The 51,826-nt window shown below is 38.2% G+C and overlaps 1 long non-coding RNA gene across 1 annotated transcript; it reads right to left on the bottom strand.

Moving 5' to 3' along the window:
- Window positions 1–27,490: 27,490 nt before the first annotated feature.
- Window positions 27,491–44,707, bottom strand: LOC135326108 (uncharacterized). Its single transcript, XR_010386753.1, has 3 exons — window positions 44,654–44,707; window positions 43,556–44,139; window positions 27,491–27,568 (listed from the first exon to the last, which is right to left on the bottom strand). It is a non-coding gene; the product is annotated as an uncharacterized LOC135326108 (long non-coding RNA).
- Window positions 44,708–51,826: the final 7,119 nt, after the last annotated feature.

The raw sequence follows: 51,826 nt of genomic DNA, 5'->3' as shown, positions 1-51,826 counted from the left end.
GGTAGGAAAGAGTGTTTGTGTGCATGCATGTGTATTTTACAGCCAGGCCTGGAAGAGAGCCAGAAAGCAGTCTGTCAATTAGATCATGGGGCAAAGCACTTCTGATTCAGGTTTTGGGGGGGTTTTTGTTGTTTTTTTTTCTTTTCTTTTTTTTTTAATCAAATAGAGTTAAAATATTTGGAGAAGCCATTTGCTCTCTCTCTCCAATGAAAGTTTTGAGAAAGAAAAAAACCCACACTTATCATTCTTGCTTTTCTTCTTGAGGTATGCATGTTTGTGCCTTAACTTCAGAATATATCTTCAGGTGACTGAGCTGGAGGAGAAGGTATGATGGTTTTGTTTTATCTTACAAGTCACAGCTATGACAATACAATGAAAAGAATCTATAAATTGCAACAAACTTCTGTACAACACAATTCCTGCAGCCCTGAAATAGCAACAGTCTGCACAAACAATGGACTTCAAACTATCTGAATATATACAGGTCACGATTTCCCATCTTTCTGCCTAACAATTTCTCCCTCTAGACTTGGAAAATCTGAAGAGGTACACACAGTTTACTATTTATAATGCTGTCTACTTGCATCCCATTCTACTCCAAAAAGTGTCAACAAGAAATTTAGTGCTATCTCTTAATATAAATGCAGCCATACTAGTAAACTGGAACACTGCCTCTGTATTAGAGGGTGGACTGACTTAACTCTCCATTTTATACCTATAGTTTTAAATCAGTATACAGAGCATATTAGAGCTGTAGAGAAAAAATAATTTAATTTTGTTCCCTGACTAACCACTCTGCTGAGGTCAGTGTAGAGCACAGAGCAGGAATGTTTCAAAAGCTAGTAAGTTAAAAAAAAAAAAATCTGATGTTCACATTGGACTTTGTATCTCTACTCCCTCCCTCTCCAGTCTAAGCTAAATGTCAATAACCATCTTGTTCAGAGGTAGGTCAGAACAGTGGACGAAATATCTATTTTAGCCTAGATGTTACATGGCTTTTTGAAATAGTTTCAACCTGATGTTTTTCCAGTCACTCAAATAAAAACATCTCCAAAGCTTTAAGATACAATGGGACCTAGTCAGATATTCATCCGCAGCAGCTTAGAAATATAGTAGTCAGTTAAAACATAATTTTTGTTTACAATTTTTGTTGTTACAAATATTGTTGTAACAAGTTACTGTTGTTCTCCAATATTTTCAACCAGCTTAATGAAAATACAGTAGAACCTCATTGTTTCACACTTGTCACTGGGAGATTCAGCGTACATTTCTTCACTGTGACCATTTTACAACATTCAAGCACTGAGAGTTAGCCAGGATGATGCACTTCAAGATACGCTCTGTTCTTACCAGTGGTGAGTTATAATTCAGCTTTATTTCCTATCCTGGGATGTAAGTGTACTGATATTTAGTAGGAAAAAAAAAAAAAGTCATAAAATGAGGTAGCACTGACACTCTCTTTGCTGGAATGTGGACAGATCCTGGGCTTAATTTTAAAGGGTGGCTTCGCAAGATTCTACTGTAATCTACACAAAATGTATAAAACACGAACCATTTCCAGAATAAGGCCACTAATTTTGCCATTGGCAATTAACAGTGAGAAACAGCAGTTAAAAGCAAAAACACTCACTTGATTACAGAGGTGTTTTTGAGGCAATAAACTGTGGGAAGAAGTATAAACACACAGTCCTCTCATCCCTCCTCTTTCTTTTCCAGTATGAGTTTAGGTGTCTCTGCTTCCTGTATGTACTATTCCCCGAGGAGAAATTTCAGTCTGTTTTCTTAGTGGGGAATCCAAACAAGTCCATGCTACATTTGAAGATGGGGACAGCACTGTAGAACAGTAGGATTACAAGTTTCCCATGAGTCATAGTCATGACAGTCTGATGTCCAGATGCCCAGATTCGATACCAGGGCTTCTCTTCTCTGCAATGGCTGGGCACAACATGTTGTTCAGATTCACTTCTGTGACCTAGGAAAGGGACAACAAATTTATAAATTAGTAATATTTTGGGTTGCAATGCTTCAGAGACCTAAAATGGTAATTTTCAAATTACCATAGTAATCAAAAGTGTTTAGCTGGCAATCCTTTGTTCAGCATCAATTGGCCAGCTTTCAGAAGGAAAGCAGATCTGAATGCAGTTGTGCATTTAAGAGATGGATTTACATGGGTGCATAGCTGATTTATGGAAGGTTTTACCACTACTTGTGAAATATGAGGTACAAATGGCCATTAGGACATGCGATTAAAAATTTGTATTCAAGTAATTTTATCCATGTGAATCTGGACACTTTGAAAAACTAGTCAGTGTTTTTATTTTGAATGTACTTGCAAACTATCTGTTTATTAACACACATTTACTTACCAATCCCAGAATCTGCAAGATGCTAAAATGGTATACAAACATAAGCCCAGTAGACAGAAGAGCCCACCAGAAACTGGAGAGTGGTTCTGGAGTGTAGACACCTTGAAAAGAAAGGAATACATTAGTATTCAGCTGAATTACTGTGTCCAAACACTCATGGAAAATCCTCTTTTCTCCTCTAGATGTTGGGGTATCTGGTTTTAGCTGATAACCTAGAGACTCCTGTTATAGTAATTAATATTTGAGAGCCTTATTTCTTACCTGCAGCATCCGGATCAGTTTCTTCCCTCCTTCTGCTCCAACATTAAAATGTACAATATATTAGCTCAGTAAGCTTGCCTATTTTCCACCAACACCAGTGATTTTTACCTCATTTACCTAATTTTTCCTTCTAACACAGAAGTACTAAATGTATCTAAAATACTGTAACAGCATACAATGGAGTCTTCGAAATCAGGTTATTTTTGTACTCAAACACCTGCTTGTTATGGGAGCTATGACTTTAGCATGTACAGAACTAACCCAGGCAGTGGCAATTACTGCACAGTGCTGCATTAGAGTGTAGCTTGATGGCCATTTCCTCCTATTTCATCGTTGGTTGACATCTATTCAAGTAATTTGCACTGATAGTGCATAGAAACAGAAAACCTTTATAAAGTAGTCAATCCATTAGTGACAGACCGTGCTCTTAAGTGAAAATTGCTGTGGAGATACTCTCAAATATACAGTATAAGCAATTAATTTTATATTCAGTAGACACCACAGATGCCTCAGTATTTCAGGGCTCTCCTCCTGAAAACGAGTTTTGGCAATTTAGTGAAAAAACACAATGTCACATGATGTAGAGTTCACCAAAGAAGTAATAATACTCTAATAAAAGTACCCTTAGATGCAAGGCTATTTTTAGAATTAAGTATTCAAACATATGGCGAGAACAGAAACAGTTTACAGAGTTGTCAAAGTCTTACTAGCAGACATGTTAATAAGATATGGGGAAAAATATTGCTTTCCTTATGACTTTAATAACCTAGGGGGACACACACACACAAAAAGGCACACTGTCATGGTGCTCAGGCTCTGTAAAAAGTTGTATACTTTCAGACAATTGTAAAAAAAAAAATACTGTCATTTTTATCTGCCTTTGCCTGCTCTCTGCCCTGTTAGATATTATCAAATGTTGATAGTTATATTCATTACTCAAAGGATGCCTTATAGCAGAGACAGGCTATACTGATATTACCCTTCACTAGCTAGCACATTCAGCAATAACCATAAAGATTCAATAGACTTCAGCATAGGCTGTACAAGCCTATTGGGACTGAGAATAACTATGTACATGTGTAGGTAGCTATGACAGTACTCACTAGACTAAAGCTGGTATGAGTATGCCCATGTACAGTATCTTATGAAGATAAAGGCAAAATAACTCCTTTTACCTGCTTCACCACACCACCATTTAGTCATGCATGCTCTCTGTTTTTAAATCACCAGAGGACTGCTTTCTCAATCCTTATTGCCCTTTTACAATTCTTTTCTGCATTTATTTTTCTATAATTTTGGCTGTCATGCCAGGTAGCTACAGTAAAATCAATGTAATTTAAATGGAAATTTCTGAAAGTTACAATATTCTTCCCAAAACTACCTACACTTTGCATTCTAAAGCAGTAGAGCTATCCCTTATCCACTGAAAATAACATAGCGGCTCTGTTCCTAGTCAACAGAGAGCAAGAAGTTGGTTGTATACTTGAATGACAGCAGCGCATATGCACCCCGTATGTCACTCTCACTGTGACTTTAATAAGCAACAACATTGTTGTAATTTTACCCAAAATACAATTGCACACCATGCTTTAGTAAGCAAACTGTGGCTTGATGCAACCATGACAAATATGAGCTTCTGTGAAAGCGTAAGACAGCTTATAGGATTTCTTTTCCAGTGGCTGGATGAAGATCAGAGGAAGCGTCTGAACTACAAGCAAAATCCAAACTTAAAAGTGAAGTTGATACGAATAATGGAGTCCTCTATAGTTAAAGGGAGAAAATTCAGACTAGTCTAATACTTTCTAACATACTTAGCAAGTATGCTCTAAGAACTGAGGGGTATCCTATTTACAAACCAGTACAGAAAGCTTCACTTAAATAGCAATGGTATTAGTTAAACTCCACTACCTGAAAACATCAGTAAGATGGCAGATACATGACACCACCTTGCATATGGTTTTTCATTATAGATAGGAAGAGAGGAAGCAAGTAGCCTTGGTGTCAGAGTTTAAGTGACCACAGCTCTATTACCAAAGTACCAACTTTAAGTGACCTGGTCAAGCTATACATAAACTTTTTGTGCTGCCTCCCTAGCTGTAAAGAAAATGTCATTTGACTTGCAAAGTTTTTCACTGTTGTCTTTGCAATTTTAAGTGCATTTTTAACCTAGATGCAATACACAAAATAATATTTAAATAAGTTAAGCTCTCTAAAACAGCTCCCAGGAACTGGTAGAGTAGTGCTATACCATATTTGTATTCACCTGAACTCACCCGGTTGACATTTACTTATGTTATTTCAGAAGTATTGTATAAAGCCTGAGAACAGATGGTACTAGACTAAAGAGATGAACATTCAGAAAAGCTAGAATTCAGAGACCTTGATATCTGGGGGACAACTTAGAGGCCTACATTGTTTCACTAGGCAACATGTAAAACACTAAAATAGACAAGTGATCCTAGCTATGAAACAGGACTGGAGGAAGAACGCAGTCTTTAAGAGATTAAGTAAACTGCCCAAGATTACAAAGCAGAGCAATGGCATAGTTTGGCTTTGAACCCATGTTTCTCGTATTCAGCTCAAACAATCTAGCCAGAGAATTGTGTTTCAGCAGACACTTAGGAGAGCTGTTCAGGTTCTTCCAGCTAAGAATCTTGCACTACAACATCCTCTTTTTTTTCCTTGCAAAATTTACATATATATATAAAAATATAATATATATATAATGACTCTCACACTCCACACTGACCTCACCAAATAATAGAAAATTCCCCTCACTTGCTAGACTTCACAATCCTGAAAACAACAGTATGATATTCAGTAGTGTCATTATCCAGACATCAAGGGACAAAAAGGAAACAATGACCTCCGCACAGAAACATTTCAGAGGGAGCTGGATTCCCACATGTGGTTTGGGATACTAATTTTAAATTCATACCTGGGATATTTTGTGAGCATTTCTCATTAGACAAATAATCACTATAGATTTTATAACTCTGCAGTACTGCTATTCAACAGATGACTGTTTAACAGACCAGTGTGAACTACTTTCTTTAGCGCAGTCTGTTAACAATGGCATACAAAAAGGAAAATTGAGATCCAGCTGAGTGGTTGTTTGAATGGCCTGTGGTGGGTTTGTCACAAGCTATTTGCTGCTCACATGGGAAATCAATTTCAATATGTAGCGGTGAGCTTCACTATCTCTCTATCACTAAGGAGCACAGGCAGTTCTTATATGTTAAGCACATTCAAAAAATTTAATCCAACTGCCAGTCTGGCACTAATCTCATTCGCAGAAATGCTCATGCCCCAGACAGTTGAGACCATTCCAGATCAGGGTCATCCAAGTAGGCTATATATTTGCTCTTGGGTTGAAATAGCATGGTAATGGATATTTCAGTTTAAACTTTATTATTTCAGTAGCACTGTTAGGAAGGACTTAATACGGATTCAGGAGATTTGGGTTCATCATCTGCTTCTGCAACAAGAATTCACGTGACCTTGAACAAGTCAAATAGTTAATTTTGTTATCTAGGAAATGGAAGTGTGGCTTTAAAATCTAAAGATCAACATCGAAGAGAGACTAAATTTATTTTAAACTGACTTTTTCCCCCATGAAGTCTTGTGCTAGTTCTAGTGTCCTTACTAATTATTTATTTAAACTTCTCAAAAAATAGGCTGGTGAAAATCTTTATGGAATTTAACAGAAACTAATACTTCTTTTGTATTTCCATAGAAGCATAATGTAGTTGAAGAGTACTCTTCTTTTGGTTGCAAGTGGAGATTTATTTTTTTCCCCTGTCCAAAATACAACCAAATCAGTTTACTCTCTCCACAGTGTGGACAGCCTGCATTTGAATTGTGAATTTTGCACACCCATTTTAACAACATTCAAGCACTGAGAGTTAGCCAGGATGATGCACTTCAAGATACGCTCTGTTCTTACCAGTGGTGAGTTATAATTCAGCTTTATTTCCTATCCTGGGATGTAAGTGTACTGATATTTAGTAGGAAAAAAAAAAAAAAGTCATAAAATGAGGTAGCACTGACACTCTCTTTGCTGGAATGTGGACAGATCCTGGGCTTAATTTTAAAGGGTGGCTTCGCAAGATTCTACTGTAATCTACACAAAATGTATAAAACACGAACCATTTCCAGAATAAGGCCACTAATTTTGCCATTGGCAATTAACAGTGAGAAACAGCAGTTAAAAGCAAAAACACTCACTTGATTACAGAGGTGTTTTTGAGGCAATAAACTGTGGGAAGAAGTATAAACACACAGTCCTCTCATCCCTCCTCTTTCTTTTCCAGTATGAGTTTAGGTGTCTCTGCTTCCTGTATGTACTATTCCCCGAGGAGAAATTTCAGTCTGTTTTCTTAGTGGGGAATCCAAACAAGTCCATGCTACATTTGAAGATGGGGACAGCACTGTAGAACAGTAGGATTACAAGTTTCCCATGAGTCATAGTCATGACAGTCTGATGTCCAGATGCCCAGATTCGATACCAGGGCTTCTCTTCTCTGCAATGGCTGGGCACAACATGTTGTTCAGATTCACTTCTGTGACCTAGGAAAGGGACAACAAATTTATAAATTAGTAATATTTTGGGTTGCAATGCTTCAGAGACCTAAAATGGTAATTTTCAAATTACCATAGTAATCAAAAGTGTTTAGCTGGCAATCCTTTGTTCAGCATCAATTGGCCAGCTTTCAGAAGGAAAGCAGATCTGAATGCAGTTGTGCATTTAAGAGATGGATTTACATGGGTGCATAGCTGATTTATGGAAGGTTTTACCACTACTTGTGAAATATGAGGTACAAATGGCCATTAGGACATGCGATTAAAAATTTGTATTCAAGTAATTTTATCCATGTGAATCTGGACACTTTGAAAAACTAGTCAGTGTTTTTATTTTGAATGTACTTGCAAACTATCTGTTTATTAACACACATTTACTTACCAATCCCAGAATCTGCAAGATGCTAAAATGGTATACAAACATAAGCCCAGTAGACAGAAGAGCCCACCAGAAACTGGAGAGTGGTTCTGGAGTGTAGACACCTTGAAAAGAAAGGAATACATTAGTATTCAGCTGAATTACTGTGTCCAAACACTCATGGAAAATCCTCTTTTCTCCTCTAGATGTTGGGGTATCTGGTTTTAGCTGATAACCTAGAGACTCCTGTTATAGTAATTAATATTTGAGAGCCTTATTTCTTACCTGCAGCATCCGGATCAGTTTCTTCCCTCCTTCTGCTCCAACATTAAAATGTACAATATATTAGCTCAGTAAGCTTGCCTATTTTCCACCAACACCAGTGATTTTTACCTCATTTACCTAATTTTTCCTTCTAACACAGAAGTACTAAATGTATCTAAAATACTGTAACAGCATACAATGGAGTCTTCGAAATCAGGTTATTTTTGTACTCAAACACCTGCTTGTTATGGGAGCTATGACTTTAGCATGTACAGAACTAACCCAGGCAGTGGCAATTACTGCACAGTGCTGCATTAGAGTGTAGCTTGATGGCCATTTCCTCCTATTTCATCGTTGGTTGACATCTATTCAAGTAATTTGCACTGATAGTGCATAGAAACAGAAAACCTTTATAAAGTAGTCAATCCATTAGTGACAGACCGTGCTCTTAAGTGAAAATTGCTGTGGAGATACTCTCAAATATACAGTATAAGCAATTAATTTTATATTCAGTAGACACCACAGATGCCTCAGTATTTCAGGGCTCTCCTCCTGAAAACGAGTTTTGGCAATTTAGTGAAAAAACACAATGTCACATGATGTAGAGTTCACCAAAGAAGTAATAATACTCTAATAAAAGTACCCTTAGATGCAAGGCTATTTTTAGAATTAAGTATTCAAACATATGGCGAGAACAGAAACAGTTTACAGAGTTGTCAAAGTCTTACTAGCAGACATGTTAATAAGATATGGGGAAAAATATTGCTTTCCTTATGACTTTAATAACCTAGGGGGACACACACACACAAAAAGGCACACTGTCATGGTGCTCAGGCTCTGTAAAAAGTTGTATACTTTCAGACAATTGTAAAAAAAAAAATACTGTCATTTTTATCTGCCTTTGCCTGCTCTCTGCCCTGTTAGATATTATCAAATGTTGATAGTTATATTCATTACTCAAAGGATGCCTTATAGCAGAGACAGGCTATACTGATATTACCCTTCACTAGCTAGCACATTCAGCAATAACCATAAAGATTCAATAGACTTCAGCATAGGCTGTACAAGCCTATTGGGACTGAGAATAACTATGTACATGTGTAGGTAGCTATGACAGTACTCACTAGACTAAAGCTGGTATGAGTATGCCCATGTACAGTATCTTATGAAGATAAAGGCAAAATAACTCCTTTTACCTGCTTCACCACACCACCATTTAGTCATGCATGCTCTCTGTTTTTAAATCACCAGAGGACTGCTTTCTCAATCCTTATTGCCCTTTTACAATTCTTTTCTGCATTTATTTTTCTATAATTTTGGCTGTCATGCCAGGTAGCTACAGTAAAATCAATGTAATTTAAATGGAAATTTCTGAAAGTTACAATATTCTTCCCAAAACTACCTACACTTTGCATTCTAAAGCAGTAGAGCTATCCCTTATCCACTGAAAATAACATAGCGGCTCTGTTCCTAGTCAACAGAGAGCAAGAAGTTGGTTGTATACTTGAATGACAGCAGCGCATATGCACCCCGTATGTCACTCTCACTGTGACTTTAATAAGCAACAACATTGTTGTAATTTTACCCAAAATACAATTGCACACCATGCTTTAGTAAGCAAACTGTGGCTTGATGCAACCATGACAAATATGAGCTTCTGTGAAAGCGTAAGACAGCTTATAGGATTTCTTTTCCAGTGGCTGGATGAAGATCAGAGGAAGCGTCTGAACTACAAGCAAAATCCAAACTTAAAAGTGAAGTTGATACGAATAATGGAGTCCTCTATAGTTAAAGGGAGAAAATTCAGACTAGTCTAATACTTTCTAACATACTTAGCAAGTATGCTCTAAGAACTGAGGGGTATCCTATTTACAAACCAGTACAGAAAGCTTCACTTAAATAGCAATGGTATTAGTTAAACTCCACTACCTGAAAACATCAGTAAGATGGCAGATACATGACACCACCTTGCATATGGTTTTTCATTATAGATAGGAAGAGAGGAAGCAAGTAGCCTTGGTGTCAGAGTTTAAGTGACCACAGCTCTATTACCAAAGTACCAACTTTAAGTGACCTGGTCAAGCTATACATAAACTTTTTGTGCTGCCTCCCTAGCTGTAAAGAAAATGTCATTTGACTTGCAAAGTTTTTCACTGTTGTCTTTGCAATTTTAAGTGCATTTTTAACCTAGATGCAATACACAAAATAATATTTAAATAAGTTAAGCTCTCTAAAACAGCTCCCAGGAACTGGTAGAGTAGTGCTATACCATATTTGTATTCACCTGAACTCACCCGGTTGACATTTACTTATGTTATTTCAGAAGTATTGTATAAAGCCTGAGAACAGATGGTACTAGACTAAAGAGATGAACATTCAGAAAAGCTAGAATTCAGAGACCTTGATATCTGGGGGACAACTTAGAGGCCTACATTGTTTCACTAGGCAACATGTAAAACACTAAAATAGACAAGTGATCCTAGCTATGAAACAGGACTGGAGGAAGAACGCAGTCTTTAAGAGATTAAGTAAACTGCCCAAGATTACAAAGCAGAGCAATGGCATAGTTTGGCTTTGAACCCATGTTTCTCGTATTCAGCTCAAACAATCTAGCCAGAGAATTGTGTTTCAGCAGACACTTAGGAGAGCTGTTCAGGTTCTTCCAGCTAAGAATCTTGCACTACAACATCCTCTTTTTTTTCCTTGCAAAATTTACATATATATATAAAAATATAATATATATATAATGACTCTCACACTCCACACTGACCTCACCAAATAATAGAAAATTCCCCTCACTTGCTAGACTTCACAATCCTGAAAACAACAGTATGATATTCAGTAGTGTCATTATCCAGACATCAAGGGACAAAAAGGAAACAATGACCTCCGCACAGAAACATTTCAGAGGGAGCTGGATTCCCACATGTGGTTTGGGATACTAATTTTAAATTCATACCTGGGATATTTTGTGAGCATTTCTCATTAGACAAATAATCACTATAGATTTTATAACTCTGCAGTACTGCTATTCAACAGATGACTGTTTAACAGACCAGTGTGAACTACTTTCTTTAGCGCAGTCTGTTAACAATGGCATACAAAAAGGAAAATTGAGATCCAGCTGAGTGGTTGTTTGAATGGCCTGTGGTGGGTTTGTCACAAGCTATTTGCTGCTCACATGGGAAATCAATTTCAATATGTAGCGGTGAGCTTCACTATCTCTCTATCACTAAGGAGCACAGGCAGTTCTTATATGTTAAGCACATTCAAAAAATTTAATCCAACTGCCAGTCTGGCACTAATCTCATTCGCAGAAATGCTCATGCCCCAGACAGTTGAGACCATTCCAGATCAGGGTCATCCAAGTAGGCTATATATTTGCTCTTGGGTTGAAATAGCATGGTAATGGATATTTCAGTTTAAACTTTATTATTTCAGTAGCACTGTTAGGAAGGACTTAATACGGATTCAGGAGATTTGGGTTCATCATCTGCTTCTGCAACAAGAATTCACGTGACCTTGAACAAGTCAAATAGTTAATTTTGTTATCTAGGAAATGGAAGTGTGGCTTTAAAATCTAAAGATCAACATCGAAGAGAGACTAAATTTATTTTAAACTGACTTTTTCCCCCATGAAGTCTTGTGCTAGTTCTAGTGTCCTTACTAATTATTTATTTAAACTTCTCAAAAAATAGGCTGGTGAAAATCTTTATGGAATTTAACAGAAACTAATACTTCTTTTGTATTTCCATAGAAGCATAATGTAGTTGAAGAGTACTCTTCTTTTGGTTGCAAGTGGAGATTTATTTTTTTCCCCTGTCCAAAATACAACCAAATCAGTTTACTCTCTCCACAGTGTGGACAGCCTGCATTTGAATTGTGAATTTTGCACACCCATTTTAACAACATTCAAGCACTGAGAGTTAGCCAGGATGATGCACTTCAAGATACGCTCTGTTCTTACCAGTGGTGAGTTATAATTCAGCTTTATTTCCTATCCTGGGATGTAAGTGTACTGATATTTAGTAGGAAAAAAAAAAAAAAGTCATAAAATGAGGTAGCACTGACACTCTCTTTGCTGGAATGTGGACAGATCCTGGGCTTAATTTTAAAGGGTGGCTTCGCAAGATTCTACTGTAATCTACACAAAATGTATAAAACACGAACCATTTCCAGAATAAGGCCACTAATTTTGCCATTGGCAATTAACAGTGAGAAACAGCAGTTAAAAGCAAAAACACTCACTTGATTACAGAGGTGTTTTTGAGGCAATAAGCTGTGGGAAGAAGTATAAACACACAGTCCTCTCATCCCTCCTCTTTCTTTTCCAGTATGAGTTTAGGTGTCTCTGCTTCCTGTATGTACTATTCCCCGAGGAGAAATTTCAGTCTGTTTTCTTAGTGGGGAATCCAAACAAGTCCATGCTACATTTGAAGATGGGGACAGCACTGTAGAACAGTAGGATTACAAGTTTCCCATGAGTCATAGTCATGACAGTCTGATGTCCAGATGCCCAGATTCGATACCAGGGCTTCTCTTCTCTGCAATGGCTGGGCACAACATGTTGTTCAGATTCACTTCTGTGACCTAGGAAAGGGACAACAAATTTATAAATTAGTAATATTTTGGGTTGCAATGCTTCAGAGACCTAAAATGGTAATTTTCAAATTACCATAGTAATCAAAAGTGTTTAGCTGGCAATCCTTTGTTCAGCATCAATTGGCATCAGCATCATTTTAACAAAGAAGATGCTGGAGACCTAGCTCCCCCTGCAGTCTAAGATGTCTGAACCATACGACGACACTGTGTGACACTGCAGTGACACTGATACAAAGGCCTCTGATTAAGCATAAAGGATATTCCTGGACCTTCAGGTACATCTGTTCATACATCAGATTGCTCCTTAAAGTGCCCCCCCCAAAAAAGGGGGAAAAAAGGGGGAAAAAAAAACCCAAAACCAACACCAGTATGCTTTTCTGTTCCATTAAATTATGCTGGAGATCTCAAACCGTAAGAAAGATTATCACCTGAACTCTACCGCTGAGGAGTAGCCACATATTAACTCTTAGGCCATACCCCTGTGGAGTGATACCATTTGCTCACAGCACTTAGGAAATAACAATGCCATTTTGATTAAATTTCAATATAATTTGAAGCTGTGAAATCAAGTGCACATGTGATCTTGTCAAATCCATCCAAAAATCTGACCACTGATAGATTTACTAGCTTAAGGACCAAGACAGTCAAGAACTGGTTAGACCTCTGAGGTTGATGCAATGTAAGCCAGATTTTTTTTTCCATTATGTTGAAAGTGTATGGCAGGCAAAATAAAGTTTTCCTGAACACCACTGGAGGTCTCTAGTACCTTGATCTCTGGAGGCCAGGTTAACGCACTCCTGAAACAGTGGTGGCAGTTTGAGACATTACAATTCCCCAGCTGCCTAAGCCTTCTTCCAGCAATCTCTATCCCAGTAGCAAAATACAGTGTACTTATCTGAGCATACTTGTATGCTTCGTAAGACCAACTTAGTTGTGACTGCAGATGAAAGTGGTTTGAGGAGTTTTCAGTGAAGGGGTGGTTCCATGGTCTAAATCAGTGCTGCACTGGCTCCTGTCTTTTTCTCCCCACCCTGGCAATTCACTCATTGTGCCTCCCTTTTGCCAATCCTAGCGCTCATCTGATCACACAGTAATACAGTCCAGGAGCTACAAAAGCATCCATACTTTTTTGAAAGGGAAGAGAGGGTCTCATTCCCTGAGGGGGATTAAAAAAAACAAAACACAGTGACCATATCCAAAATTCTATATCTATCCTATAGCTGGGCAGTCTGATTAGAGCTTTTTCAGGAATGCTGCTTCCTGCCCAGCTCTAGAGTATAATTTTTGACAAGCTTCACAGGTGATACAAGGTGAGATTCATCCAACAGGAAAGCAGCCAACTACAGGCCTACTTCACGTAGGAACTGCATTGAGTTAAAATCTTCTGTGCTGACCTGTTACATCTGCACGCCATCTATTTCACCTGAGAGCCTTGTAGTGCAGTTGAGAAAGATCTGAACCACAGTACATGTGCATTTGTTTTGTCTCAGTGGTATGTGCATGCATACATGCATATGCACGTTTGGAAAGGAAACATGTTAGAAGGGGAAGAAAGGAAATTTGTATTCGGCCAGTACAAAGGGGAGGGAGACAGAGGAAGAGGGGAAGAAATCTTTATTCCCATGGGGGAATATATCCTTGAGCACTGAGCTCTCAGTCAGTTTACTGTGCAACACTGAAGCCTGAGCACTGATCATGTCTCTAGTACAGCAGTTTGATCCTAAGCATGGTGGAACCCCCAAACTGATGAGAGGGAACACCAAAGGTGATTCTGCCAGTGCAACATGTCCTGTCTTCACCACTATAATGAATAATGGGGAATTCAAAAAGAAAGAGAAAAAAAGGATTTATCGTCCTCACTGTCACCCAGTTTCCTGTCCAAAAGGAAACACTTCAACACATAATTGAGTCTGTGTGCATGATTAGGATGATACTTGATTAGCATGTCAACAAACTCAGTCATGCAGTTCTATCTAGAGTAAGCCTCAAGCCATCTCTGCTTCAGGTGTTTTGCTCAACTCACTTGAGAGAAATATTAATATTGTGATAGAGATCCTATTAAGGGAATCAGTAATATCGATAGGCTTCCAGTAAAACTGAAGTAGCATACTTCTTCACATCCTATCCATTCCTTTTCATTTTTCCATTTTTACTACACTTCAGTAACTTCTCCAGATTATTATCTCTAGATTCACTGATGGAACTTTCTATCATAAATATAGGAATAGAGCTGCTATCAATAAATATAGAGCTGATCAATGTCCATAGAGCAGGCTGCACAAGATATGATAAAGGGTATCATCTACTCAAAGTGCTTTTAAACAGAGGTGCTATTGAAATGACAAAATATTAACAAATATTTTTAAGCTGAGTAGTTTTTCCATCAGCAATCATAGATCTAGTCACCTGTGGCATCAGCCATAACTTACTGCAAGAGTTCACGTGTGTTTTGCTAATGAGGTATTACAGTCAGTCAGGTGACTAGGAGCCAACTGCGTAAGAAATTGAAAAGTTAGTTACATAGCCTAGGGCAATCCCAATTGATACATTTAGCCAATAAAGTTTGGGTCTGAAATTTCAGTACTATCATGTCAACATTAGGTGGCAGCAAATACCTGGGAATTAATAAAGGGCAAAAATTTAGACCACCACATTAGGCTGCAAAGGATGGAGACAATGCACAACACAAAGCCCTTCAAACTACAGATACAGTCCCATCAGCTCCAGATAAAAGGCACAGAAAAAACAGGAGAGCATTTACTTTGAAATTCAAAGGAAGATCACAGGTAACATCCAATGACGAATGTAAAAGCAAAGCAAATATATATCTCAAAAGGATACATTATTTGGGAACTTCAAGGACATCAAAAGAAGTGATATGGTAATATTACAAGAGTTTGATTTGTCATTGCCTACAATGCACTGCATGGCTGTAAACACTATTGTTTCCTCTCTCCTCTCTGCCTTCTGTAATGATTAGGAGTTTATACAACTTCTGTTTTACTATATCTTTTAAATTCTGGCAAGCGGTGCTATCAAAGTTGCATCAAAATGAAATGTGGCTGGCATATTTCACTAATAAGAGACAAACAGAACGATCTCTGAATTACTGTACTTCACTTTTTCTTTGGCTCATTTACACTTAGCTTCACTCAATAGTCAAGAACAAAAAGAGGGTTACAAACATAGCGTAGTAAGCGCAAAGGATTGTAAGTGGCTGCTGCTGTAAAATACAAGAGATTCACGAGAATGAAACAGGCTAAGTTTGTTCTGAGCGTTTGCTAAATTACATCCCACTGCTTGGCATCACACCCCTAGGTTGTCAGTTGAAGCTTCTGAACATCTGGACTATATATTACGAGCTTCTATTTCCTACATGAAACAATGCAGCTCTGCTAGATAATGCGGCTGAGGGCACATCGACGCTAGAGGGGGACAGAGCATCACACCAGATGAATACATACTACACTACCTTCTAAGGGGTGACGATTAGAAAAACCCCAGTCAGTGCAATGATTTAGGATTCCCAGACTTACTGCAATATTACAGTAAAATGGATGCAAGATAGTAATACTGTTTGAGAAGGTAGCAAGCAAGCTAGCCTGTTTTACTAATGAGTGCCACTACAATTCATTACAGCTTCAGAATTCCAAGAAATTATCTAACTAACTGATTAATATTTACCTGGGATCTAATGATAAAAAGAGATCTTTTCAGCTCAGTTTAAGGTGCAGTACTTCCCGAGAAACATCCAAGCAGGCAAAAGTCTTGAAAACAACATAACCCTTTGGGCGAAAGACCATCTTTTCATGCCCCTAATTCAGTGCCTGACACTGTTACCCAGGATGGAACTCCAACATACCACCAGGAACTGTTAAGTAACAACAAGTAAGAGTAATACATATTCTAAGAAAAAGAGCAAAAATCTGTGGTAACCGTTAGGCACATCTTGTTCCACTGGAAGGGACCAATTCAATATACAAAGGGCAAAGTGCCAACCTACCTCCTTTCCGCAGCAGACAGATGGGCACAACGTAGAGCATCACACGCTGGATGTAATAGATTTCCATTTCAAATGGAAGCTGAGGAATAAGGAAAATTCATTATTAACAACTGAGTCACAAGGAACCATTTTTAAGAAGGAAAACTTCTCCTTATGCCCCGCAAGAATCCCTTCATTTAAGTTCTTTTGTCACCTGCGTGTATTAACAAAGGGATGAGAGACATTAATGGTCAGTGCTTTGAAAATGCAGCTATCTGTACCCATCCCATCCTCCTTGCCGCAAACACGATACAGTGCTTCGAGCAGAGAATTTAGGAAATTAGCCAGAAGCACAATAAAGGAGGAATAACATAAGATAACATAAGCTCGCTCTCTTCCTTTTCCTTGTTAGTATAAATTACCAACAACGATGCAAAAAAGCAAAGTAATCAAAGTGTCTTTGTCTATACCCATTTGTTCGGAAAAAAAGTCTCAAACTAGACCATAACACTTTTAAAATTGAACAATGGCAGGAAAAATTAAAATCCAAAATTCATAATCCAAGTTATTGTTGCAGTTCACTTAAAAGGCTGAAGAGACATACTTTTCTGATATATTTCAGATGTGAAAATTGGACAATACCCTTACTTGAGTCTGAAATCTCACAGGAGTAATGCAAAGCCAAATCATTAGCCTTGGTTCAAATGCAGACTCATTTTAAAGCCTAAAGTGACTCTGGATGCAAGTCTTACTATCATGGCCTGTCTGTTCAAAAAACCTTCCTTTTCTGTTATTGTCCAAAGATATTAAAGTCATAATGTTGAAACAGAAACATCACAAAAAATTCTGCATCAGCAGAAGTCAGAGATTGAAACAGTTCAGCTTTCTTCCTAAATAACAGTCAATAAACAGCAGATAAATTCTACAATTTTTTTAATCCAATTTTGAATTTAAAAGCCATTAAACCCAACAGCTGGATTCTATTAGTCCTGGCATCCTCCAGCTGAATACTTTAAACACTATCAGTGTCCTGACTGCAAACTCCAACATGTGCAGCCAACTCTTGGGAGACAGTAGGCTAAAGAATCTTCCATACAAGCTGTTGGGTTAATTTACTCTAAGTATTCTGTATCAAAACATAAAACCAACCAAGATAACAGTATGCAGAAGCAAGAACTTCACAGAAATTCTGAAGTTTCCTGACTATTAATCTTTTCTTTTGTCTCCTGTATTACCTGTTGAAAGATACCTAGGGCAAAATAAGGGAATCAAACAAGAATATCTGAAGAGAGGCTAACGCAGCTTTAGTAGCGAGAAAGGAAAACCTGTACCTCTCCCAACTGGAATACGCACACTTCAGAAACAATAGCTCCTAATATAAACAATACAACATGAGGCACTCAATCCCTGCCAAGGAGCATGCTCTAATATCCTGTGGTTTCATGTGGGCTTCTGCACTCGCCGAGTTGTGAGGGTCAGTTACACAAACGTTACACTCAGGACACTTCTGAGAACAGAGTAACAGTTGTTTTGCTGCAGTAGTGTTGACAATGTTTTTTTTTTGTGTGTGTGTGTAAAACAAAACATTTTTTTTGCTGTGAAAGATTGATTGTTCTGAAGCCCAGCTAATTATGCAAATGCATTTCCTGGTATGGAACTGACAACGCAGACTTCTCTGTACAGCCAGGCACTCAAGCTGTACAGCCAGGCCACAATAAAGAGAAAAAAACAAACACAACAGATTAACTATAAAGTTGTACAGAACGACTGACTCACCCAGCTCTAAAGGTCTGGTCTGTAAGTTGTTTTATCAATAAACACTCATTCACAGATAGCAGATAGGTGCAGATAGTGGAGACAACATAGAAAGGATCACCCATCAATCCAGGATTTTAAAAACCTCTTCACGAAAACAAATTAGCAGTTTAGAATGTGATCACGTTTGAGATATCCAAAAATCAAAGCAACACTTATTCACAGAACATAAAGGAGGTCAGAATACTGCCTCCTGAGTTGATTCATCTCATAATATTTGATGGTATGCAGTTGCAAAGGCCATGAGTATCTAAATCCAGACTGCAACAAACCCTAAAGTAGACCCTCGCCACAGGCCTCAACAGACGTGTCTTCTCCCATCAGATGCCTTTGGTGGAACGCAGCAGCCACTCTCAAGAGCAACAAGTATTTCCCTAGTAACAGACCAATGTATTGATGACATATTTCTTTATCCACACCTGTCCCCAGATTCGGGAACATTGAACATTCGTTATCAAGATGGACTACTCTGAACTCTGTATATTAATTTCCAATCGGTTTGCTGGCTGTTTGCCCTAAACTCCTCTCTCCCTTGCAGGCTGCTAGCATCACTCTTCCTGCATTTCACCTTGTTTCCCTTCTCAGGGCATTAAAACAAGTAAAGGTACAAGACAAAATGACAAATTATCCACTTCTTCTACTAACTCATATTCTAGGCTCTCTTAACAGTCTAAATGAATACAGAGTACAGGCTACCCTGCTACTCAAGATAATAGGTTCTTTTCCTTTAAAGGTTGCTACTTGAAGAAAAATCTGTTCATTGTCCATTCACTGGTTTTAACATTGGTATAAAATCATGCTGTGTTTCAAAACACAGCCTAATACTGACATACACTATTCCTCAAACACGCACACAAAATCCAGAGTACTATGTTAGCATATTTTGCAATAAACATTCAGACTATTCAGTTTTTACATTTTCTGATGAAACTTCTGCTAGAAGATGTACGATGTTTTGTTTTTTCCAGGAAGAGTTCAGCTCAAGGTAGCCACATCTGCTGCTTGCCCCCGCATCAGCCCAGTACGGTGCAGATTCAAAAGGGCCACAATTCCCGGGACACTTGCTAAGGGCTCGCTGGAGACGTACCAAGAATAAATAGCGAGCAGACAGTAAGCTCTCATCCCAGGAACAGGTAAGTTATGTATAACGGCCTAACTAAACCCTTAGCAGCCACTTTTATTGCTTGTGAGACTGCAGAAAAGAGAAACTATGTGATGAAGGATTAGAGCTCACCTCTTTCTTTTATCTCTGAGCAAGAAAAGTCACGGCCATCAACGGCAGTCCTCTGAGCACGTGATGGATGCCTCAACTTAAACCAGCTATTGCCCTGAGGAAACAATTAGGTCTTTCCATTGACTGCACTAAGATTTAGAAAAAGCTCTTCAAAACCATAGAGCTTCGAATAGAGTTGAGCCCAGAAGTCTAATATTTAGATGCAAGTTCCTCCCTGCCCCGCAAAGCATGGCAAAACACTAGTCTAAACTCGCTTCAGCTCAGCTGGTTTCAGTGGGAAGGGAGGTTGCTACTTTGCTCTGTTTTCTGAAAGTAGTATTCCTCCCTCTGCTAATTATTTATGCCTTGGTTTTATATTTGCAACAATAGCTCAAGCACTGTGTTGGGCAAGAACTCTCCCTCCACCATCCTCTACAAAGACTGCAGGGTATGACAGAAAAAGGAACAAAAGTAATTCAGCTCTGCCCTTTTCTATAGCACACCCAGCAGGCAGGCTAGGTGTCTGCAGTAAACATGGAATGGCATTCTGTACCAGTAGCTTTCCTAGACATAGTCAGTAAACCCAGATTCATAACTTAAAATTAATGACTAGTATCCTAGACAGGGTCAGTAATCCACAAATAAGCCGCAAGCAGATTTTTTTAATTTAACCTGTAAAGCAAACCACAGTATATATGAAATGGGAGAGGGGGAATCTATATAAAGCTGTACAATGCAGAAATCATGGGGCAAACAGCTACTAGGCCCATGTAACAGATGTTGGTTACTTCTCAACATACTCAGGATAGCAAGTGACTTATTTGGCAGAGGAGAGACAGTTGCTGGAGGAGTTTAAGAGAATCATCTCAAGACAGACATGAAGTATTTAAAAAGAAAAAAAAAATCCAAAACAAAAACACAAGTGGCCTTTGGAAAACAGATTATTTCCAGTCCTGCTAAGACTCATTTCTCCAGCAGACGTCCAAACGGCAAGTAGCCAAGAAGCTGACCCACGTTACACTATTGTACTGTTCAGTACCGTATTATTCAGCCAATTCTACAGCTCAGGCACCAGTTTGTCCACCTGGCATAGATCAGATAAGGGATTCCCACATACCTGAATGGGGCGAAAATAAAGATATGTTAATGTTGGCATTGATGCCAACAGCAAAGCCACTTAAAATAAATGAGTACCAGGGCTGTAGCTAAGTATCAGGCACCCATCTGTGTGGTGTCTGTGCTAAGGTCTAAACCAGTTTCCCCAGATTTTATTTGCAACAGTTCCTTTTCTGATATTTTCTGATATTCTGATATAGGCAAAAAAACCTAATCTCAACTTCAAGTAGGCATCTGCCATCTTCTACACAATCCAGTCAGTAGAGAGAATTATAATATAACCCCTTAAGGTAGCATTAATTGATTAGTTTTATCCAATATTATCTAGTTCTCATTTTCAATTAATCCTGTTAGGGTGGGCATATATACAGAGGGAGAGAATCAGAATCTGCATCTGCTACCAGAGGGAGGTGTTAGCATGCACAAGCACAGTCATGAGATTTATAAAGAGAGTCCGTCTGTGCTGAAGATTAGTAGAGTCGAGACATGGTGGAACACAGGACTAGGAATAATACCTTGCTACAGGGATGGAGGGGATCAGAAACATAATGAAACAAGAACAACAACTATATTTTTACTAGTATACAAATGCCAGAAGATCCAGCTAGAGCAAACCCCCAGGATTCCAACTCATGACATACCCAAATTCTGCTAATTTGAGAGGGAATTTTTTTCTTGGCCTGTCACTACAGAGATGAAGCTGACCAAGAAAGTTAGGACAATGCAGTTGTTCAATGCACTGCTGAGCTAAACTGTAGGCATTTATTTTAACTTTTATTACTGTTTTCCTTATTTGATCAGTGCTAGATTTGATGTTTATTGTATCTCATAAAAAGGCATTACAGTCTCCTGGTCACTCAATTTGATTATGCAAACCAGCACACATGTAATGACTCTAGGGACACAGTCAGGCATCTGTAGAATTGAGTCCAAGATAGAAGAGTTATATGTGCACAAAATACTAATTTCAGAAAGAGTATTTTTTACTTCCTCTACAGATAATACTGGCACTACTTACCACCAGTATAAGGTAAATTTGCATTCCCAAATAAAAGTGTGATTGTAAATTGCACTTACGCACCCATACCATTTTAACGTACGTAGCCTCGATACGTGTGAAAGATGCAGAATCAGTGGCTTTAGTACGAATAGCAGCCAAAGCACCACCTTTCCAGAGCCCTGGATGTCTAACCATACTGTTATTTTCACTTATGCCAGTTAGACTTAGACAATTTAGAAATGACATCATGGGCTACCATTACTTATTCCATTTTGCTGTGTTGCTAACAGGCATTTGGGGCAAACTTTTTACTACAGTGCATCGTTACCTTAACAGTCAACAGAGATGCAGTAGGACATTATCATAGTCCCTAAAGACAGAGTGCACTGCAAGTATTGCTCAAAGTATGATTCTATTCCTAAAACAGATTTAGGCTGTGTACCTCTCAAGGCAAATAGTTCTAATAATACTGTCTAGCAACTTCTGGAAACATTAAAACTGCACCATCTCTGTGTTAGCCGAGACAGTAAGCCCAACGCCTCTAGGACATGTCTTATTTTTTACTTTATCTATATCAACATATTCAGGACATCAGCTTGCAAACAAAGCTTTAAAACCAGTAGAAATATTTTCCTTTAAAATTTGATTAATGCAATATGTTCGCACACATGCTCATACAAAAACGATTACTCTCCAAACACTTCACTGGCAGCTAAATTAATTTACTTGCACAGACCTGGTGCCACACATTGTTTTGCGACTTATTTGAGAAACTTTTAACAGGCTTCCTTTCCAACCTTTGTGAGGCTTAGGCTAGCAGGACCTACACTGTATTCCATGTAATATAGATACGGAGTTAAAAGAGATCTTGCACTTGTGTATTTCTTCTTACACCTTTCTAGGCTCCTACCCGGGAACCTAACAATCTGATTCCCTTAACATTTTCTTCTCTATTTACCTGGAAGTCTTCAAAGATTACCCTATTTTCCATGTGATTGTTAATGCTAATCAAGAATGTTTTGTCTCTTGAGAATGAGAGAACTCTCTCCCACCTACCTGCCCAAAAGCATGATCTCCCTCCCCCACTTCTAAATGAGTAGCTGGGTCAGGTGTCCAACTTCTCATGCTCTTACTTTCTGCCAGGCACTATATATTACAACCCTTTACAGATGTAACTAGGTATACAAATTTTTGTATGAACCATGCATACAGTAAAATATATGTCTTAAAATATCACAAAACTGAAATAAAAAGTTGAGGCATAAAATGATGACCATTCCTGACTGAGTCAAAAGCTTTTCAGGAAGGTATTACAAATCAGAGCAGAGGAACAGAGAGCACAGACAAATTTATTGCACTTTTTTTTGGAACTTCCTACTAAGTGTTAAGAGTTATTCAGTGCTTTCAGGAAAATGTCATTGTGGATATTTACAACGACAGTTATAGAGCAGAATGCACGTCTACCAAGAAATAATTTGGGCCAAAGCTGCAGTGCTATAAAACATCACCCATATTATCTTGTGCCAGAAGACACACAGAAAAGAGACTAGCCTAGCAAGCAGCTGTTAAGCCAAAAATATCCTAGAGCTGTATTTATTCCAAAAATATTTGCTCTTGGACGTAGTCCTTGGGCTCCTCTATCTCTAGAGAAGGGCAGAATTTTATACGAGTAGTCTGTATTTTTCCTGTTTAATCACCACTGCCCAAATATAAGTGAGATCTATAATAATATTAGAGAAAATACAAGTTAATGATTTATTAAAATATTTCAACATGTATTATTTTAACCTTAACAGGTTACTCCTAAAAATCCAATAGAAATCAGAAAGCTACCTAATTTGAAACAGGAAAAGTATTCTATTATCAAGAAATTCTATTTGCATTTTTGATTTAATGCCATTTCTATTCAGCAGTAACTAGTTTTAATAAAAACAACTGCAAACTGCAAATAAACATTTCTAGTATGAAAAAGAATATGTGTAGTTACCAGATTAGGAAGGACAAAAAGACTAAATCTTGAAGGAACTCTAGGCTTATACTACTGAAACCACTGAAATCTGAGAAAATGAGCAAGCATGTGCGCTTATATGTATATATACGTACACACACACACACACACACACACACACACACACACACACCCATATGTGCATGCATAACAACTCTTAAAAATAATTCTTAGAAATATTTTATCCAGCTCAGATTCAGGACAACTTTTCTTAGCATTAATTCTCGACAGGTTTGAGTATTACTAGGGACACCAACAGGCTAATTTTTCTTCCAGAAGACAGGAAATTTGTAGCAGTTTTGAAAACCTGGATGAAGAAACCCTGCTGTGCCTAATTTGGGGGGGAGAGCAGGTGACAGACGCCAACAACACTGGGCAAATTCCAGGCCTGAGGAATCTCCCATATTCATGTGTACCCACTTCTAGTTTTTTAGTCTCCCACTACGTCATTTTAACCATGGGCCACATGCTATCCTGTGAAGCCGCTTTCAAAGCTATCACGTTCACTGTCAGTTTAAAGATCAGGGTGGAATGGACAATGAACTTTGTTCTACGCTTCCACTCTCCACATTATTAACTCTCCACATGGAAGTTTTTGTGATTGTGCTTGTAAATCAAAGACTAGTATTTTGGATCCATTCTAGTGACCTGTACCAGGAATTTACAGCCTGGTAAAACAGACTGAATTTTCCTAAAGCCAAATATATTTACTCAGCATTCACTTGGATCATAGGAGGGCTCTTATGTGACTTCACTCAGGAAAAAAGCTTGTTGTTGGAGGTAAATAACTTGAAGCAAAAATCTAACTCAAACTATAATTTGTAGGACTAATAGCTGCCACCAGGCTGAAATAAAGACTGTATCTATAGCATATTCAAAGGCTTAAATGATGCTGACCGGCATACATCTACCAACAATCTAGCTTGCTTCAGTACCGATAACATTGAAACTGGCAGCAGAGATTTCAGCACCAACTATACAACTTGAACCCTGAATATGTCCTTGTATTAGCAGCCTACACAAATTGCATTGCTGCAACTTCACTGGTCTTGTTTGCCAAAGTTTCCTAGATTAAGCCCACCCCAGCTACGATATGATGCTACAACTACATTCCTGAATGCACTTGCTGCCACCCTACAAAAGGGTTTAGACTTTAGAATTAACCTAATCATGTGAAAGATATAAACTATTTTTTTGCATTAACTTTTTTCCCCACAATCAATTTACCCTGTAAAACACAAGGACAAAAGGTACGGCAGCGTAGCAACTGACGTCCAAAAGAAAACACACTTGACAGCTCCATCTCACAACGTAGCCATTCTGAAGTCTAAACTTTTTATACTTAAATTTTATTTATAGTTTTATATGCATCTGCTTGAAAAGAAACTAGTTCTTCAGTTTCAGGCATTCAATAGTGTTGTCTCAGACATCATTAAAATAATACTTACAAATAAAAAGAAAATGCATTTCAGAAAGTAGTTTGCTTGCTCCAGCAATGTAGAAGAAACACCTTTTAGATAGCTTTACAAAAGGGTCTGGGATGAAGAAAGGCGGCTACTTGCAAGTGTTAGTAATCTGACTGCCATATTCAAAACAGCAAGTTCTTCACAGTAAAAGAAGCAACTCAGTGATAATCTAGTACTTCAGAAAGATCTTAGCAAAAGAGCTAACTTACCTGCTTTGAGTGAAACACTCTCATCCCATCATTTTCTCAGTGTCTTAGATATCTCTTCAATACACAAATCCAGCAGGTATTTATAGATCACTCCGATTCATTATGCAAATAGTATGTAGCCTGCTGAATTTAATTGAGAGGGAGGAAATACCTGCAGAAACAAAGATATGGGAATAAAGAAGTTTTCCATGAGCAGTGAATTTACACGCAGCAAGAAATTTTAACCATCAAAACTTGCTTAGTATTTTAGAAGTATAGCTCCTAAACCAAATCTGTGTAATTTAGCCACCTCTAAAGACAGCTCAAGCACCTTTCTAGAGAAAGTATTGTAGGAAGAAATACACGAGGAGAAGGAAAGGTATAGTATACTCACCAGGCGCGTGTTAACGACAGGAAACAGCAATGCTAAGAGGGCCCCATTTAACATATGCATCTGCAACCTTAGAAGAGAGATGAGATATTATTTTCACAGATTAGAAATGAAATGCAAAGTTTTTATGTAGTATGTTATATGTACATGTTATGTATAGTTATGTAGTATTTTATGTAGTGTATCTTTCATAAAAGGTAGCAGGAAATTTGAGAAAATTCTGCTGGCTTTAATTTGAATAAAGCCACTGTTCACTGCAATAACCAGGATAAGAACTCTCTTTAAATAAACATTTTAATAATTTCCTGAAGTAGGACTGCTTTCTATAATGAGCTTTGGATTCCTAGAAGGTTTTGACTGCCTGTTCATATTAATCCTGTTCATATTAATCCTGTTCATGGTCCAGGCTGCTAAATGGTTGAAATTTTGCTGTTCATTTTGCTTTCAGAGCTTAAAATAGACATTTGAGAAAGTTTTTACTTTCATCCAACTCCATAAATGTACATGACATCAAACTAAAGCTTTGGGAATTTGGAAGAAGTCTGATTTTTGAGTCACTTAAATAAAAGAATTATATTTGTAAAGATGCAACAGAGAATCCCAAGCAAAGAACAGGGAAAGAAAGTAGTATTTAAATTACAGTGCTGTATTTTATTTTATACAGCTTTCAGTCATCTCTCCCTGAACCACTGTTGCATCAGGACCTACAGAAGTAAGGTCAGTACTGTTTAAGTCTACTTTATATAAGAGACAAAGTAAAGCATAAATTTCATTCTACAACCACTGCCTGTCATAAACTCTATTAAAAATTACAAAGTTTATAAGTAACTTGGGGCGGGGGAGGAAGGTATTACAATTCCAAAACAGTTCTTCAAATGTCATTTATATGTCAGGACGTCAGAAAACAGAAAGGCTCATTCTGAAAAAGAACAAATACTGCAGCCTCTGCCCTGCAACCAGTCCTTTGCAAATGCATAGTAAATCCAGGATTTCCTAGACACCAGACTTACTTTGCACGCTCTCTGAGATGAAGAGGCACTAGTACTGTATCTCTGTATTCAGCCTACTCCCTGCCCAAATAAGGAGCAGCAGGAAAAAGTTGTAGCGAGACAGTAGCACCTCCAAAACAATTCATGAGGCATGCCCCCAGCATCATATTTTCCAGTCACTGCCTAGACTAAGAGAAGAAAGAGCCGAGTGAACTGTCACGGTGGCAACTACAGCCATTCCTGATTATCATTCTGTCTGGGAAGTCCCATGACCCTCCTCACAATATACTAGCTGTACCCCTATCATGCAACGCACATGAGAGAGGGCCTTTGAGAGCAAGAACTCTATAGGTAAGAACCTATAAAAAGTATGGGCTGTTTACTGGACTCTACTGCACTAGTCCATTAGACCACTTCCTAAAGTTAGTAACAATAAGCAATATTATAGAAAAGATTGCACACATTTGAGAAATACCCAAATCAGTAGGAATCTGCTTTAACTATTTAACTTATCTCCACATTTTAAAAAATAGACCCATACTGTACATATGGCCTTCCATGAAGATCAGCTACTAATTTTTAGTGAAGATAATCAGAAAGTACGAGGCACATGACATACATTTAACAAGCCCATAGGTTATTCTGTAGAAGGACACCTGTGCTCTCATCAACTACTGCGCGAATAGGTGTTGCCTGTGAGACCAAAACCACCACCAGTACAAAAGAAACAAGGGTCAGTGGACTCAGCACCCACAGCTGAAGCCATGACCCTTTTCAAGGTCTCATCATTCAGTCCAGCCAGTATGTCTTTCTAACTAAGGGCTGGATGCGTATCTTACTATTTTATGACTTAAGCCACAATCAACTTCTAAGCACACCATGCAAGTAGACAGAAATGCAGCAAGGATGGGGCATTACCTGAAAAGAATCATTGCAACCCGACATGGAGGACAGTCAAGAAGAAAAATCTGAAACATTAGGCAAAAAAAAAAGAAAGAAATTAATGATACGATCTTATTTAAACTCTATTTTGTGTATCTTTCTTCCTCAGTTCTGTATGTGACAGATCACTTCTACTAGAAGAACTGTTTTACAGCAGAGCTGGAAAAGACTCAAAATCATGAACAAATTAAAAGATCTCACATTACCTACATATACAAGGATTTAAGCAGTATGAGCAGCATCTAGGATTCAGCTTCTGCCAGTTCCTAAGAAGCAAATCAAGTTCTAGTCCATTTGAAATTCTCTCATTATTAAATATATATATACTTATATATAGATCTCTCTCTCTCTCTCTCTCCCTCTCTCAGGGCTTTTGTAAAGCAGATTACTGTATTACCAATCATTTCACTATTGTAGCCTCTATAGCCTTACTTTGGGAAGTGCTAAGAGGCTTTTATAGACAACCATCTTACATTAGATCTTCAAGACTGGGTCCGGCACTGCTGAAGCAAAGGAGAGTATTGTCATCATAAATGCTTAGTATTCAGCACAGCAGGGACCTTACCATGACCAGAGGATATCTCAGTATCCGTTCTATAGATAACCTTAGCAGTCATCTTTAAATACATTTGTTGCCTTATTTCCATAGAGTATTTTTGAAGTACTGTTTAAATTTCACCAGTAATTAGCTATCTATTTCCTAAAACAAAAAGTAGCCTAATGCAATTTGAGCAGTATATATTTGTTTCTCTTCGCAGGCCAAACTCCTACCATAAATACGACCTGGTTTAAATCCTTATGTAATAAAATATTGTTGATTAGCAACAATCTCCCATCTAACTTTCACAGCAACTTAAAACACTTCATATCAGCAAGTTTTACTCTGGATAAAAAGAAAAAACTGTGCAAGTGTTCAGTGTTAACCCCCTACCCCCCCTTTTTTTTTAAAAAAATATTGTCCACTATGGGGGGTTGGGGGGGGGCAGAAGAATTCCTTCCTAGTTTGGTCTGCTCTCTGAGAGAAAGTATTTCAGTAAAAAATGGATCATGCTTTTTTCTGTTGTTTCTAAAATAAGTGCACAATAGATTATTTCACTGCCAAGCTACTAGTCAACTCATTAAATCACTCCAAGTGAGAATATTTGAAGAACATGTCCACTTTGGGGACAAGTTGGATAAACTGAACAAACCTATTTCTTTGAAGTGCTACAGGGCCTACCTGGCCAGGTAACTGATGGATGTTCAAATTAATTACTAGCAGGCAATGTACTTGCTATAGCAACAATCGAAAGGTTGAAGGCTGCATCATTCTATTCAGCCCTTGTGCCTGAAAGGGCCTGTTATTACCATATGAATAGATGCGCACATTTCAAATATTTTATTTCCAGTGCAGGTTCCTAATATACAGCCATTTATTTCTCTAATCAAATTACTTGTATGTTTTAATTCAAGTCCGTCAGTCTCAATAACAGTTTAGAATGTACACATACACTCACAGGAAAAAAAATCTTTTTCCTTAGTCATACAGAACTCTAATAGAGGCACAGCAAGAAAAAGGCATCAATTAATTTAAAGAACCTCAAGACATTTGCTTAGTGAATGCTCCTAAAAGCCAATCAGAGTTTCTTTCAAGTCTTGTATTTAAAAAGCAAGCCATTTCTACTCATCAAGGAAGGTTAAAGAGTAAGTGAACACAATGGATGCATGATGACAATCTGCTAGTGGATGCTTTCTTTGCTAAGGAAAAAACAAAAAACCCACAAAATCTTATGTGAGGTCTATGTATCACCTTACACATTAAGGCCCATATGGCTTCTGGGAAAAGTGTCCAACACTTACTAATTACATTTCATCATTCTGTCATTTGATATTTTTGCAACAGACTCTGTCTACTAACTCAATTAAAGTTTCATCAACTGTGGACTATATCCCTTCTGTCGTGGACCATAAAATTTTCCCTTCTGTGGTCTCTTATAATACCTGTTTTTTCCCATGCTATTTGTATATATTCAAAGTATATATTCAAAAAGTCCAACTTTTTAAACATTCCATGATATATGTTAACAGAAGGAGAGACAGCATTTAGAGTCCCACTAGTTCATTTGAACCTTTAAATTCAGGTATCTTATGATTTCCTTACATTCATTTGAAGTACTGTTCATACTTAAATGAAGAAAATTCTATTCCTCCAGTACAGATTTCATTTTTTTCTTTTTATTTCCTACATCTTAAAAAAAAACAAAAACAAACTGAAATGCTTTTCTCTGTGTACACAGAGAAATGTGTCTTAATCACACCAGTCATTCACTTTTCTGACACACTGCAGAGCGTTCCAACTACTGAACGGCAGAGGAAAAACTAGGGTACAACTCTATGTAGCAGCTGAATCTTAATGTACCTGCTGAATCTCACCATTGAGGTGAAACAGTAACAAGTATTAAAAAAGTATGGTCATAATAGTTACAAAGATTGAGATGAACTCATCAACCTAATCCAAAATACTTTACTGCCTCAGAGACAGGCAAAGAAGAGAACAGGATTCACAGCTGCTCATTTTCAGGTCAGCTCTACAGCAACAAACACAGTTTCCGGATTTGTGATGGCAAAAGAAATATTAAATATTTTTGAGCATGCAAGTCCCTCTGTTATGAGGGATCTTTCAGAAAAATGTGTTTGTCTTTCATTTTTGGGAAGGATAGCAGGGAATTTAACTGGCATGTTTATGTTAAAACTTTAAGATAGTGAAACAGATCTTCAAATGTTTCAGCTTTAGCAATTTAATATCAAGCACTTTCTCTCTAAATACCTACTTTCCATGATAAATAAACCTCACAACCTCTTAAAAGGAATGTTTTACAGACCCTTTGTAGCAGATTTACAGAGGATTATTTCACAGAGTAGATTTAAATGTTAGAGAGCACCATCATTCAGCTCACATAGTAATTAGCAGCCTGAAAATACCTAGTTCACAGCAGACACGCTCATAAGCTCTAACGTACTGAGTGTTCACATACTCATTCCATAATAATATTACATTTCACTGTCATACTGGAAACACAATTCTTAGCCTTGAGTTCGGAAACAGCTAAGTCTTATAAACTGAACAATATCATATAAAGTTAGTGACATGGCTGTGAAGAGTACCCAGCTTCTGTGTTCCTGGTAAAACTCTGAAGGTTTTACTTGCTCAGACTAGCAGAGATAATAGCCCCCATCCTAGCTGGCACGTTGCAGACACGAGACAACATATATTTTAAAGTACACTGAAGGAGGCTCTTCCACACACGTTTTTATCTGATCATCATTGCGTACATTCAAGGCAGAATAGCTAAACTTTCAATTTAGAAAAAAGCTAAGAAACAACCGCAATATCCCTCCTCATTTTACCCATTATATTTTCACGTGTTACAAAGGAAAAGAAGGACAAAAGAATTAACTGGAAGCCCAAAATGTACAAAGTAACATTTGAGAGAGGAAAAATAAGCTATAAAATATTCATTGTCTGACCTGCTGAATTCTGGGCACAGTTTTGGTCATTCCCTTCCCTCTCACTTTTACACACACACCACCCACCCAAAAGACAGCAGATTTGGGAAAGGGTTACAGAAGTCAACAAGAATGATCAAAATGTATTGAATAGCTTCCATACATGGATCAATTTAACACATCAAGCATCTTCGACCTGAAAAAGATTTTGGGCTGAGGGGAGCGAGAGAAAGAGAGGATACAAAATCATGGGTGGTCTTAGGACTTGTTATCTGTGCGTTTCCTTACGTGGGCACAGCACTGTGAGTCAGGATGCTTGAGAGACAGAAAGCAGCATTTCAATCTTTCACCAGCACAGGACCAGGAGATTCTGAGATTCTTTTCAAGTAATAAACTACAAAGAAATTCAAAACACTGGTAAATCTGCAAACAGAACTTCACTTCAAGCCTGAGGACCCAGAAGAAAACAGAAGTCAGAAAGTCAGTCAAATTCCTAGTTGCTCTGCAAGACCATAAGTACCGTCCATCCCCATGGGAAATATTTCTGGCACGAAGAACTGCATGAGCAGCACTCCCTCTGCACAAGCCCAAATACAAAGGTCACACCAGAACACATGATGGGTCACCAGGGCTGTTAGAAGTTGGAGACTGTAAGGGAGAGGATTGCACTGCTTAGCTATTCGTCTACTGAGAGGAGACCTGAAAGAGACTAAACTCATGGTTGCATTGAACCAACCCAGGACTGGGTTGAGAATCAGCCTGTTCCATAATGCATTTCTTGAACCATGCACTGAGAAAGAAGAGAAAGCTCCAAGTGATATCTGCAGCTCTGGGACAGACTGCAAAGAAGGAAAAGGATATTTCCCCCCCTGCATTAATATGCTTAAAAATTGTATAGAGTGAACATGTATGTGATCCAATCATTCAGTATTTGATGGAGTTTCCAAGAAATATCATGTCTGAGCTCCTTAAACAGCAGCGATCATTATTTTCTTAAATCTAATTTATTAGTCATCTGCATTACTGTGGTAGGTAGTAGAGCCTGTATGTAAAAGGACTATTCTGAAGACCTTATCAAGGTAATATTGCATGAATTTATCGAGGAGAACTTCTGTAGTGACAGACAGGATCATGTGAGAGACTACAGAGCTGCACAGGGATCAAAAGATAGAAACATTATGACCTAGAGCAAAATGTTTCTTCCTTTGGACTTAGACGCACTGTTCTCTCTAAGAAGTGAGCACAGCAAAGTCTATTAGGATTCACACCACTGTTAAGTGAGGTCAATGGAACATTTCTCTCCCTTGTGTATCAGTCCTCTCCTCCCATGCAAAAAACACAGAGAGAGAAAAGGCAGTCTTCACTATTCCTATGGTAATGTACGCCAACTCTTCATTTGTCAGCTAGTCCAAAAGGAATATTCTGCAAAGTATGCCTTCCCTACCTTTAATTTCCTGGCAGGATCGAGAAGATAGCAATACGTAGATATCACAAAGTATTACATTTGCCCTCCACAAATTCCTGTTAAGCTCCTTCCCTTTTAATCACCGGAAGCAAGCATAACCACTCAGAGGGAATAAGGAACTGGGGAAAACAGGTAATTCTTTTTTTTTTTTTTTATAAATGCATTTTTAGAAGTCAGAATTTACAAAAAAATTACTCCTTGACATTGCAGTAATGTCTCTAGGTAAAAGTCAAAAATAACATGCATGGAAAAAAGGCTAGATATCCACTGAAATAAAGTGGTATTTTGCAGCAAGTTTGGGGGCTTTTATTGATTATATCAGTTTTCCTAATGGCAAAAATATTAAAATGCACCCACATCTCCAAAGTGTGAACAAATTTAATGTTGGAACAAACACCTAAAATTCACAAAAGACTGCAACTTTATGAAACCACAATGAACTATGTTAACATTAACCTGACAGCTCACTTAAGACAAATTAATTTTCTAATCTGCATGCACTATGGTAACCCCTAATAGTATTTTCACTTCTTGCACTTTAAAGCATTACTTACGCTGCAATTACCAGATCAGTTTTGAGATATTCGAGGTTTCCATTATTTGATTTTTCCAGTTCATATGGAAATAATTTTATTTAAACAGTCTTTCACAATTTGCAAATCTAGACTTCAGCAATGTGCATGTGCACCCGTATGAGTTGGAAAGAGGTAAAGAACACAGTCAGACACATGGAGTTTTCCATTTTCCATTTAACTGTATTGCTAGATTGGACATGGTAAGAAAGGAAAGGGATTGGGTGAGGGGGAGGGCTGTTTGTTTTTTTAATCCAGCAGTGCCTCTTAAGTACATTTGCTATCAATCACTTTTGGTGAAGGGGGGGGAAAAAAAAGTCCCTGATGCAAGCAGATTTTCCTAAATGGCATTATTACAAATCCAACATGCTCAGATGTTGAGAGAAACTCAAACTTCAAGATGTAAATGTCCTGATATGTTACCAGGCTACTACCTATAGTAGCTAAAATTTACTACGTTAGGAAGATTGCTAGCATTTTCCCCATCTTGCCATTATAAGGCATGACTAGCCTACAATTGAGATCCTAAAAACAGCTGATTAAATCTCTAAAATGAAAGGCTATGATACATGCTGGAGTCAAGTCTAGAAGAATTCTCAGATACTGATGAGAAGGTATATATTTGTTTTACAAGCTCCAAAAGGTTTATGAGAACACTGCCATTTCAAAAATCATTTCTCATGTCAGCCACAAATTTTCCCATTTGTCTGTTTGTCTAATGGTTCCTCGCTTCTTTGACATTTGATAAAGCCACATTCCACCACTAGTTTGACTAATCAGCATTTCAGAAAGCAAGACTACTAAAAATCCCAAGAGCTGTTCTCAAAAGGGAAGCACAATCTTTCATTTGAAAAGGATGCAACTAAAGAGTATAATAGCAATAATGTATCTGAACTGAAGTAAAATATCTTTTCAAATATCTAGGCCTGGATACCTTCCAATTTATTTAATGTTACTGTGCCACTCCATGTGCACTATGAGTAAGGAGAGCTGGGGTTTTTTCTATTACTTGGCTGCCTCTCCAGTTTTGGATTCCAAAATATTCCAACACTCTTCAAAATATTACACCTAAAGCTCCCTTTAGAAGTATTTTAATGACATTATTTTTGAGTTGGTGAATTGAGGGAGAGAGTATAGTCAAAACTTGTCATGAAACACTTGTCTTCTACTAATCTTTGTCCTACTGAGAGACAGATATGCAGAAAGATGATTTTGCTTGATCAGAAATAAACTAACGGCAAAAGAAGATGATCAAAAAGGCAGAAGGGGAAGGAAAGAACAAGTCACGCAACTAACTATTCCAGATTAAGCTTCAGACAAAGTAGCACCCATCACATAGATAGGAATGTTTACAGAAGTCCAAGGAAAGTTGTTTCTGGCAAAAGTTGCCTGAGCATGCTACAGGTAAAACTCTCATGTCTCATAAATGCAGCACAGAAGATTTCATTTACCTTTAATAACAGCAGCTTGCCTGTCTCTGTGAGCCATCTGTTTGATTTAGTGCCTGGTTGCAGCCGCAGCAGACTGGAAATGTATCTTTCTTTTCAAACACTCCAGTCATGCTCAATTAACCAGGTCATAAATTGATTGTTTTAATACACTATTTTGAAATGAAGAGGTTAGCTTTTAATTGCTACTTGCAACATTCAGAGCAATATGAAAAATCCATGACCAAATTCTGGAATGAATTAAAGAAAAAGAGAAAAAAGGGGGGAGGGGAGGAGGAGGGTAACCCTCTGCTCAATCTCTACCTAAATAAAAGCCTTTACTCTTTCTTAGGTGTATCAAAGTACCCTCTAGAGCAAAAGAGATTAAAAGGTATGTTTAAAAGGTTACAGTACATTGGCTTTCACTGTAAATGTGAAAAATATCCATTTACCCCCTACAATGATAAAACATAAGGCAAGGAACATTCAAGCAGCTGGATAATTTAAAAGGTGAAGAAGATTTTGTTAAGTCTAGAATTCATTTTTAAAATAAGTTCAAAACAATCAACCTATTATTTCTTATCAGAAAGTAATATGCTTTAATAACTCCACCATAAACCTCGATACCGAATCAAGGCTGTAAATTAGATGTTGATCATTTTTATTAATTATCAATTCAGCACAAAGCAGCCATATCATTTAGAAGCCATCTGTGTGCCTACTAAAAAGCAACTCTTTAAAACTCATAAATACAGTTTGACAAATCAGGAGATAAGGTTAAGATCTTTTAGAATGCCAAATCTGAAAAGAGAACGGACACTAAGAGATTGTTACATTCTCCTTGCTATACAGCAACAATTAAAACGTACTTAACCTCTCAGCATAAGAAGCACAGTTGCCTTTCTGCAGCTGTCAGATGGATTCAGGGATTAATTAATTTGTCCTGTGGAACTGTTAATCTATTGTTAAGAGTACTCACAATTCAAAGCAACATTGCTGGCAAAGCATTACATAACACTACAGTAAAAAGTGGTTCCTGTGTTACACAAAACAGACTCTGGGAACATCTGAAGCTGCCTGCCCCTCCTTCCAACCTCCCAGTTTCAACCTGGGGATGAGAGAGGTGTAGCAAGCTGAACAATTTCCATCTTCTACTCTAAAGACTAAGTAATGTCTTGTAAATATATATATATTCATTGGGACATTCTAGGTTAGTCTCCCCTTACATAGGCTTAGCTTGTTTATCAGAAGAACCTGTACTCCGTTTCTTCCATTATATAGTCCTAGGTGAAAGATTTTCTAGACTTCTCGTATTTTAGGATTAATTATTAACATAGGACTCAGGTCTTCCTATGTGTATCACAGCAGCATTAGTAATGACATCTTAGGTATAGTTCAGAGGGAAAAAAAGTGCACTGAGGCTATTTTTCTTCCTTTTCCTCTAATCACCATCTGCACTAGGCCTTCACTAGTAGTGGGTTACTTCCTTCCCCACTCCTAGCTTAATGCTGTTAGCAAAAGGTGACAATAAGAAACTAATCTGGGGGAGAAGAAAAAAAATGCTGACTAGAAAAATAATATTCAAGTCTCCAACTTCCTAATAAAATACTACAGGTTTAACTTGCATTTACATCTGTCAATGATTCCGTGAAAGCTCACATGTTCCCAATAAGATTTTCATATGCATATTCATATCTATTCACTTTTGTTACATATGCAAAGCATGAAGTTTCATATCACAGCTTCCTACAGAAGCAAAACCATTTTAGCATATTCTTGCTCTACTCTGCCTCAAGTCACTAATACCTTTTTATTGTCACAGTTCACCAATCCCTCAGTTGTGCTGATGAAACAGTTTAAGGACCATATACATTTATTCCTTCAGTAGACAAAAAAAGCACATTCTGAAAAAAACCTTGTTTATATACCATTTCCTAAGATATGCAGCTCTTTCATATTTGACATGTTACAAGGATAAATTTACTAATATTCCCTCCAAAAAACTAAACTGCTTTTCAGGGAATCTGCCACAGCAACAAAGCATGAAGACATTAAGGAAACAATGTTAAAAGATCAGGGAAGCTGAAAAAAATAAAATGCTAAAATGAAGACAATTGTAGAATTAAAAGACCTTAATTCATCGAGGCGTTAAAACTCAAGTCTTCAGTAACTTGATCATATAATCTGCCTCTCTCCTCCTTTATTTCCCCCTGCCCCCAATAATGGACACTTCAGTTTCAACCTTTCTGTTCCTCTGTTCTAAAAGCAAAATAATGTCGCCTAATATCACAAAAAAGTAAATTATTGATATTTTAGGGGGGAAAAAAAATCATACATTGTTACAAACATTAAAATTAACTTTCTTGTGGGCTATTCTGTAGATTAAAACCTGAATGGTATACTGAATGTTTCTAGCTTTTCTTTCCTGGCCAATACAGGGGGATGATTGCATCTTCAGCCTCAATAGAAGTTTTGGCAAAGATATGCAGATAGTGGACAATGATTTGGGAAGATGAAGGTTATTTGGGAGTTTATTCGTAGTTTTATTGAAGACTCTGCATAATCTTATATTTTCCTTGTTTTATTGGGCTACCTCTTCTAGACTTTGTTTTACAAAAAGTTCTTTGACTTTATTCAATTTCATTTAGACTCTTTTTTTCCCTCCTAAAAATAGGATTTTATGTTCATCGCCTGTACAGATACAAGCATTCTGCCTTTACTACCTTTTGATCCTGTTGGCCAATGGCAACCAAATTTGATAGACTGCAAGATCAACTTTCAGATAATTAACTTCCCATAGCTTTTGTCCAAACTGATGTCCAGGCAGGGCAGAGACACCTTGTAAGTGCCTCCCAAAGCCTAAAATAATAATAATAAAAAAAGGTCAAAATGGCATTGCACATGAAAAAGGTTTCCATTAAAGAGTGCCATCAAACACAAAATATAGATATGAAAGAAACCAGTCTACACTGTTTTTTGGAGTTTACAGAGCTAATTTAAAAGATGAAATAAAAACAGCTGATGTTATTCTAGTAGGATTTGAAAAGTAAGTTTCAAAATAGTACCTTTTGAGTATGTCAGGATAATTATGATAATAAAACGAGTCTTAAGCACACTGATTTTTTTTCTTGAGCACAACTTAGAAGATGACTGTATAAAATTATTTTTAATTTTTTACCCAGAGAGCAACTATCTTAGATCATAGGATTTCAATTAATTCTCAGGAAAAGTACAGTCACCGACATTCACAATTACCATACGTATAAGGGATCAGTCCAAACTGAATTAAGTTCTGTTATGAAGGAAGAATTATGCAAACAACTATAAACTTAGCTTGATACATGACTTATCTTCTACCTCATAGCTGCTACAATACCGTATGGAAAAGGCTTTTTTTTCCTAGATTTGTTCTCTAAAAATTTTTAGTCTTTTAATGGTCATGTACATCATACCTTAAAACACATACCATCCATACTTGCCTTTGCAGTTTGTCCACAAAGCTGAGTTTCAACTACTCTCAGTCCTTTCACAATACTGCATCTATCTATACCTTCTGTAATTTCTTCAGGTGGACAAAGTACTGAAGAACAGAAATGTTTTTCTCCCAGTTTTCTGAGCACTCGCTGCAGAGCCCTATATCCGAGTAAAATACGAGTCACCTGCAGTCCCACCAACGTTTTCTAGTCAAAAATCCATAATTTGTTTTCCATATTGGCAAAGAGAATTATATTTTGGAGATAATCACTAACCACTACATCTTCAGTGATTGGCTTATTACATTTATTTCCCTGGACTTCAGAGTTATAGGTTAGTCCTTCTTTTGCATAAAAACGCTTTATTAATGAGCTCAATCAAGAATACTCCTGCTTTATATATAACATCAGAAGCTGATAGAATTAAGAGGGTTTAGCTGAGAGAATTAAGAGAATTTAAGTTTTTGGCTTGATAGAGAAGCTAGAATGCAATAAGTTTCTATTTTTCCAAGCTGCAGGATTACCCAGAGATTACCCTGTGATTACCCAGAGATTCGTACTGTTCTTCTCAGTCTCACTAATAAGGTATTTGGAGATGATTTTTGATTATGTTAAAAAATTAACACCATGTACCATACTAAGTACTTCTGGAGCAAGAGGCAATCTTTAAAAACATCAGGATGATACATATGTAATAGTTGTTTTTATTATAGAACATCATGTTAGCCAAAGAAACCGGAACAGTGACATAATCCAAAAAAACCCCAAGGCATATAGCACCATATTCCTGGTAATTTAAGTTGGCATTTCACTAACTACCAAAGTATTAAAGTATAAACAACTAAATTCACTTGGCACTAATTACTTGTCAATCTGAATAAATACAAACCCTTACCACATGACATGACATGACACAACATACCTGTGCCCCTTGAACTACTGCCATCCTTCTAGCAGTGAAATACACCCTTTGGCAAGAAATAAGCCTTGCCGCCAAGAAATACTGGTGCTCTCGGTGCTTCAGTTGTTCTCTATCTGCCCTTTTTCACCACACACTATGATGATTTTCCTTTCCAGGAATCAGCTTTAAGAGGAAGTATTGCAAGTTAATTTGCAGTTAGAGAAAGAAAGACTTGTTTTATGCTGAAGACAAGCAGCATGCTTCATCATCTGATGTTTATGAGCTGCGATTATGCACATCTTCCACTTAAGTTTAAATGAAGGATTTCATGTCTACCAGATAATATTTCAGACCACTGAAAGGATTGTTGACCTTGCTACAACAGGCTCACACAGCTGCTAAATGTACTGATTTGGGAATAAGCTGTAAGGTATACTATGCTCCATATATATGCTCATATATATCTCCTTACATTTTGGAGAGCTTACATTGTCATAGGAAATTTTGCCTTCACTCCTCTATATCTTCCCCAAGAATCATAATACATGCAGCAGTGAATGAAACTCTGTAAAAAATAGCTTTGCTTTAGAATACTGCTGCCCTTTAAAAATTGCATAACTCATTAAACTTTTACATGCAGGCTATTGCTCACATTACCCAATACAGTTGTTGCCATTATTTAGTGTCATTTCTATAAATATTTACTGAATTTATGTAATCAAACGTTCTTCATACCCACTATCAAACAACAGGCTACAAATGACCCTAGATTTTTAATTCAAGGTTTTGAAGAGAGAGAATATAAAAAACACACACACTGGACTCTTCCAAATATTAAAAGATATTTAGGAGCAGTGTATGAAAATTAAATTTACAATCACACCTAAAAATCACATTTGACCACCTAATCAGATTTTTTCCAATGTTTAAAAAATTGGGGGGGGGGGGGGAGGGGAGGAAGGGGGAGGGGGAGGGAGAGAGAGAGAATTAATGAATTATACGCTGGGACAGATTCCCAAATGATGCAGACTCAGTCAAGCTATATTTATTACGTACGTTCTAAAAACAGCCCATTGTTTCTAAAAAACACAGTAGCCTCTTACAGAGGACAGGAAGGCTCCAGGTCTCTAAAGAAGCTAAAACTGGAAATAGTGAACATAGGATTTATTATTTATCAAATTACAGATGTACTTAGCAGTGATTTTAATTATACAAAGTTCAGCTCTAAGATCAAGATCACTGCGTGAAACTCAACTCCCCTATATTTTAGACATTTCTTCCCCTTGTCTTCCCCCCCCCCCACTTTCCCTTTAATTTAGTTCCCTTTGCCTAAAAAGATCATTGTTTGATAGAACCATCCAGCAATGTGTGACTATTTCCTAAAAAGCATTTTCTTAAGGACATAAATTTTGCATTTAGGACAGTCTATTCCAGCCAAAGGTATGTTCTATACATATGGTAAATCTTTTCCTGCTATACAAGGAAAAACAGGATTGCAATACACTACTGGTCTTAAAATGTGTCCCCTTTAGCATACCCTTTCATGCCAGGTTTACAGCAGTATCATTGGTCCAATCACATACTCAGTCTTAATAACTGTTTTTCTCTTTTTTTTTTCTTTAAGAGGTATTCAAATCATCTTCAGTAAGAGCACTCCACGTAGAGAAAGAACTTAAAAAAAAAAAAAAAAAAGTCAAGCTATAACAGAATTCTTACTTTCTATAGAGGCCATTTCTCCTGCTACACCACACCAACTAAATAACTGCACTGCACAAATACACCTCCATCCCCGTGGGATAGCTGTCAAAGATACTACAAAAATTCCCATTCTACCTTTATCCAAAAAAAAAAAAAAAAAAAAAAAAAAAGCAGCTTATCAAGAAACAAATAGTTTCGGTTCCCCCCACCCTTTTTTAAATGATGCTGCACTTACATCACAGGTGAAAAAACAACATTGTCATTCTTCCTCCAAAAGTTAAGCAAGAAACCTAAACTAAGTCCAGGTGTGGAAATAAACTGTATTATTTCTAGATGATTCAACTAGCTGACAGGATGGCAACAAGCTCTCTGAATCTGATTAACCAAGAGAACTGTTTTGGTAGTTTAAACGAGTATGTTCGTTTGACCAACACTTTAGCCTTCTGATGACACATCTAAACTAGTTCTTCCTGCTTATGAAGGAGATTTGATTTGAACACTGGTTGGCGTAAGTGATATGCAGAAATTAGACACCTGAACAAAACACATTTATTTGCACAACTCAGTAACCATTATATTATGCAGTTTTGTCTACTCAAATACACCGCAAGGTTTAAGTCTCATTTTATTTTGTTAGTTCATTTCACTTTTAGGTCATTCAAAAGCAGGACTTTTGCTTTTATGCAGACAAAACTGGAGGGCAGTTTCCAGTTCCAAATATTTCTGGCTTACAGCCCAGAGCCTTTGTTGCTCTGAGATGAAATAGTCTCAGCTTAGAAAAGGAAAATAGAAATCGAGTGCAAGAAGAGACCTTTACCAACAGCTACTGTTGGCTTCCCTTTCAGTGACCTCAAATGTTGCAGCACGTTTCATCTCTTCACCTTCTACCACTGTTCATCCTATTGTTTAGGCCCAGCAGCAGGATTATGTACAAACAATTGTAAGAACAGAAGAAAATGGTAACATTGTATTTTCATATATCTCATTGCCAACCTGCTGCCTTGAGCAAACTCAGAGCAGAAGAACAAAACTCACAAGATTCCAACCGTATATATTTTTTCTTGCTGATGGAAGACATCAGTCTTGTTATCTAACTTGTTTTCTCTGTTGAACGCTGTTGTTTTGCAACTGTTTTCATCCTCGACATTAAACATGGGCCTGCCTATACCTAAGGCAGCTGTTTAAAGATGAAGAGGCGTAACTTCTGCATTTTGCTGACATACCATCTTCTGAATTTCACAGAATAAACTGCTGTATAATAACTAATTTCCAATTAGTTATTAGCATAGATTTAAACATGCTCCACAACTGGTTTGCAACTGTGGTCTGAAAGAGATTATTTAAAAAGAGTTGCCCATGCCTCGCTACAAAAGGTAAATCTCTGTCTTCCCGGAGGAGACCATTAATAAATGAGCTAAATAATAGTAGCTCCCTGATTTATGCATAAATACCAGCTTTTTCTGAACACCTATAATAAATATCACATTACTATTGTAACATAATATCATAATACCATATCAGGGGAACTAAACTTATCTGTCATAACAGTAATCTAACCTTACCTTCTAATCCAGAGAATTAATCGGAAAATCTTCCAGTAAATATTAAGAGTTAAAATAATATGGCCACATTCCATTTCTTTTCATTTCTCAAATATTTCTACAGCTCTTGCCTAACTTATGTTTTCCATTTCATTACCAATATTGACTAATTGATTGCACAGCTATTGTTACTACTTTATGGGCAGCAAGCGTCCTATAGTCCTATGAGCTAACGTTGCATCACTGCTAAGCAATTTACATACCCTACTAATTAAGTTCTGGAACAGCAAGTTAATTGCTATAAATGTCTTGCATATTTCTGTAAAGAGCTTGGTTTTCCCCTCTTAAATGGATACCCATCTCCCTTAGACCTCTGGTACTACAAGAAAACAATGTTACCATTTCTTTTTCAGAAAATGCTCTCCAGGAGTGAAAGTAAGAACTGGCTTGATCTGATACAGCCTAGATCAGTTGCCCCTGATCCTCTGCCTTCTGCAAAGGGAGACTGAGAGTAAGAACTACATTGGTTTGATTTTTATTTGTTATTGCTATTAGACAGATATTTTTATCATGGCAGCTTTTATGAAAGTCTTTTTGACATTCTTTTATTAATTCTTGAGCTTAAATTTTGTAAATTGTCCAGTGTTGAGGCTAGAGCATTAGAGAAATTAAACAAAATTATAAAGGAGTTTGGGAGATGTCAAAAATAATTACATTCTCAGTGAAGGTGACTTCTAGGTACATGTACAGGACCATTGGAAAATAGAGCTCATAAGGTTTAGATATCACAGTTCAATAATTGTTTATGAACATTTCCAGTATTCCAACTGCTACACAAACTGTATATTAAAGTGCATCTGCAAGCTAGACACAAGTCATTAAGTTACACAGTGTACCCACAGGTATTCAGCCAGACCACTTATTTCATCCCACAGATAAATGTGACAGAGGTAAGACTGGCCTCCTTACCATTCAGCTTTTAAAATTAGAAAGCCAGTATCAAAATTTTCTGCACGAGGAGTAATTCATTTCTTCAACAACTTCACAAAACACATTCACATCCCTGAAAAAAAACTTACCTGAAAACGTTACCAGTGAACTACATCAGCCTGTTAGCAACAGCCTTGCTTTCATTAAATTTGGTGCAAATTTTACCACTACTGTCACTGGAAACAGCATTTTCTATTCTTGAAGCAATGATCAGGTAAAGGTAACTAATCTTTTGCCTTTCCAAGCAGGAAGTTTGACATTAGTATTTTCATTTGACGTTTGCTTCTTCATCGATTTCAGTTTGGCCAATTAAAAACTAAATCATTATTAAAAATTTATATCAATTCTTGACATTTGTACCCTTGTTATGCACTTTTGGTCCACAACTGACTATATAAAAATACTGCCTTGCAAGTATAAAGCTAAAGCAAACTTCCTGGTAACCACACATGGGCCTTACCTCCATCATAGTGACCACATGACATGGACTCAGTAGGTAAATGACAGTCTTGGTAGCAAACTTGAACCCCACCTCCAGCCCAAAGATGAGACAGAGAGCCACCAGTAGCAGATTTTTGCCCAAGCTCTCCTGCTTAGCCTGGGGCTGCTGTAGCAGATGACCCTCCAGCTCCCTGCAGTGCAGCTGCCTCAGCTTCCACAGGGACAGAAGGATCTCCACAAAACCCACACTGAGGAAGACCAAGCTCTCCAGCAGACGCTGCTGCCCGGAGAGAAAGGCAGCGCATTCTGGCCCTCCATTGCCAGCGAAGCTGGGCTCCACCCCCCCGTACAGCCAGTCCAGGAGATTATGGAGGCTGTAACGGGACATGGTGGGATAGTGCCTCTTCTCCTCCCCGTCACTGTCCAGGAACAGGTAGGAGCAAGATGGAATCAAAGCCAAAATGCTGTCGGGCTGACGAAACATGAAATGCAAGGACGTCCCCTCTGTTCCCTCCCGAGCTTCAGGAGAAGCCAGCAGCCCACAACAAGGCTACACTGGGGGGTTTGCCTCTTGACGCCAGGACGGTAACTGCAAGCAACAGCCTGCAAGGGGAGAGGAGTTACAGATGAACGGGGTCACTGCACGGCGGTGCCAGCCGCTCGCCCCGAGACCCGTTACCCTCCCAGCCCCGTTAACACCCTTCACTCTCCTCCGCCTGAGCGTTACAGGACTGCCCTTCTCCTCGGCCGGCACTCCCACGTGCCCCGCCCCGCGGCCGCCTCTCTCCCCTTACCCGGCCCCCACGCCGTCCTGCGCTGGGCTCCTCGGCTCGCTGCCCTCGGCCTCGGCCTCCCCCGCCTGCGCGCCCTGCTCCCCCTGCCCCTCGGGGCCATGCGACAGCCCTGCGCGTCCAGCCGCCGCTGCCCGGGCACCCGACGGCCGCTGATTGGACGCCGGACGGCCGCTGATTGGACGCCGGACGGCCGCCGAGCGGCCCCTCGCCCAACGGCCCCCCTCGCCCAACGGCCCCTCGTCCGCGCGCCCAACGGCCCCCCTTGCCCAACGGCCCTTCGCCCGCGCGCCGCGATCGGCGCCCTCAGAGCAGCGGCCCGGGACCTCAGGCAGCGGGAGCGGATCTCGGCTCCGTGAGGGAGCGCGGCTCAGAGGCGGGCCCGGCGCCCCCAGCCATGGGGGGGCAGAACTCCCACTAATACCTGTCATAGTTCAGCGCATGTTCTAGGGGATAACACATCCTATCTGCTATAGAAAAGACCTTCCTAATACGGATGAGTAAACTGCAGTAGGCAGAAATTACAGTTATTTCAAATAACAAAGGTTTGTAAAAAATACATACAACAGAATTCCAATAGCTAAATTGAGTTAAGATGTAACAAATGTCAGACTAATTGTAAATGTTTCAGTGTTTCAAAAAGAGATTTGGATAAATTATGCTCATCCCTTATGTGAGATTAGCTTTGCTACTTAATTTTTATGGAGGTTCTTATAGAAGGTCTTCGGCATTCCTTCATCCACAGCATCTGATGTTCAAATATTAACATTTTTCAGTTGTGGTGCCTTAATTTATAAATAAACAGAGGGCCTGAAAATTCAGGAGCCAAGAGGTGCCAGGCAGACGCTGCAGAAATTAATAGAAGTTTATATAGAGGCTATTTTGGATGATACTGTTGTGTTTCTACTTGGGGAACATTTTTAAATGGATTAATCTTCAAGTGGAAATTGTGAACAAGTGGCTACCTGACAGAGGGGTTTTTTTTGGTTTTTGTTTTTTTTTTCCGCCTCTCCTCTTTGCCCTTATAGGTGAAACTGAGCACAAACTGAATCATATTGTCTGCTGCAAAAAGAAGTCATCCAACCCCATCTTTATCTGTCATCTCGTTACAGCATGCTCATGCTTCTGTATGAGCTCATTGTTAGAAGTTTTTTAAAAAGATCTATTATATATAAAAATATATATGTATTGAAAGGTGCTAATCGACCTCAAGCAGGTCACGTGACTGGTCATGCGGATCTAAAATCATATCAGATTTTTTTTAAAAATCTTCAATATATGCAGATGTTATACGGAATTTCTTACCAGTGTAGTAATGCTATACTGATGAATAAACAATCCTGCAGGTTTTTAAGGACGAGGTCAGCAATACTTCCCACCGTGGCTTGGTTTTGTCTCCTTTTTGTACACAGCATAATGCACAACGCATTTTTGTCTAACTCTCAGTAGCCGTTGCTTAAAAATATGGTTCAAACTGTAAAGGTGTGCTTTTAAAATGAGTTAATGCCAGACCCTTCTGGACCAGAGTTTTGTATCACTAATTAAAAAAACTGTTACAAAGTCTACGGTCAATCAGATTTGTATGATATTTTATAAAAATGCTTAGAATAATCAGTCTGTCTACAGTGTTTCTAGGGCACCTACCTCCTCAGCACGCAAGTGCTGAGAATGCTACAGATGTTTTCTGTGTAATTGTGGGTTTATTTGTACAAAATGTGCAGTTCGCTGTGACATGCACTGGGACAGAATAGGTCTGTTTGCTTAAAGCTGATCAAGAAACGCTTTCGTAAATGGCCTTCCCTTGTAATTATGTTTATTGCCCTTTCAGATACGTCGCTGGTTTTAGATAAAGACTTTTTTTTATTATTTGGGGTACTTTATAAGAAGTTAAGGTACAACCACGTAGCCTGTTTCACTGTTTTAAGTTGGAACGCTAACTTCCAGTGAGCACTAATCAGTTTGCCTTATTCCATTAAAAGGGTTTTCTTTTAATTCTTTTGCTTAATGTTCCTAAAAACCATGCTCTGTAAACTGAGTTAGACGACAAACCCCTAGAGCTGACGTGAAGCTGCTGCTCAGTCGTGCTTCAAGCGGCCGCCTTCTGCCCCGACTGCTGTAGCACTGACGTCCCACCATCTCCGCCCCGCTGCTGCTGGTGGCAGGGGGAGGGCACGCTCGAGTTCTGACCTCAGATATACTGCTGTTTAATCGAGACAGTCCAATCCACTGGCACACCCTGGCGTTTGTATATGGACCTCCTTACTTGTCTTCAAATGTGCGGGGTTTTAAAATTGTTGCCTGGAGTAGGTTACATCTCTTGTGTGTGTTAGATCGAACCAAAGAAGCCTCCAGCCATGCCCAAATGCTGCTCCTAAAGCCTGCCTTCCAGTCCTTACAAAATCCCTGCAGGATTAAATGTATTAACTTTTTTATTTTTGTACAGTTTCTAACTGATTTTTGCTAGTGATGTTAATTGAATTAAGTTTATTTGGGGCGTCTGAGTAGCTACTCCATTTAAATAAACTGGTGACTTTCCTTTTATGTTGGAAAAAAAAAGAAAAAAAAGAAAAAAATAGAAAAAAAGGAAACCCAAAGTGTGCCTCTCAGATTTAAGGGTTTCTGGTTACATTTATTCTTAAGACCAGCAATGATTCTTTACATACAAAGATATGTTTTCCTCATTTTTTATTACTGTTAAAGAAAAAGTAAAGAATAAAAACCTCTTTCTTTGCTCTGGACCCAGTAATTGCGCTGGTACATAAACGCACTGAGAAAACAAACTTTTGTTTGAAACTTTTGTAACAACTTATGACTGTTTTTGTATATCAAAGTTGATTCTTTTCAAAATATTTGGATCTAGTTTCTAAGTTATTTTAGTGTTTTATATGTTACCAAAAAACTACTTTGAATTGTTCACCAGCATCCTGAGTTATCTGTAATGCAACGGTGACACACAATAGGCTTAAAGCTACCTGGAGTAGCTTGTAAGGCCTCTCTCTTTTCCTTCCTTCCTTAGCAACTTGATTGATTACAATAATATCACAGATTACCTGAAACCCCTTCCTTTATAACTAGATCCTCCTTCCTTCCACATTTAATTGCTATTAGTGTGAAGAAACTGTTGAAATGGGCATTTTAATATAAGTATGGCTTAAAAGATAAAAATGAGGAAAAAGCAAAAAAAAAATAATTATATAGAAGGTTATCTGTGGGTCTGTGAGATATGGCTGTGGAAAGATATTGTAGTAGTTTTAACACTATTGTTATTACCTTTTAAATCATTTATCCAATAAAATAAGGAAAAAGAATCACCATTTCTTTTTATGTTTCTCTGCTTAATTGTGTGGCTTGGTCAGTTTTTTTGTTTGTTTTTATTGGAACATTTGAAATTGGTATTTTAGATGCTAATGATGTTAGGAATATTTCTCTGAGATTAACTCAGTCTTTTCATTTTGCCTACTGTAGGAACAAATTGGACAGGTGCAGCTTGCAGTCTAATTCAGAAGTGAGTCACTGAACACTCCAACTTATATCAGCATTTCAGGTCCAGTTTTGTACTTTTTATGTCTAACTTTAAACACTGAATTATGTCCAGCATTGGGCCTCTTCCTCTCTGAGAGGTGGAAGTGGTTCTGACTTTCACAGAACGCAGCTTGGTTGCAGAACCAGTTACACTGGTGTGACCAATACGCTTCCCCGTGCTACAATAGGAACATTATTCAACAGGATAAATAGTACTAAGTTGAAAAATGAATTCATGCAGCAAAATTTATGTCAAATAATATCTTCAAGGAAATAATTTCAGTATACTTTCTTCATATTAATCTCATAGTAGAAGGTGTAATTTTAAAGAATATCAAGGTTTGCGTTGCCATGAGCTATTTATTTCATGTCGTGTCCAGCTAATGGGTACATTAGTCATGTTGTTAAAGAATAGCGAACCGAAACTGTCTAGAGGTAGCCGCTTAGCACAACTTCTATGAAACTTGCTTAGCATGAGGCGCTAAATTTGCTGAAGCCTTAGGCCGCACTTAGATAAAATAATGAACTTTTACTTAGTCCAGTAAGAAAAGGGCCTCAGAGCTGGTTCAAGCTAGGAAGCTAAGGAAGTTACAAGCGGTCTGCATTCCTGCGTCTCACACTCCGAAAGGGAGGGTGTCAAGGCTTTGAAATAAGACCAGTGCAGGGCATTAGGACCTTGAGGGACAAAGCCTTAGCTCACTGCTGGGGCAGTGATAATTGTTATGCTTTAGAATCACCTCCTCCTCCTCCTCAGGACCTTGAGACACAACAGTAAGACCCAACAAAAACAGAGGTACAACCGTCATCAGAGACCGCAAAAAACAAAAATAAGGAGAAAAACAGCTTACCTCAGAATGACGATGAGACCCAATGAGGAGCAGGAGACCCCAGACCAAAAAATTACTATTGGTCTAACTACCGCGTGAGGGGTGGGAAATGTAAGTTGAAAAAACTGTAATTGCCCAGGATTTGTTTATGTTAGGGTCCCTCTTTGGAGGCACCCAGCTTGAGCTGTAATTATTGCACACGTGTCATTAAAATTTAATTATTTAATTTGTTTTGATTTGGCTCTGAACTTTTCTGCGGCAACCTAGGGTCGGGCCCTGTTATGGTGGCCGACAAGCCTAATTTCCATAACAATGTTGACCCCATTTTACAGAAAAAAAGTGATCGTTTGGATTTTTCGTTAACTTACGGGGTTCCTTCAATGTATGGTGGGCCAGGGAAGGAAATTTTTTCCCTTCCCCCAAAACTTTTAGTCTAAGGCAGTATGGCCATTTTAAAGTTTTTAATTTGGGAAGGAGATCCAGTGAGAACAGCGTACCAGAACCATTAGTTCAACAGCTGTAACTGTCAGCACTGGTTTTCAGTGTCCCTATAGTAACTCTGGCTTGGTGGCAGAGCTTCCTGGGGTGCCTGGCAGGAGGGGAGGAAGGCTTGGCCATCCTCCTCCCCCCGGCGTGGACAGCTATGCTCATGCTGAAGGGATGTTTGTTTGAGGAGGGAGGAAGGCGTGTGCTCCTGTGAGGCAGCAAAGCCCCCATCCAGCTGTGCTGATGACAAAACACAGTTCCCAAGACAGAGGGAAAACTGACTTCTAAAACCGTGTTTCCTGAATTAAATGTCTGTTGCACTGAGAGACATTTTCTGTTGAGTATGAGTGAAAGGGAACGTACTCCCTCTGTAAGACAATTATTGAGACAAAGCAGAAAATTTTAATGTGCCCCTGCGCATGTTTTTGTCTTTGACTAATCTAAGATTTGTGTCTCCTGTCCATAGGTGCAAATTCTTAAAAAAATAAATAACTAAAAAATCCATGTAATCTTCAGATGTTGAGGATTGATACAGATGTTACTCCACTTGCTTGAAGCCTCTATGTGGAAGATAAAATTTAACTCTGCAGGAAAAAGCTACTTAAGCAAATAGCTTAGACTGTCATTTTAGCATTTTACAGATTTGGTATCATTAGTCTGAAATTGGTAACATCTACCTAGAACTCATAGTTCACTGAGGTGTATACTTAGTGAAACTTCCAGCAAAAGTTCCCTGCTCTTCTTGCTCCTTCAGCCTGCTATGTAGTATTACACTGAAAAGAAACTAACACTGAGCATTAAGGATGCTTCAGAGCTGACAACTTACCTACATTGTTGGTATTAAACAGTGAAAGGCTGACTTAATGATTAGAGTTGCAGAGAGATTTAGAGAATAACTAGCAGTGGCAAGTGAAAAAGAAATTGCTCAGGTTTCCATAAAGCACTTGATGCTTAGGCAGAAGTCTAGTATAATGATTCTGCTTTAAGCATTGTTAGAGAAATGAAGCTGTGGTATTGATTCTGCTCCCAGACTGGTGAAAACCTCCTGCAACGCACATATAATAAACTCCAGTCAGAAAGGTGGGCATATTCAATATTTTCTCTTTCCAGGAACGGTATTTGCCAGGAAACTTACACAATTACATGCTTGCTGGTCTGAGATGGACTGGGTCACAACACTTGCAGTATACCTAAAGGTCCTTTAATTACTGCCAGAAACATTTGTGAAGTGCATTAGAGATGGAACTTCAGTTCAAGTACCTTCGAGTAGTTTTCTGGACAAAGTTTTAGGCTGAAATCTTCAGTACACGTTCTGTTCTATTCTCTGTTGTTCTAGTGAAGTGACATAGAACAGGACAGGAAATAAACAACATTCTCTACCAAAGTTGTGGCAAATACAAAAACAAGTGCACAAATTACCCCTTATTTTCAAATGTCACATCATAATGAAGTGGAAGGAGAGTACAGAGAGACATCATATACTGTTTCCTGTGCTTTTCATCCATAAGATATGGACAGGAAGTATTTAAGCAATGATTAAAGGATCTGTCAGCAAGGTAGACTCAGGTTTCTCTTGTGGGGATTGCCAGATAACAGGCACAAGTCCTGCTTGAATGCTTAGACTATCCAGAAATGCTGATAATCGTTGCTCTCTTTTAAAGGAATGGCTACATGCAGAGTAGACCAAGACGAGCATTACAGACAGCTTAGAGGAGAATCCATATTCTTATCTGATTGGTGATTAGCTGTCAAATATTCAAGGCCCCCTAGAAATCTGTTAGTATTACAAATTGAAGTGGAAAGCCAAGTTCAGTTTTCCTACCTAGTTTTACGAAGTCATACGCAAGACGCACACAGTGCCTAGTAGGTCTAGAATAACAAAACTGTACAGTATCCCTTAAAATGCATTTATTTGTTTCAATATAAAGATTTAACAACTATTTGCCCAGTTGGCTGGACTTAGGGTGCAACAACAAAAAAATGGACCAAAATACAAAAACAAATACACAAATTACCCCTTATTTGCAAATGTTACCTCATAACCAAGTTTTAGCACATTAAAAAGTTTACAAAATGTAGAACACTTTTACAAATTATTCAGAACTAACAGCATAGGCGGCAGTTCAGCCCCCCACATCAATCCTTGCCCCTGCCATTCCAGTCTGTGCCTGGATAACATGATGCTTGAATGAGAGAGTTGGGCAACTGGAACTGCAAGTTTCCAAAGACAGCTTTGTGCCTCAGCCCAGTGCATGAGCAGCTCCAGCTCCCCGGCACAGTTGGCTGGCGAGAGTGATGTGGGTGGGCATGCTCGCTGTTCTGCCTGCTGCGTCCTCTGCAGCATTGAGAGAATGACTCGGTTGGTAAATGCAGAAATAATTTTTTTAAAAAGTACAAAATTTACCCTGAAGAAAAATAAAATCAATTTTAAAACCACCTTGGCTTTAACTAAGTTACATTAAAAGCTGCAAGACAGATTTAGAGCAATAGCACTGAGTACAAGATCACAAAACTCAACAGATGTGTTATGTATCTTGTCACTGTAAATATGAAAACATCAAGGTTGACCTCTGTCTGCCTGTTGAAACCTTCCACATACCAGCAGAAGGGCTGACATATGCCCTCTTCCTGATTTTTTGGCCTTTTCAGAGCTTTAACTGCTAA

Source organism: Dromaius novaehollandiae, unplaced genomic scaffold (assembly GCF_036370855.1).
Source record: "Dromaius novaehollandiae isolate bDroNov1 unplaced genomic scaffold, bDroNov1.hap1 HAP1_SCAFFOLD_121, whole genome shotgun sequence".
NCBI classification, from domain to species: domain Eukaryota; kingdom Metazoa; phylum Chordata; class Aves; order Casuariiformes; family Dromaiidae; genus Dromaius; species Dromaius novaehollandiae.
The sequence above is the reverse complement of the archived record's forward strand: the minus strand, read 5'-3'. Positions and strand labels throughout refer to the sequence as shown.